The sequence below is a fragment of the Phalacrocorax aristotelis genome, chromosome 2 (assembly GCF_949628215.1).
Source record: "Phalacrocorax aristotelis chromosome 2, bGulAri2.1, whole genome shotgun sequence".
Classification (NCBI taxonomy): Eukaryota; Metazoa; Chordata; class Aves; order Suliformes; family Phalacrocoracidae; genus Phalacrocorax; species Phalacrocorax aristotelis.
In genome coordinates, this window is record NC_134277.1 from 149,144,397 (window position 1) to 149,216,485 (window position 72,089).

Below are 72,089 nucleotides of genomic sequence, written 5' to 3' on the forward strand. Positions count from 1 at the left end.
ACTGTTACATTTCTTTCAGCTGCAAGCACTGCTGATAACGGTATTCTTGGGATCACTTCTATTTAGAAAGTTAAAATTACCTGTACTGTCCTCTCACAGAGAAATACAAAATTACTCCTCCAAGGCTCAAATTCTAGTCTCAGATTGACCGTATATATTTCTAACATAATGTCCCAATATTTTGGGGTTTGACTATGGATAGGTAAATCTCTGCCTTTCTACTTTTATATTTCAATTTTATGCAGGTTCATCAGCCCATACCACATTAAAAATGTATATACTTGCTTGTTTTGTTGGTCTTTGTACTCTGTGTCTCCCCCCAGCCCCCCTTTTTCTTTCTTTTTTTTTTTTTTAAAACAAAAATACTTCTCCTATAGTTATCTGCGATAGGTCAGCCAGGTTTTTAAAAAGCTTTCACATGTACTAATCCCTTTTTAGGGACTTATTTGTTTTAGAATCATGTTTAGGGATTTTATTGTTTTAGAGAAGCAACAATTCTTTTGTAGTACATGACGACAAGCTAGGTAAACAAAAAAGAGCTTCTGCATGTACTCATATTTCTAGGAAGTTATGCCTGACTTTAAAAAGTCATGTTCAAGTGATTTTTGCTTGCTTGCTTTTTATTATCTCCTTCTTAATATTAATGACATAGGTTTAAATATAACCGTGTGTTAACCCAGAAAACTGATGGTTTAGATATCAAGGGAAAGTACAGTCAATATGAAGGAGTCAGACTGTGACACAGAAAATCTTGGTTAACCTTTCAAACTGGGAAAAGCAGAGTTATCCTGAGTACAGACAAGCTTTCCGCTGATGAGCTGAAGACAACCATTAAAACCTGGGTGTGTTACTTACCATAGGATGCCTGTGAGCCTCTCCAGTGTGTGACTGCAGCCAGGGAAAGGTAAATGCGGTTTAAAATTTTAACACATTAAGTATTTCCAGGAGAGATTAGAATGTTATTGCACAGGACTGAGATGAAATCTTGTTGGGATATTGCAGAGATAAAAATCTACTGGCAGATACAGGGAAAGGACAGCTAAAATGAAAATTAAAATGTAGAACTCCTATAACAAAAACAACAACAAAAAAGGGCTTGGCTTGCTTAGGTAGAAGAAAGAGGAGAGGGAATATCAATACTGTTTGTTTAGACACTGAAACGTCTGGCAAGAGAAGACCTAAAAAAGCTAAAGGATAAAGTTGTCAAAAGAAGAAAAAGTATAATGTGACCATGAATAAATTTATGTTGTTAATTAGTAATTTCTAATCATCAGAACAGTCAAGTATTGGAACAACTTTTTATTAGGAGTAATGAAGAACAAAAAGCCAACCACCTTCTAAGACCAAGATTAAGAAATGTACAAAAAGGCCTATACAAAATGTCTGCTTTCAATAATAGGGAGATCAAGTCACTGACCCAGAAGCCTTCTAGCCTTGAGTTCCCAAGTACAAACATATTTTTTAATTTTAAAGTTAATATAAAAGAAATTGTATTTTAGTCCAGGTCCTATAAATCAGATTTTAATATTTGGCTATTTTATAACTACATAAATTTTCTTTAAGAGAGTCATTACTCTACAAGATATTTAGAAGCTCTTGCAGCAACTAGTGATAAAATTGACTTCCCTTGATTGATACACTGAAAGTGACCACATAGTACGTCCTAGCTGGAGCCATTTTCATCTAATTATCGCTATGACATTTTTCAGAATAACACTACTTGACATTTACGGTGAAATGTGCTATTGTTTCCTTATGTTAATTCTCTTTATGGCCATTTCAGTCTGCCATCTCAGTAAGACACACATTGTATGTGAACTTTCACTTGTACAGTAATTTCCTTTAAATTTGATAACTTTTGCAGTAATCTTTGGTATTAGGAAGGACAGAATTTTTATTAAAACTAGCCCTCTGTCAAGTGCTGTTTCAGTCTTTCAGTATGTGTACAAAAATTATGTTTATGTGAATTATTACTACTGCACTGAAAATGCCATACTAAAAGGATAATATGAGAGGAAGAAGCAGTTTTGGAAATCTGTCAAGTGCTACAAATAATAAAAAAATAGAGCTCATTTAAAATTTTAAAAACTGTATGACCTCAAAGTTAGTCAATCTTTCTAGATTGTATATATTTTCATTTGTTCTTCCTCACCTTTAAGGACCAAAACCAGATTCCCCCTGGATGTAGTAGTTTGAGGTACTGCAGAAGTATGATTAATGTTTTATGAGGTTTTGTTTTTGTTGTTTCACCTACTTGGTGAACAGCTTCATTTTGCAGTTTAGCAAAAACTAAATGTTTATAAATGTACAAGTGAGCCATAAATTTTGCTTCCTTTAGCTATCAATTATAATATAACTTGAAAGCGTCAAATACTTTACATAATTTTGTGTGCAACCTGATAGCCTTCCTAACCTTTTAAAATAGGTACTTAGGTGCAGCTTGGTATCTTATGTACATTATTTTCCAATTTTATTGTAAAATTCGTCCAGGAGTTACATATTTACATATACTAACCTGTTTTTCTTGAAGACAAATCCAGCACTGAGTTATACATGAGTTGCAAGGAAGTCTATTAGATGCAATTATTAGCATTATATCAACAAAACTCTTGGTTGTGCTGTCTCATACCAAGGACCCCAGTATAAAAAGGCTGGATGCAGTATCTGTCAAAGGGGCAATAATTGGCCCCAAGTTTTCTATCATAAGAATGATGTATTACAGGCTGATTCTTGCTGCTGCTTCTTTTCTTTGGAATACCCTGAGATATTTTTGGTCATCGTCCGTTACTAGCAATTGCTGTCTCTTTCTGGATGTGTGATTAACAGGCACAAGCAATACTGTAGAAATAAAGCAGACTATGCAGAACCCAGTAGAATGCTTTTTGAGCCGACCCTGCCAGTTACAGCCTCAACAAAACCTTCTCCCTTTTTCAAAAAAATTCATTATACATCTTCGAAAATCCCAGAAGCCCCTCAATCTTCTCGTACTTCCAGAGTGTGGAATTACCATCTATGCTTTGTAAGTCATAACAGTAGACCCAAAAAATTACTTCTGTGCAAATTTGTTTGGTCATTAAAAATAAGGTTTTCTTAGGCACCATTATTTTATTGAGATAAAGAAAAGTCTTTCACGTCTCCTTAGAACTGCTGGTGATTTTCCATGTTCTTCTCTTTAATAGTTTTGTAATCCAACCTATTGATCAATTGTTTACTTGCTCTAATTGGCAGATTTTAACTATGGTTTTGGAGAATTCGGACTGAAATTGTATAGTTAAGTCCTTCAGAACCCATGATATTATATTTTTATTACTAACTGGGTAATATAACCAGTACTTTAAGTATACTTGTAAATTATCTTTTAACACTAAATTAGCCTTGTTACAAGTAAAAGAGAAGAAGTTAAGCCAGATAATTGACAATACATCAAACAGGAGTTTGAGCAATGAATACTCTTAGGGCATTCTGATACATTATTTTACTGGGTGTTTGAAGGAATGAACTATTTTGATTTTGAAACAAGTACCATTTCAACAGATATCTTTGAAAGGATTACGGTTCTTTTCATGGAGTGATCCTGAGTAGCTTATTTCTATTTATTGATTTAAGAGTTAGGAAAAAAATCACCTCTTGAAACTCCACTGCTTTAATTGATGTTTTTACTTCATTAATTAAAAATTCAGATGTGCAGGCTAATACTCTCTTAATTTTATTCTTCCATAGCTAATTAGCTGAACTCCATTGCAATATAAAAATACCACATTTCTGACAATATCTCACTTTATTTTCATGCCTTGCTCCTTTCTTTTCTCACTGCCGTATGACAGCCATTTCCCAGCTCTTCTCTGTTCACATCTTACCCTTAGCTTGCCAACGTCTTTCTGCAATTAAGGTCATCCTACTTCGGTATTTAAATTTTACTGCTCAGTATAAATCCATCTCTATCTTTTTCTATTGCAGTTCAACTCCTTCTGCAAAGCTCTCACTGCATTTTTTTTTCATTTTGCATTGCATTCCCTTTTTTATCTATAACATAAGCTTTGTCCTGAGCTGTCCAAATAACAGTTGTTTGTCCCTTAAAAAATCAGTAGTGTCTATTTCTAGCTCTTCAGAATGCTTCTTTTTTCTATTCAAATAAATGTTAAGTCCTGTAAATCTTAACTTTGAATACATGGTGGGGAAATTGTGGTAGTCTTGTGAGTAAGGACTATTAGGAGTTGTCAAATCTGGTAGTCCATCAGAGGTGAGGCTGCTGCAGCAACGTGTCTCCAGGTCCAGTTGGTGGTGAGGATGAACATGTGTTCCCAATAGGCACACATGCGCACAGACCCACAATACACATATACGTATGGGCACAAGTTGGAACACAGGAAGTTCCACCTCAACATGAGAAAAAACTCCTTTCCTGTGCGGGTGCCAGAGCAGTGGCACAGGCTGCCCAGGGAGGCTGTGGAGTCTCCTTCCCTGGGGACATTCAAACCCTGCCTGGAAACGTCCCTGTGCCCCTGCTCTGGGTGTGCCTGCTCCAGCAGTGGGGTTGGACAAGATGATCTCCAGAGGTCTCTTCCAACCCCTGCCATTCTGTGGTTCCGTGATTCAGTATGGACACAGACTGCCACACAGAGCAACACAGACAAAACAAAAGCAGCAAAAATGCCCTGATCCTGTTCTCCTCTCTGGCTGATCAAGATTGTCATGGTTTTAGCTGGGATAGAGTTAATTTTCTTCACCCTAGCTGGTATAGTGCTGTGCTTTGAAATTAACATAGAAAAAAAAATGTTGAGATAACACGCAGATGTTTGGGCTGTTGCTGGGTAGTGCTTGTACTAGTCAAGGACATGTCCAGCTTCCCAGGCTCTGCCGGGTGCACAAGAAGCCGGGAGGGGAGGGGGCACAGCTAAGAGAGCGGATTCAAACTGGCCAAAGGGATATTCCACATGATGTAACGTCATGCCCAGTATGTTACCTGGGAGGGGCTGGCCAGGGGAGGGAGGGAGCAATTGCGGCTCAGGGACGGGCAGCGTCGGTCGGCGGGTGGTGAGCAGCTGTATCGTTTGTGTTTCTGTGTGTTTTTTTCCTTTTTTTTTCCTTTCCCTTCCTTTTCCATTTTATTATATTAACATTATTGTCATTATTATAATAATCATTATTATTATTATTATTTTATTGTAATCATTAAACTGTGCTTATCTCAACCCACAAGTTCTTTTGCTCGTCCAATTCTCTTCTCCATCCCACAGGGGTGGGGGGGGAGTGAGCGAGTGGCTGTGTGGTGTTCAGTTGCCAGCTGAGGCTGAACCACAACAAAGATAAAAATCAGTAATGGAAAATATATACATATAGGTAATATCCAGTAGCTGGCCTTAGACTTTTGCCCAGCAGCTAGCTCCTGGATCTGCCAGGTATCCCCAGTTGTCTCCTGCACAGAAATACAAGTGTGTCTTTCCAGTAGCTGGCCCAGACCTATGGACCCCCCAGGAGCTGATTGTCAGACTCCTCGTTTCTCTGGTAATCTGCTTGCACCATGGTCTTCCAGAAGCCAACTATCACATCCTTAGGTCTCTTCAAAGACGCGTGGCCTCTCTGATACCTGGCTTCTGAACTTCTTATTCTATTCTCTGGCTAGTCTGGCCTGATGGTCACTTGTGAAGTCCCTGCTCACACACACACACATGCAGACACTCTGGTCTCTCCAACTGCTGCACCATGGACATGTGGGCTCTGACCCATTGTCTGGCTCCAGCGGCTGCACTCAGACCCCAAACATAGGCATGTGTGGAGAATAGAGCGCCCTCAACCAGTTAGAAATGGAGTTTAATAAGAAGGCAAGACAGACTGCAGCATGACAAGGCAAGTGTGCTGGCCTGTTTACGTGCAACTGGCCCCTTTTATCCTCCTTTCACTCTATTTTACCATGCTTATTCCTCCTCAAATCACCTTAATCCTTCCCTCTCTTCACCTTTGGTTCCTCCTTTAAGCACCCCATAACAGGTCTTGCATAATCCCAGAACGCTTTTCCCAACATCTCATAATGAGCCCCGTCCCCTGGCGTGTGGACTGCTCGATCTGTGCAGTGCCCAGAGAGCGGTCCCGTGGTGCTGGGTCTCATCCTTCTGGTGGGTTGATGCTCTCTGGGACAGCCCTGGTGTGGCTGGGGCAGGGACTCTCTCTTTGTCTGGGGCACTGGAGCTCCCCTGCTGCCCTCTGCCTCCACGCCCCTGTGTGTGTTGGAAGGTGAGCCTTGTATCACATTTGTCATGTGAGCACATTTTCACTGACAAGTTCTCCATCAGCCATATAGCAGATTTAAACTCAGTGAAGGAAGACTCAGGCAGCTAACAGTATCGCTTTCTGTGCAAGGCATGTGCTAAATTCAGTCCTGTTCTGACATCTTGGACTTTGTTGTATTTAATTTTGTTAGGTTATTCAGACATCACACATATTACAGAAGTAAATTTCACATGTTGAGAGTGATTTTTAGGTGTTAATTTCTGGCGATAGCTTTCTTTTTATTGTACTTACACTACATACTGTGTTTGAAATATGATTAAAAACTGTAATATACCACGACCAGATCCACAATTAGGATCTGTTCCTAATTAGCTCCGAATCTGAAACAATGGATGAATGTGATCTTTTTCATGCTACACATATGTGGTTTTAATCATTCATGAATGTGAAGGAGGATTCTGCAAAAATGTAAACATGCTTGCAAATGCCTCTCAAGACTTTATACATTTTGTGCTATTTCACTGTGGCAGCAACAACAATGGTGTTTTACTAATGTATATATGTGCTGGTTTTGGCTGAGAAGGGGTTAATTCTCCTCACTGTGGGGGTCAGCTACCTTTCCAGCTTCCCGCGCTCTGCCGCGTGGCGTGGCAGGGGGGGCTGGGAGGGGCAGGGCCATGGTGGGGGCGGCTGACCCCGACTGGCCAATGGCAGGTTCATTCCATACCATGTGACACCATGACCAGTATATTGAGGGGGGGCAGTGGCAGCGCGCCGGCGGCGCGGCGTCGGGTCGGCGGGCGGCGAGCGGCTGCGGCGCGTGCGGTTTGTTCCGGCGGTTCGTTCCCCCTCTCCCCTCCCTTCCCCCCTCCCCCGGGGCTTTGCGCCTCTCGTTGTTCTCCTTTACATTGCATTTTCTACTGTTGTTTCTTTTAATTTTAATTATTAAACTGTTCTTATCCCAACCCACGAGCGTTACCCTTCTGATTCTCTCCCCCATCTACCGGTGGGGGAGTGAGCGAGCGACTGTGTGGGGCTGAGCTGCCGCTAAACCACGACAGTCTTTTTGGCGCCCAACGTGGGGCTCAAGGGTTGGAGATAACAACAGCTGCTGGTCACAGCACCATGTTGTCCTTTTTGCAGTTGGTGTTAAAAATCGGTGTTGGTTGTTTGAGTCTGCTGTGTTCTGCTGTGATTAGTAATGTTTTGCCTACGAGATTTGTTATACAAACACTCGTTTTCAGCTTTATCTGGTATTTGGGGTTTTTGCTGAAACCGTTACTGTACTTCGGATACCACCTTGTTGAGGCAATTAGCAATTATACCTCCTCCTCTGAGAGATTTTATATGGAGGAAATACAGAATAATACCTTTGCAACTTTGTTCTATGATGTCTGTGCCTTTGTTACAACAACGTTTTTGTATCTTGAACATCCTTGGGTGGTTAAGGTGCAGTCATTGTTAGTTTTTGGGCATGCTGTTTTGGTTTTGACTAAGCAACTTAAGAATATCACCCAGAAATCTGCCCCGAGGCTTGATAGTTACGAGTGGCAGGGCATGTGGGATAGCATGGGCAAATACCTAGGGCAGTGGGCACCCCCAGTGTTTTGGAGTTTCACCCCCGAACAAGTGCAGAATCCTAAAAAACTAGTAGAATATTTGGAGAAAGTATGTTGTTACGCTGGGAACTCCAGAGAGACACAGATAACTGCAACGTGCTGGGGTCTGGCCCATGCATACCGAGCCCTGCTCAACAGTATTCAGTGCCCCCAGGGGGAAGAGAATGTCTCTGGATTGAAATGCAAAGTGACTGGCACTGTAGACAATCCAGCCCTGACAACAGGCACTGCAGCCACTCAAACCCCCACAACAAGTACCGGAGCTAGCTCAGAAAATAAACCCGTACCAGTATCAGTTGCCCCCATACATAAGACGAAATATTGGAAGCGGACATCAACTCGTTTAGAACGGGATGATGAAGAACCAGGGCCATCGCGGGGAGAGGAGGGAGAAGTAATAAATGAAATAGAGACCACCCGATCCCTGTCCTTAAGCGAGTTGCGAGATATGCGAAAAGATTATAGCCGTCGTTCAGGTGAGCACATTGCCACCTGGCTGCTCCGATGCTGGGATAATGGGGCCAGTAGCCTGGAACTAGAGGGAAAAGAAGCCAAACAATTGGGATCCCTTTCTGGGGAAGGGGGCGTTGACAAAGCAATTGGAAAAAAACCACAAGCCCTCAGCCTCTGGAGGCGACTCCTGTCTGGAGTGAAGGAAAGGTATCCCTTTAAAGAAGATGTTACATATCGCCCAGGAAAATGGACAACTATGGAGAAAGGCATCCAGTATCTCAGGGAATTAGCTGTGTTTGAGGTGATTTATGGTGACCTGGATGATCAACGGTCATCCAAAGATCCAGATGAAGCCGAGTGCACACGACCCATGTGGCGGAAGTTTGTACGGAGCGCACCATCTTCGCATGCAAACTCATTGGCAGTGATGTCCTGGAAAGATGACGAGACACCAACGGTGGCAGAGGTGATAGATAGACTCCGGGATTATGACACAAATATCTCTTCCTCGCTTGTCTCTGCTGTGGAGAAACTATCCCAAGAGGTCCAGCAACTCAAAGAAGATCTGTCCTACTCCCCACCTCGACAGAGCAGTGTCTCAGCTGTTAGGAATAAGCGTCCTTTGGCTCAAAGAAGGGGATACACACCACGGGCCACCCTATGGTTCTACCTGCGTGACCACGGAGAGGACATGATGAGGTGGGATGGCAAGCCTACTTCGACCCTACAGGCACGAGTACATGAACTGCAAGGAAGAACAGTCACTCAGGGAGGCTCTTCCAGGAAAGCTGCTGCTCCAGTTTCCAGCGAGCAAGTCCCCAGACAGAGGAGTAGAAGCGCAGATTTTATTTCTAAGTGTAATAGAGGGACTCCTGACTCACATTTACAGGAAGTGAGTTGTGACTGCCATGATCAGGACTAGAGGGGCCCTGCCTCCAGCCGGGTGGAGGAAAGGGATAACCGGGCTTACTGGACTGTGTGGATCCGATGGCCTGGCACGTCCGACCCACAGGAGTATAAAGCTTTAGTGGACACCGGCGCACAGTGCACCTTAATGCCATCAAACTATATAGGGGCAGAACCCATCAGCATTGCTGGAGTGACAGGGGGATCTCAAGAGCTAACTGTATTGGAGGCCGAAGTGAGCCTAACTGGCAATGAGTGGCAGAAGCACCCCATTGTGACTGGCCCAGAGGCTCCGTGCATCCTTGGTATAGACTACCTCAGGAGAGGGTATTTCAAGGACCCAAAAGGTTACAAGTGGGCTTTTGGTGTAGCTGCCTTGGAGACGGAGGAAACTGAACAGCTGTCTACCTTGCCCGGTCTGTCAAAGGACCCTTCTGTGGTGGGGTTGCTGAAGGTCAAAGAACAACAGGTGCCAATCGCCACCACAACAGTGCACCGGCGGCAATATCGCACCAACAGAGACTCTCTGATCCCCATCCATAAACTCATTCACCAACTGAGGAGCCAAGGAGTCATCAGTAAGACCCACTCACCCTTTAACAGTCCCATATGGCCAGTCCGGAAGTCTAATGGAGAGTGGAGACTAACAGTAGACTATCGTGGCCTGAATGAAGTCACTCCACCGTTGAGTGCTGCTGTGCCAGACATGCTAGAACTTCAATACGAACTGGAGTCAAAGGCGGCCAAGTGGTATGCCACAATTGATATTGCTAATGCATTCTTCTCAATCCCTCTGGCAGCAGAGTGCAGGCCACAGTTTGCTTTCACATGGAGGGGCATCCAGTACACCTGGAATCGACTGCCCCAGGGGTGGAAACACAGTCCTACCATTTGCCATGGACTGATTCAGACTGTACTGGAACAGGGAGAAGCTCCAGAACACCTTCAATACATTGATGACATCATTGTGTGGGGCAGCACAGCAGAAGAAGTTTTTGAGAAAGGTGAGAAAATAGTCCAAATCCTTCTGAAAGCTGGTTTTGCCATAAAACAAAGTAAGGTGAAGGGACCTGCACGAGAAATCCAGTTCTTAGGAATTAAATGGCAAGACGGTCGTCGTCAGATTCCAATGGATGTGATCAACAAAATAGCAGCCATGTCTCCACCAACTAGCAAAAAGGAAACACAAGCTTTCTTGGGCGTTGTGGGTTTTTGGAGAATGCATATTCCAAATTACAGTCTGATCGTGAGCCCTCTCTATCAAGTGACCCGGAAAAAGAATGATTTCAAATGGGGCCCTGAGCAACGACAAGCCTTTGAACAGATTAAACGAGAAATAGTCCATGCAGTAGCTCTTGGGCCAGTCCGGGCAGGACAAGATGTAAAAAATGTGCTCTACACTGCAGCCGGGGAGAATGGCCCTACCTGGAGTCTCTGGCAGAAAGCACCTGGGGAGACCCGGGGTCGACCCCTAGGGTTTTGGAGTCGGGGATACAGAGGGTCTGAAGCCCGCTATACTCCAACTGAAAAAGAGATATTGGCAGCATATGAAGGGGTTCGAGCTGCTTCAGAAGTGGTTGGTACTGAAGCACAGTTGCTCCTGGCACCCCGACTGCCAGTGCTGGGCTGGATGTTCAAAGGAAACATCCCCTCTACACACCATGCAACTGATGCTACGTGGAGTAAATGGGTTGCACTGATCACCCAGCGGGCTCGAGTAGGAAACCCCAGTCGCCCAGGAATCTTGGAAGTGATTATGGACTGGCCAGAAGGCAAAGATTTTGGATTATCACCAGAGGAGGAGGTGACACGTGCTGAAGAAGCCCCACTGTATAACAAACTGCCAGCAGATGAGAAGCAATATGCCCTGTTCACTGATGGGTCCTGTCGCCTTGTGGGAAAGCACCGGAGATGGAAGGCTGCTGTATGGAGTCCTACACGACAAGTAGCAGAAACTGCTGAAGGAGAAGGTGAATCGAGCCAGTTTGCAGAGGTAAAGGCCATCCAGCTGGCCTTAGACATCGCTGAACGGGAAAAGTGGCCAGTGCTCTATCTCTATACTGACTCCTGGATGGTGGCAAATGCCTTGTGGGGCTGGCTGCAGCAATGGAAGCAAAGCAACTGGCAGCGCAGAGGCAAACCCATCTGGGCTGCCACATTGTGGCAAGATATTTCTGCCCGGGTAGAGAAACTGGTTGTAAAGGTACGGCATGTGGATGCTCACGTCCCCAAGAGTCGGGCCACTGAAGAACATCGAAACAACCAGCAGGTAGATCGGGCTGCCAAGATTGAAGTGGCTGAGGTGGATCTGGACTGGCAGCATAAGGGTGAACTATTTCTAGCTCGGTGGGCCCACGACACCTCAGGCCATCAAGGGAGAGATGCAACATACAGGTGGGCTCGTGATCGAGGGGTGGACTTGACCATGGATATTATTGCACAGGTTATCCACGAATGTGACACATGCGCTGCAATCAAGCAAGCGAAGCGGGTAAAGCCTCTGTGGTATGGGGGACGATGGCTGAAATATAAATATGGGGAGGCCTGGCAAATTGACTATATCACACTCCCACAGACCCGCCAAGGCAAGCGCCATGTGCTTACAATGGTAGAAACAACGACTGGCTGGCTGGAAACATATCCTGTCCCCCACGCCACTGCCCGGAACACTATCCTGGGTCTTGAGAAACAAGTCCTGTGGCGACATGGCACCCCAGAGAGGATTGAGTCAGACAATGGGACTCATTTCCGAAATAGCCTCATAGACACCTGGGCCAAAGAGCACGGCATTGAGTGGGTGTATCACATCCCCTATCACGCACCAGCCTCTGGGAAAATTGAAAGGTACAATGGACTGTTAAAAACCACACTGAGAGCAATGGGGGGTGGGACATTCAAGCACTGGGATACACATTTAGCAAAAGCCACGTGGTTAGTCAACACGAGGGGATCTGCCAACCGAGCTGGCCCTGCCCAGTCAGAAATCCTACATACTGTGGAAGGGGATAGAGTCCCTGTAGTGCACACAAAAAGTATGCTGGGCAAAACAGTCTGGGTTCTTCCTGCCTCTGGCAAAGGCAAACCCATTCGTGGGATTGTTTTTGCTCGAGGACCTGGGTGCACTTGGTGGGTGATGCGGGAGGATGGAGAAATCCGATGTGTGCCTCAAGGGGATTTGATTTTGGGTGAAAACAGTCAATGAACTGAATGGCACAATGTGAACTGTTATATAATATTGTGTGTCACCTCTGTGTTGTATCAATGATATCAGAGTACGAGCCTCCCAACCCATGGAAGATCAACTATGAAACAAGCCGTGCAGCAGTGATGGAACGATGACTGACTCGGTATGCAGCAACCCAACGCCACACACCATCTCTCCCACCCGGAAAGACTGATACAACAGATGGAGCCCAGAGTCATGGACTGCGTGAACTCAATGGACATTTTAATGGACATTTTACAGGGAAGATCCATGAACTAAGGGAATGATGTCTGTGTATTATGTTAAAGGATGGGAAGGGGAGGGGTGGTGGTTGGTACGGTTGTATTGCATCATATGGGACCTGGGCATGGTGTAAGTGGTATGGAATAAGGGGTGGAGAATGTGCTGGTTTTGGCTGAGAAGGGGTTAATTCTCCTCACTGTGGGGGTCAGCTACCTTTCCAGCTTCCCGCGCTCTGCCGCGTGGCGTGGCAGGGGGGGCTGGGAGGGGCAGGGCCATGGTGGGGGCGGCTGACCCCGACTGGCCAATGGCAGGTTCATTCCATACCATGTGACACCATGACCAGTATATTGAGGGGGGGCAGTGGCAGCGCGCCGGCGGCGCGGCGTCGGGTCGGCGGGCGGCGAGCGGCTGCGGCGCGTGCGGTTTGTTCCGGCGGTTCGTTCCCCCTCTCCCCTCCCTTCCCCCCTCCCCCGGGGCTTTGCGCCTCTCGTTGTTCTCCTTTACATTGCATTTTCTACTGTTGTTTCTTTTAATTTTAATTATTAAACTGTTCTTATCCCAACCCACGAGCGTTACCCTTCTGATTCTCTCCCCCATCTACCGGTGGGGGAGTGAGCGAGCGACTGTGTGGGGCTGAGCTGCCGCTAAACCACGACAATATATTTTATACATGCAGTTAAGTGTTTCTCTTTGCAATAAAATGTTCTATTATAATATTTGAAATTTTATATTGTTGAATTACAACTGCTGGCTTCTATTTTTCTATTTTATACTGTATATAGCAAGGAAATTGCAATATCCAATGTAAGCTTATAACAGAAAATACATATTTTGAAATTATCTGAGCAAATAGTCACCCTACTGTAGTGCAAAATGTTTAGATGGTTAAATTTGTTTAAATTATGTTCACTTCAAGCTTGTAGACTTTCTGCAAATATTATAGCAAAGACCTTCATTTACTTTTTCTACATTCTCTTATGGGTAATAAAATTAATGTGGTGATACATGTGAAAACCAAATTTGAGCTAACACATTGAAATACAAAACTGGTATGTGGTATCAGCGTTCATAAAATCTAGTCAGCATAACTTTTGTTCTGAATGTTTACCGGCAAAAAAGCACCTACATAACATGAGTAGAATCCAGTCCTCTCTGAGAGGTTTGTATCTCTGATCTTACTAATTTCCACATGTGCTTTGCTGATTCAGCCAATGGACTCTGGCATAAACATTCCAAAAAGTAATTAAAAGTATTAATAAAACCAAAACTGCAATCTGATGAAGAAAAACGTGCTAAAAACAATTGCTAGAATAGTTATACAGTACTGTAAGACTCAATATTTGACCATTAAGAAAATTGTTCAGAAGGGGAATAGTGATTAAGATTTCTAAAATTAAAGAAAAGAAAACCCACAAAAAATGCGACTCAAGAAATTATATGATTATGCTCTCAGAAAGTTATTTCAGGGACATTCCAGCAAATAGTGTCTGTGAGCACTGGGTTTTTGTTTTGTTTGTTTTCACCAATGTGAAACTGCACTTGTGGAACCATCTGTAATCACACCATCTAATGGCTTTACAGTTAGCTTTCAATAAGCGTTTTCTGCTGTCAATGATTATAGAGTTTTCTGCAATAATGGACTTAGCGGTTCTGTTGGAAAAAGGGTGTAAATCTTGTAAGGTACCTTTCAAAAGTATGGTGAAGAGCAATTTGAACACATATGATAGCTGTGGAAATCGACATTTTTCATTCATTATCTTTGAAAAAGCTTCAGGACTGTTAAAGGTAGCTTTTCACCATAAACAATTCAATGGCTGTTAGATATCTATTTGACAATAATATTCAGTGTTTTGCTTCCCTTCTCTCTGGAATATTTTACCTTTCTATTGTACAAAAGTTTCAATATTGTTCCAGTGGTGCTTATGAAATCGGCATTAGTCATAGTTGTGAATGACTAAGTCAACAACCACCTAACTGCTCATGATGGTTAAATTCAATCCTATTATAAAGGTAATTCATGCCTTTTTACTTGCATGCCTACACAAGGTTAATTCAATTGATACTTATCAACCTAGCTGCAGGGTGCTGCTGACAGGCTGATAGCATATGAGCTGGGAGGGTTTGAGTATCCTTCTGGTGATGAGCTGGTGATAGGACCAGGATGCAGCTTAGCTGTTGCTTTTGTGCAGTTTCTAAACATATGTTAGGAAGGAGTCAGGAAGAAGATGATGTCATCGGACCTGGGGCAACTACAGGCATGGTGATAGCTAGATGTTTGGCCTGTCATCGTTGTACTTGTCTCAGGCATCTCCCCTGCCTCATTCCTCTGAATGAAGGGTGGGTTTGACTCATGTGGTGTGGTTAGGACAGCTGGTTTTGTTTCTTGTCCTGCTCAGGCTGCTGTGATCAAGTGCCTCAGTGCCGTGGTTTAGCGGCAGCTCAGCCCCACACAGCCGCTCGCTCACTCCCCCACCGGTAGACGGGGGAGAGAATCAGAAGGGTAACGCTCGTGGGTTGGGATAAGAACAGTTTAATAATTAAAATTAAAAGAAACAACAGTAGAAATGCAATGTAAAGGAGAACAACGAGAGGCGCAAAGCCCCGGGGGGGGAAGGGAGGGGAGAGGGGGAACGAACCGCCGGAACAAACTGCACGCGCCGCAGCCGCCCGCCGACCCGACGCCGCGCCGCCTCCGCGCTGCCACTGCCCCCCCCTCAATATACTGGTCACGGTGTCACACGGTATGGCATGAACCTGCCATGGGCCAGTCGGGGTCAGCCGTCCCCACCATGGCCCTGCCCCTCCCAGCCCCCCCCGCCACGCGGCAGAGCGCGGGAAGCTGGAAAGGTAGCCGACCCCCACAGTGAGGAGAGTTAACCCCTTCTCAGCCAAAACCAGCGCATTCTGTTATCCCCAACAGCCAACAAAATATTACATCATTTGCCTGCTTCATTATCCCCTTCCTTGACTTTTTTTTTTCAAGGTTCCTTGACCTTTTCTTTTTGCCATACTTGTAGCTGTCCTTCTTTGTCTCATGAGCATACAACTTGCTTCCATTTACTCTTTCCCCTTTTAACCCAATTTTGCTACATTAGTACCCAAATTTGATTTTTCCGACACTGCTACCTGGGTGACCTTGGTGGTGCACAGCATTACCAGCACAGTTACCCTGCTGCTGCTGGCTGTGGGTGATTGCAGTCCTTGAGGTGCCCCAGAGCTTACCCCAGGGATCTCTGAGGCTTAGCCCTTTCCAGCATAACTGCCTTGCACACCTATGAGATCCAGATGTCCTTCGTGGCACTGTCTGTGACTGTTACCTGCCATGTCCAGCTGTTTTCTATGTCCTGCTGAGTCAGCTTAACCTCATCCGGAGCCTGGTCAGTGGTCAAATCACGTGCCTGCAGCCTAACAGTGCACTCCCATGATCTTCTACATTAAGTACATTAAATATTACTATACCATTACTTTGTACGTAAATATAATGATTCCTGATGCAGTTTAAGTGCCAGAAGTATAAAACTGTCATGCTTTCCTTTCCTCTAGTAAATTTCTTTTCCATTGTTAATCACAAACTACTGTCTGGGTTTTTTTTTTTTCAATAACACATCTTGGGGCGGGAGACAATGCACTCCTTTTCCACTGTGTTCTAAAAATCCCGCAAACAAGAATTGCTGTCTGCCATACTGTGTTGAAACACCACCTCTCTTGAGAGCATGGCCACATGTTGGAGGGCTCTATATCTTTGACACTGAGACCCCAGAACCTTCTCCTGACATGTATATTTCAAAGCAGAAATCTTTCCTTTTAAAACAGGCAATAAATATGTTGCTTTTTATATAATGGCCTACTGGTATGAACCCTCTGCAGGTAGAAGAGTTTCATTTAGCATAAAGGAGTTAAAATCCACATATTTGCCAACAAGATGCAAGACCGAATCTCAGTGGCTTTAAACTATGCTGTGGTTGCAGTTTGTTTTTGTGTGAGTTTTGCAGAAAGAAGTCAAACTTTACAGGAGAAGAGTAGGTTGGTAGAACCAATAGGCTCTTTATGCTAGTGTTTCAAACACTCATTGTTCACAGCCTGTAGGAGTAACTCACTTATTATGTTGAATGGTATCTGGATGACATGCAGAAATAGTGCAGGGAAGTGGATTACCTTTCTCTTCTCCCTCTCCTTCATTTCACCCAGGCTTCATGAGGGCATTACACCTGTAGGGTAGTTTTCCCTTAATCTGTTTCCTCACTCCCAGTTGTTTGGGAAAAAGCGCATTTTGGAAATCGAGCTGTAGGAGAGTTTGGAAATCACTGTGGTATTTCATAGGAAAGTCTTATAATTGGCAGGTTGCCACTTCAGCTGCCCCCCCTCCAGTCATTTCAGAATAGACAGCTCTCATATGAGAGATTTAATTTTCTACATTTTTATGCGAGCGTATATGAGTTTTGAGCATGTTCTGTGAAATGCCTGGGTTCCTCTGGATCCAGTGAAGTTTAGAAAGGAGATAATGACCAGGCTGCTCAGGCTGGAGTATTTCTGAGTCAGTAAATAGTTAAAACTCCAGGGAGCAATAACTTCAAGCAGGGAGCCATCCATCTACTTAGATACATCCTGTATTATACAAAGCAGCTAAGCAGGAGCTTTTGATATTGAAGTAATTTGTTTAAGGACCTCAATTCTACCTAATCCCTGCTTGGAAATGTAATTCATTTATTTAATTTTGCCCAGTACATCTATTAAAATGTTTCATTTTCTATCGACATTCCTAAGATTTTGTAAAGACTGCTACAGCACACAACAAAAGCAAAAATTATGATAGAAAATGTTAAAATGTAGAAATGCAGCTGCTAATGACTGAGAAATAGTACATGAGACGCTGGAAAGGAAAAATAACTTGTAATTAGAATAGTTAAGATGTTTTATCTGATATTCAATGAATGATTGTCTAACGTGCATTAACAACATAAAGCCAGCTGCCAAGTGTATGTCATAGCTGGGAGAGCATATTGTGGGAGTACAAAGTTTTGCTTTGCCCACTAATTAGTAATGTAAAAACAGAGGGGAGCAACCTTAGACTGAATTAATCAGGAACACATCGAACTATGTGCCAAGAACCAGTATTAATCAACAAAATGTTCTGGAATAGTGTTAGTCATTAGAAAATCAGTGCAGTGCGGTATTATATATCAAGGCTTACAGTGTTCAGTGAACATCTAATGGGAACTCTTTTACCAGATGAAGCCCTGAGAGGAGTAGCCAACCTGGGAGAATTCACTGGAATACCTTTTTTCTACACATTTTTATAGAACATGACTTCACACACACTATAATAAAGCAAAAATGTTTATTAATTTATTTACTGACCACAGTGAAGATCATAAGTATGCAGTTCCTGCAGTGCACAAGAAATCTTAGTTTCCATAGTCAGTCTTGAGGTAGTTTATTGATCACGGTTCACCAAGTAATAGGAGAGAGAGAAAGAGATATGAGTTTGCTTAAAGGGTGATGCATTTCTTTATCCCATTGCCTAAAGGACATCTTTTAGTGAAGCCCATTTTCTTTCCACAGTGGAATAGCTAGTTGATGATGGAAACTTTTTCATACAGTTGTGGAATATCTCTATGCTAGACAATATCAAACCTGTAAAGGACTGACATGGTTTAGCCAGACAGAAACTAAGCACCATGCAGCCGCTCCTCCCTGGTGGGATTGGGGAGAGAATCAGAAGAGTAGAAGTGAGAAAACTCATGGGATGAGATAAAGACAGTTTGATAGGTAAAGCAAAATCCACTCACACAAGTGAAGCAAACAGGGAATTCATTCACTGCTTACCATCAGCAGGCAGGAGTTCAGCCATCTCCAGGAAAACAGGGCTCCATCACACATAACGGTTACTTGGGAAGACAAACGCCATTTCTCCAAATGTCCCCTTCCTTCTTTCTTCTTCTCCCAGCTTTATATGACAAGCATGTCATATGATGTGGAATATTCCTTTGATCAGTTGGGATCAGCTGTCCCGGCTGTGTCCCCTCCCAGTGTCTCGTACACCCAGCAGAGCATGGGAAGCCGAAAAAGTCCTTGGCTAGTGTAAGCACTACTTAGCAACAGCTAAAACATCTCCGCATTATCAACATTGCTTTTAGCACAAATCTGAAACGTAGCCCCATACTAGCTACTATGAAGAAAATTAACCATATCCCAGTCAAAACCAGGAACAAGGTATTAAGCTTAATAATTTTCAGTGCCCTTACTCTCCTAACGCAAACTGCTCTGCTGTGCTTGGTGACTACTTGAATGATGGCAACCCCTAATCACTATAAACTACAATGCAGCAAGCTGCAGGTCATTAAAATTTCTTTTTCTAATACACAGTGTTCTGGTTTCCTAAATAACCCTCAGTTATCTCGCATATCTGAAGAGAATTTTTTCTCTAGGGTAGTTAGCATTAAAGTCTCGAGGGTAACATTTATGGGAAAATGATATTTTGGTCTGAGGAAAATATCTAACCACATTATATGGTTGTGAGTTGTATTTTTCTTGTCACGAGATATCCTGACTAGTGTCATTTCCCTGGGCAGCAGAGCTGTTCTGGAATACAGAAAAAGTATACAAAAAAAAAGTAAGGCCTGTGTGATACAAGACAAATATCTTAGAATAATCCCCACCCTAGATTTTCACAATATTTTTTTAAAAAAAGTGTTCTATTTTGCTATTTTTATCAGTTTTTGTTGCATATTGTTTTCCATTTATTATTTCCATACTTGCATTTTCTAATTCTAGACTTCTCAAGAGAAAATTTCTGAACTTCAGTATGAATCACAATTTTATTGTTGAAGTTATTAAAAAATGTGAATGCATTAAATAGGAAAACTGTTAATAAAACTCCAAACTTTCTATCCATAAATATTAACTAATTTAGGAATTAAGAATAAGTGTTACAGCTGAGGTGCTTTTTTTTATCACTCCTGTCTAAGGGATGGTTTATGAACAGATTATACCCCAGTAAACCCATGACTCCAGCCCTTCAAAGGGGATTATCAGCAACAAGGGAGTGGTGGTTCCAGGACTAGGAAAAGCCTAAAGTTTTAGATATCCTGTATACTGATCTGCTGAGGTATTGGATCAGGGTGACAGCTTCCTGACAATTTTTCATGTTATGTCAATACTAAGTACTGCATTCCACTGCATAAAATGAAGTCTTTCAATTCAGGGATATCAAAAAGCTTTCATTGAAAATTTTGTAAATTGTATTTAACATCTGACCAAAATATTATTATAGGCTCAGCTCTCACTACAATACCTTGTAGTTGCACAGTAATAGACAATAAGGTACTTTAGATACTTCATTATAAGCAGAGATTAATAAAGATTAAAATATATATAAATAATAAAAATTATAATTTTATTTTGTGACTTATAAAAGATGAGGAAAGCTCAAACACCCAGTTAAATTACTCCCAGTTATTTTGTGCTACTTTTCATAGGAAATTCTTCATTTTTTATTGAAATATATTAAAAATATTTGAAGGGCTAGAGAAGAACCTTTGACTTTGCAAAAAAGGCTGGATGGAAACTCATTAATTCAATAGCTATGAGTTTGGGTCACTGTTGCCAGATAAGTGAAACCTTTTTTGAGACTCCTTGTTTTCTGGAAGGGTGAGAACCTGGAATACCTGTCCCTTGAAGGAACACTTGCACTAGGTGGTTGTGAGAAATCCCAGAAACTAGCTCCCATTTTTTTTATATTGTCTGTGTTCTGCATTACACAAGTAATCCAGAAAGGATTATCCATCCAGAAAGGGATATTTCTATTTAGGGAAAAAAACCAAAGCCTTTATTTTTTTTTCCTGTTTCTAGATTCCATAGATCTAACTCTTTGTTATCACTGACAGAGAGTTCTGAACATGTCAGAAAAAAATAGTTTGTATGGTTTTTTAAATTCTACCATTTACTTTTCAGTGAAAACTACTCATCAATTCAAATCATATTTGATTTATCCAAACCGCATTTTTTCAATGATTAATGACTCACTGAAAAAAGTTCATTTAGCTTTAAAGTCAAGTGCTAGTCCTAAGATATATTTTAAAATATATATTACCAGATGTCTACACAGGTGTGTAGACAGTCAATATCAGTGTGAAATCAGTCGTGCATTAAGGCCCTGCATTGGAGGAACATAGTTACACCACCTGTGAGACTGCTCTACTTCAGATTGCATGCTGAGCTAAACTTAAAAGTGAGCTTTAAGTCACCAACATTTTTCCCCTTCATCTCTTCACTTGTTCATAAGTCCTGTAAGTTATGGATGAGAGACTTTAGGTCTTTTTATGACAGTGTGTTCTTCCATAATGTTAACACCATAATTTAAGGTTTTGAAAGTAACAGAAAAAAATGTATTTCTCTGGTGTATCGTACTTAGCTTCTTGTATTGCAGAAATTAAGAAATTAGTGAGATTGTCAAAGTATCAGGTAGCCTTGAGTTGTCTTAATATCAGATCAATAGGAAACCTTTCTTTTGGTTAAAATTTATGAAAAAGTTTTAATATGTAAATAAACTTTCAATTCTGTTGTGAGAGTCAGAGGGACTTAACTACAGAGTTCAGGAGAAGATTTACCACTCTGGTTAGTGGATTCCTTATCAATGATACATGTTCCTTATGGCCTTGCCTTCCTTGTGTTGTGAAAGCCATACAATCTGGCACTCTGAAAGGCCTTTGATTTAAGCTGCATATTAGCATAGAAGATGTATGGACAATATCAGGAAAGTCATGTTGTTAAGACATCTGTTGATAAATTAGAGTTATTTTAGTGACATCTATGACTTTCCTGAACCAGACATAAGAAACCATCAGAGTTTCTGCTAAACAGTTATTGACAGATTTCAAAAGATTATAACTAATTTCTTTGGCATCCCTGACTCTCCCAGGACTGAAAGTAATTAAAGACATTTTCTGGTGAAATTTGCTTGGGGTAAGTAAATCTTGTGTGTTTCTTCAGATAGTTTAAGAAGAAGAGAGCTCACAGTTTATTCCAGTCTTTGATCCTGAATGGTATGTTTTGATAGATTGGAGGTATTTTCACTTACTCTATAGCAACATTGATATTAGTAGAGTTACTATACATTTACTGTGTAACAGAGTGGATTTTGCTCTACGTTGTGGAAAAGATGCACAAGCATTTAAAGTTTGTTTTGATTAGCTGAAGACAACTATTAAGCAAACAAATCTATTTCCCTGTTTTACGACTCAAACTATTATATTACATTTTTAAAGGAACCAAGTTCTTTTGTCCATTTTAAGAATAATTTTCTTTTTCTTCATAATTCCAAACTCACTATTTTCATGAGATATTAAAAAAAAAGAAAAAAATATTCAGCAGAATGAAACAGAAGATTTAAATTTCTTTGAAGAACTATAAGAACAAGGTAAGTCAGAGACTTCATGTATCATTGTGAATAATCAACATTACAGTCCATTGAAACTAAAAGAACAATGAGAAGGCTTAATTTTTTTTTTTTTTTTTTGTCCTGTCATAGCACACTGCATCTTGTCCTATGTACTGAACAGGTCATGTGCATGTGTGTATAAGTATAAAAAGGCCTGGCTTTGTCTTATTCCTCCTACACCATTTTTTAATAGGCCTTTTATAGGAAACCAGAATCATGAGAAACTTTCTGAGCCCTTATGTTGCCTGTTGAGTCTAAAAAATCATCACAGACTCTTACATCACAGTAAATCTGTTAGTGGATGGTAGAACATTTCAACCTCAAGATTGAAGATATCTTTTTTTGTGAGGTACCTGTGGAAAATGATATTTCAAATACAAAACTCAAATTCACTAGCATTTCTGAGCCTTGAGGCATCTTTCCCAGAAATTGCCTTACTTGTTCTATCTTTCAATGACCTAAGCTTCACTTCTTTTCCTCTTTTTTTTTCTCTTGCCTCAGTTATTTTATGTGGTCACACAAATTGCATATCTTCTCTATTCAGCCTAAAAATTCAGTTCTATTTTATAGCTGGATTTTGTATAAATGGTTCAAAATTTTTATGTTTCAAAATGTATACTTTAAAACTAAAATGAACCTATGATACACCCGCTATGTAGATGCACCAGCTATGTTCTCATTGGAATCAGTGGAACGATATATATTTCCTTATGTTACATAGGTATAATTGAGACAGATTTCTAGAAAATAGGATTTATGCAGGGGATTAGGTAGAATTATGTTAAGAATTAAGAGTTTTGGTGTTTGGGTTTTTTTGTGGGTGAATAAAATATCACAATTTTTTGAGTCTGTTGAACTGAAATTTGGAACTTATTGTTTTGGCTAAGCAAGGGCAAAATATTACTAAAGAAGTGATTATGGGGGAAAAGACATATTTACAGTTGCAGTCTTATTGTATTGAAGTCATACATTTAATGGTTAATGTCCTGAAACTACATTAATGTAATTAAAAACATATGCAGTATAGGTGTACGTGGTAAAACAAACACTGTTTTGTGATAGCAGAAGTGTTTCTAATAGTATGAAGTTATTGCAGAGATCAATGATAAAAAAATGGTACCATAGAATTGATGTAATAATGTTAATCAAACCCCAGATCTCTCGCTTCCTGAAGTCTCTCCTACTTCCTATGAATCACCTTTCCTAGGACAAACATCCCATGCTGATAATATTGCTTTCATTTATTTGTGTGTAATATAATGCTCAATCTATTCCTGGACTATAGCCACTCCCAATTCCAAATCCTGCATTTATTAACCTAAAGCAATTATACCTAGGTTAAAGGAAGCTTACTGAAACTTAATTTAATTGAAAAAGAACCCCATAAAATGCATCAGAAAATAGTTATTTTTTCAGTAACAGAAAGTTAAAAATAACAATGGAGAAAGAAACACTGCCAAACTCTTTTATGGTTTCTTAGATATCTTAAAAACTTGTGGTTAAGTTGGTGAAAGTGACATGTAGAGGTTCTTTTTCCTTCCAACTTAGATAGTCATACACTGCTCTTTTGTTTCCTTTTCCTCTTGCTTAATTTTTTCTTTTCCTATTTGTCAAGTGCACATTCAGAATGTCAGCTGGAAATCTGCAGTGTTTGTTTGAGATTAGTCTGTGCTAAGCAAAGTGAATACTAAATTACTTTCTAAGTATGCTGGAATTTGAAGTTGAGAGAAAGTGATACAATACACAGTTGAACATGTACTTTGCATTATGCTAAGTAAACTTAACACATAATCTTCTTTATCAAACACTCCTTTTTATGCAGCAGCATGTATGTTGACAGCTGGAGATCCATGTTTGTGTTAACAATGTGTTTTTTCTTTGTTTTCCAATGGGGAACAATTTGTTCTAGCAGATTCTAAACTTACTTCATAAATATAAGGCAAAGCAATTTATTTCCTAACATACTTCTCAAGATATACAGTGACTTTAGGAATAGTGATTAAGTGCTCAGTCAGTCTCCTTTCCTTCTTTGTCTGCTTATTTATATTTGCTTAGGATCATGAATATTTACAAGGCTTATATAGAAACATGTGACAAAAGTATTCTCTGCCCTCCTTTCTACTGATTCTGGATACTTCAGGAAAGTTTAGAATCACAGGATCATAGGATAGTTCAGGCTGGAAGGGACTCCAGCAAGTTTTGTGACCAACCTGTTAGTCAAGGCAAGTTAGCTGTGAGGTCAGATCAGATCGCTCTGGGCTTTACCCAGTTGTGTCTGAAAACATCCACAGATGGAGACTGCACAAATTCTCTGGGCAACCTGTTCCAATGCTTGACTGCCGTCATACTGCAAAGAGTTTTCCTTATACGCAGTCTAAAAATTTCTTTTTTCAAGTTTTACCTATTGTCCTTCTTCCTCCCACCAGGCACCACTGTGAAGAGCCTGGCTCCACCTTGTCAGTAACCTCATAGATACTGGAAGGTGCTGTAAAGTGGCTCTGAAGTTGTCTCTTCTCCAGGCTAAACAAACCCTCTTTCTTCAGCCTCTGTTCACAGGGTAAGTGGTCCAGCCCCCAGCCCTACTGGTGGATATCTGCTGAACTTGCTCCAGCTGATCAATGTCTTCCTGGCATTGTGAGGCCTGAAACTGGATAAACTTTTCTAGATGAGGTCTAAGAAGTGCTTAGAGGCAGCACAACCCATCTGTCAATCTGCTGTCTGTGTCCTGTTCATATAGCCTAGGATGTTGTTGGCCTTGTTTGTTGCCAGGGCACACTGCTGGCTTATGTTCATCTTGATGCCTACCAGGGACCCTAGGGCCTTTTCTGCAGAGCTGCTCTTCAGTCAGCTGGTCAGTCCCCAGCCTGTATTGCTGCCAGGGGCTCTTCCTTCCCACCTCCTGGATTTTTTATTTATTCTTGTTAAGTTTACAAGGTTCCGGTTGTCCTATTCCTCCAGCCTGTCAAGGTCCCTCTGAGTGACAGGGCTGCCTTCAAACATATTGACTGGTCCACCCAGTTTTGTGGAATCTGGTAACTTGAAGGGAGTGCATTTCATGACAGGCAAAGTTGAATGGGACACATTCCAGGAAAGACTCCTGCACTATTTCACTTGTTACCAGACTCCATGTAGAGTCTGACCTGATCAGATTTTTATCCATCTGGTAGCTCACACACCCAAACTATAATGTCCCAAATTGAGTACAAGAATACTACAGGAGACATTGTCCAAAGCCTACTCCCTTCTTGTCTACGAATCCAGACATTTTATCATATAAAGCAGCCAGGTTGGTCAGACCTGATTTGTGCATAGTAAGTCCCTGCTTACTGTTCAAAATCTCCTTCTTCTCATTCATGCATCCAGAAATGGCTGCCAAGAGAACTTGCTCAATAACTTCCTCAGGGACTGAAGTAGGCCGGAGCAGTCTGTAGCTTCTTGGGATCACCTTCTGGCCATTTATAAAGATGGGTACAACATTTAAGTTTTTCTAATCATTAGGAATTTACCCTGATCTCCATTATTTTCCAAAGATGAAAGAATGGTTTTGCAAGCACATCAGCCAGCTCTCTGAGCACCCTTGGAAGCAGATCATCTGGACCCATGCCTGCAAGTAATTGTAAGAACTCAACCCACACCCATCTAATTCAGTGGTAGAAGGTTTTCCTGTTGCCCTTGGTGTCCCTTGGAAGTCTTAACTCTAGCTGAGCTTTGGCTTTCCTTACGTCATCCCTACATGCTTGGACAATGCTTCTGAATTCCTCCTCTGTACTCCATCTCTGCTTCCAGGATCTGTACACTACCATGAATTCCCTTCTTAGCCAAGCCGGTCTCTTGATACATCAGTCTGTTGTCCGAGTACCAGAATGAACTGTTTATGTACTTGGACTTTGGGTTTGTTTGCTTCCCATCACAAAACAATTAATTTAGTCAGAGATTTTCTTGTATTGTTTAGCTTTTTATTGTTGCAAATTTCAGGCTAGGCTATGGAATGTACTTTGTGACACATTTAAGGTTGTTCAAATCTCATTTTTTACTATTTCTAAATTTCTGAAGCAGATTTTCTAAGCCTGTCTGCATTTAACATTTTCTTGTAATATTGAAGCAGCATTTAAGTAATATTTCAAAGAAGAAAAGGGCATATGCTTTTCTTTCTGAAGGGGAATACTTTGTAGCTTCTGAACAGTTCATCAAATACAAACAAATAACATTTGGAAATTGTTATTTGACATTACAATTGATTTTGTCCTAAACAAGTTTGTAAACACATCATTTGTTCACTTGGCAAACTGTGAGTTGTTAAGAAAACTTCAAAATTCCCTTACAATTTAACTTCAGTACCTAAGTTACAATCTGAGCAACTCATAAGGTTACTAGAAAAAGAACTTCTGAAGCATGATTTGCCTATGTTAGGCTTCTACTCTGACTCATTCCATAGAAGAGCCTGTCTCTATTCATTGACTACACAAGAACATTAAAATTGCTACCTTCCCAGGTTAGTAACCTACTATTACTTAATGTGAATCTCTCTTTCAGTCACATTCACAGTTGAACATATGGTAGAGCAGATACTTGCTTCTTTCTAACCAAGAATGCAGGATTGCAATTTAGTCTTGAAAATTCTAGCCTAAATTTATTAAGTAAAATTCAAGATGTAAGAATATTCGGGTATGTTTTACCTCAATATGTAATATACAAACAGTGTAATATACAAAATGTTTTAGTTCATAGGAGATGAAGCCCTGTCCTGGTTTTGGCTGGGATAGAGTTAATTCTCTTCACTGTAGTGCCTGTAGTAGTCCAGGGACGTTTCCAGCTTCCCACGCTCTGCCGCGTGGGCGGGAGGCCGGGAGGGGCGGGGCCACAGCCAGGTCAGCTGACCCCGACTGGCCAATGGGGTGTTCATTCCGTACCATGGGACGCCACAGCCAGCACATTGATGGGGGCAGTTGGCGTGCAGGGGGGGCAGTTGTGGCTCGGGGACTGGTGGTATTGGGTTGGTGGGTGGCTGTGTCACTTGCTGTTTGTTTTTATTGTTCGTTCCCTACCCCCAGCTTTTACGCCTCTCTCATTGTTTTCCTTTCCATTGCATTGTTACTGCTGATATTGCTTTATTTTAATTATTAAACTGTCCTTATCTCAACCCATGAGCTTTACCCTTCTGATTCTCTCCCCCATCCTGTGGGTGGGGGAGTGAGCAAGTGGCTGTTTGGGTCTGAGTTGCTGGCTAAACCACAACAAGCCCAACCAGAAAGGGTTTTACAGTGGGGCAGAAACAGGCCAGCACATCTGGTTTTAAGATGTGCTTTTCCTGACTTTTGAATACATTTTTCTGTGAATTAAGAACTGAAGTGTGCCCTTTCTACTTTCATTAATAATTTGTCCACTGTGTCCTACAAACTTTTTTATGTCCTATAAACTTTAAACTTCACCTTAGGAAAACGTATGGCAAAATTAAGATCGTACTTGCCATTAGGAGAGATCCACTAATGCCATCATTAACCTATGCTGCTTACCTGACTTTTCAAAAATAATCCTGAAAAGTATACAATGAAATGGATCCATTATAATTCTTGTAGAAGAAGTAGAAATTGGTACACGTTCATTCTCTGATTATGGTTTGTGCACTCAGAAGCACATGAGCTTTATCAGTCTTTGCAAAATATTCTAGGAGTGCATATCATAGTATTTGATGTAAATTTATTTTTTTAAAAAAACAAACCCCTAATCTATTGATTACAGAGAATTTCATTATTTTAGATAGCATAATTCTAGCAATATGTTCAGACATACCTAGTTTACCAATTATAGTTTTTGTCTCAAGTGAGACTATATATGTACTTAGAATTTAGAGGATTCTTAGTCACAGCTAGTGCATTTGCCAGTTCAATGCTCTTTCTGCTGTAAATATACTTGTCTGTCTTTCATTTCCTACCACCGGTGTTAAAAGAATCTGGATTAATTATCAGCAACTTCTGTTGAAGAAGTGCAAAAACACAAGCTAAGTTGTTGATGTTTTTGAATGGTGTAATGTGGGAAGAAAATAAATAAAAAGCTAACAGACAAATACAACCTAATCCTTTGGCTTGATTCTTTCCTTGATGAGTAACTGCTTTGTGTTATGTAATTTTTAATAAGTGCAGAGTTTCCATTAAATAAGACAATTACATTGGGTTTATTTTGAAATAGCTTCATTTACTTCAACGGAATAATGACTTCTGATTAACACTGTTAGGATAAGAACATACCTACTTTTATACTTTTCATGAATGTCTAGAAGTGTGTAAGATGTAGTAATTACTGACCCTTTTACTTGTTATTCTATAAACTTTATACTCAGAGAAAGGTTTAGTTATTAAGGAAATGATTAATAGAAAAAATATTTTACTTTCTCTAGCTTTAGTTGTTTCATTTCCTTAAAAAGTTGCACTTTCTACGTGGCTCACTTTTGGACTCACTCTCTTTCCAGTAAACATAATAATGACATTCCAGTGGAGTTGAACAGAATAGAGGTCAGGACAACACAAATACTGAAAATATCTCTACTCTGTTTAACTTATTTTTCTTATCTCCTTTGGTCAAATATACAATTCAAAGCGTGGTTTGTTAATTATTAAGGATTTTCAAACTTTGATTGCAATTAGATAACTAATTTGGAAAGGAAAATACAAAAATTAGCCACCTATTTTTAATTTTCAAATTTGGAAAATCAGTCTTTATTTTTAAAATTTTTGTATTGAAGTCTTTCTGTGAGGCCCTTGTGTTGAAACTAGGTAAGGTACTCTCTCCTATTTTTTTATTTAGTAGAAAGTTTCAGCAGAAATGGATAGGACAGAGTTCAAATGTTTCTTAAGACTGAAAAGTCTAGTGAGACAGGATAAGTGCTCTTGAATCTGTTAAACTCCTCTGTGGCTTCCCTCTTTCAGAATTTCCAAGGTTTCCTGTTTCTTTAACAATCTTAGACTAGTAAAAGTAATGACATGGACTGAAGTACATCAGAATGCTGGTAACATGCGAGCAACATCTTTAATTTGCCTCTTACAGTCCACTTATTATCTAGAATAGACACAGGTGATAGAAATGAAGTATATGCTGAGGCATTACTTGCAACAGTAAAGAAGCATTTTCAGGAATGCTTATTAATGGAATGTGGATGGTTTCCTTTGTGTGGATGCCACCGGTGCAGGAGGAGACCTATATAACTATAAATAGCTCATCATGTATGGCCACCTGCTTCACTTCTACAACCAACCCACTATCATTATAAAATGTGTCACAGCCTTCACAGTTGTCACTGTCCTGGAACCAGCCCAGATTGATGTGTTTGAGACTTGTGCTTCAAGTTTTGGTACACACAACTTTGTCTGATTACAGGAAGAAGTGCCCTTTCACTTGGCTTCTAGAATATTTCTTACTCTTTCGCTGTCTATTGTGACTTCATGAGTACAAGGCCTTACTACACTTCCACTTCAGATAGGCACTTTCAGTAGGCATCTCCTAACAAATTTCCTTTTTTCAATCTTGAAAGTACTCCACGGTATAATTCACCTTCAGAAGTTTGTTTTTGGGCTTCTTATAAGTTCTCCGGTCCTCAGTGGTTAAGCCAGATATGGATGCATCATTTGCTTGGTTTGTAAGACAGAAGACTTTGGATTCAGGAACAAGAGTAGTTTCTGTCTGTTGACCCTTGATACTCTATTCCATTGCTCTAAAAGTTATGTCATAGCCCAGCATGTATGGGAAACCATGCTGACTTGGAATCATAGTGGGTTTTTGTATCAAATTCAGGCTAGGTAGTTTAGTGTTGCTATCTAAGCAGCAATATTAATCATTACCTGTACTTCTTCACAGTTTTCTCTAATAAATCTTATCAATAATTAATGTCATTCTTTTGATAACTCCAAGCTAAGCTAGGAAAGATTTAATAACTTTTCTCCAAATGACCTACCGAGGTCTCAAAATCTATTATAATAATTAATGCTTAGCTGTGAAGTTAAACATATTTCACATAATTTTTTAGTGTGTGCTTCTGGTAAATATTGTTTACAATACCAGTGATTAATCAGTGTTATAACTACATGTCCATATGCATAAAGGAGAAATTCCCAAAGTTAATTTAAATTTTACTGTTATTTGAGCTAGACAAGAGAAACTGTGAGCTGTATATGAGGTAAAGGACAAGAACACTGGGTAGAACTGCCTCCAAAGCAAAACTGACACCATTGCAGTGATGTATTTGTACCTCTAGGGTTGCAGTTCTACCATTATGATGATATAGGATGTACTCCAGGGCAGTATTCATAGAAATACATGGTTGTGATACAGTTTTTGAAACAGAGCTTCTTTCAGCGATGCTGCTCATCATATTGCTAATATAATTGTCTATTGAACAGAATTCCTATCCTAACATTATGTAGTTGTACCACCCTGAAAAAGGTACTTCCTTAATCTAGTTCTATTGTAGACACAAAAATCTCTAGGGTACTTACCCTTCATATCTAAGGTAAAATTAATTTTATCATTTTAGCAGTTATTAACTACACAATTTATTGTGTAGTTTTCTCAGTGTGAAAACATTTTGGAAAATAACTAATGTGGGATATCTGGAAAGCCAAGGACACGTAGTGAACAATCCAGACTCAGACTGTGTGGACTTAATCTGCCTGTGAACAAGGAGGCCTCAAGGATGTCGCAAGTTAAAACCAATGTATGTAGCTATTGCTAACAAATGTGATTTTGTATTTACCAAGACTTACAAGGTGGCATTGTACAAACTTACTGTGGGGACGTGCAGGACGGCATCACGTCTTCCTAATAAGTTGCAAATTCCAAGGTCGGCCACAGGCGCTACTCTGTCAACAGGGGCCGCATCCCATATCACCGGCGGGAGTGTCTCGTTACAGCGTAGCAAAACCGGGGCAATCCACATTCGGGAGTTGCTGATGCTGCTAGTGGCTGTCCTTATGATGAAGCCCAAGGCTTGTGTACAATTAACAATAGGCTTGTGTATAATAAACAATAGGCTTGTGTGTAATAAGGTGGTTAAAGAGCTATATTAACCGTGCTGTGTCTGTAATAAACTGGCATTTGCTTGATCATATTGGTCGTGTGCAGTGTCTGTGACTTCCACGTCAGCAAACCAATATACTAGAAATATCATTAAAAACTCTCCTCCATTTATTTAATTATGAAAATTATGGATGTGTCCAGCTTTAAAATGTATACGAATAGCTATTTTCTTGTAAAGGAACTGTGTTTTTCTTATAAATGTTGTACATTATGATAGACTTCCAGATGATGAGGTTAGAACTTCATTAATGATAGAATATTCCTCATAATTTTCTTGTGATTTAGCTTCAGAATTAAATTTATTTGGAGACTGTTATTCCAAATGATTGGGGATTTCTCAGATGGTTTTCATAGTGCCACATAACTCATCAGTAAAACTCCAGCACAGCTGAATAATAATACTGCTAAGATCCACACTATTCACATTAACCATAGGTGAAACAGCAAAGAGAAATAGAAACTGATGTGTTCCTTTTTATTTTTTAATTTCTAAAAGCAAACAATATCTTAGAAAGTACTATTAAAATTGTTAATGCACTCTTTCCTTTTTTTTTTTTCCTTAATTTCCTTATTTGTAAATTTGCCCATCTTCATTTGTTGCACGTGCTGTTACTGAGATGCTATACAACCATAACGGTGATTTTAAGGTCTGAAAGTTGTTTATTTTCAGTCTGAAATTCTGTATGTATTTCAATTAGCATATTTGTCTAGTTCTCCATACTATCTGAAAAGAAGATATTAACTCGCCCTAGAAACTTCGCTTAGCACACACTTCACAACAACAAAAGTTGCTCCTGAGGCTTTTCTTGGCTAATCAAAACAAGAAAATTATTTGCACTATGATGCTAGCTATAGATCTCACAAAGGTTCCCATTCTCATAACCATGACACATAACATGAACATATTTAAAATTCAGTTCATTTCTTTCCCCAAAAGAGGACAAAATGTATAGAATCCCTTGATTTTCATTAGGAAGAAAGTGACGTCTGTTGGCAAGCATACTAGCGCTAAGTCTACAAAAAATATTATTCAATTTCCAGAACTTTCTTTATAGTAGTTGTTGTTTGTAGTTACAAAACCTGTAATCCTGGGAGGGTTTAAGACTTTGTATTCAATGATTACTTTATTCAATAATACCCATGTTTTAATGCTCTCTGGCATTTTACATATAACTGGTGATTCAGTAAAATCCCAGATCTGTTTCGGTAATTACTTAGGAAGAAACTAAACCAGTCTGCCATCCTTAGCGTCTCAAGGCATGTGTATCCTTGGTAAGTCTTGCCAGAAAGTGGTAAGTGGGGTCTCTGTAAAGCTCTGCAAGTTTTAAGCAATCATATTTAGTGTTCTTTAACTTGCAGTTTAAATTCTAAAAGCAAATGTATCCAAGTGAGGAGATATAGTATGTGCTAAGAATACATTTCTGATAATGTTCCGATCAGTTGATATTACCAGTCCTTTTCAAGAAATAAGGCAAATAATTTGTGCTTAAATTATAACTAAAAGGCTTAATACTTATTTTGTTCTTTTCATCCTGAAGTGGTAAGGTAGCTGGAGAGATGATCTTATCTACTACACTTCATTATTTTAGAGAGAGACGATATCCCTTGGTCAAGAGTGAGTAAGATTATTCTTTATTAAATTTCTCTCTGCCAAAGAGAGAATGTTCTTAGCAAGAATTCTATTTTTTATTTACAGTGTTTTTTTCTTTTCTATGTGTCTATTCCTTTGCTCAAGTGTATAACTGTTTTCTCACTGTTATTTCTTTGCTTAACATCCCAGAAGTCCCAGGCAAAGTTGATAAGATATGAATCTGAACAAGATTACCAATCTTTTTGGGAGTGTAAATTTTTCCCTTACTACAGTGATTCTGTGATGCATTTTTAGAAGTATCTTATCTGGAAGTGATTTGTTAGGCATATTTGGAGCTATAGTGTACAGAATTAAAAGATTTTGTGACCTTTTTGGGGAAAGCTTAGCATCTTGTCTAGTCTTCTGAGACTGCTAGCAGTGAAATACATTATCAAGTGCAGAATATAGTGATATGATTGTACTTTTGAATTGTGTGGAGAGTATAGTGTAAGCCAGCTGTATCACATATCACCATGTACGATAGAAGGATGTATTTAAAAAGCAGATTTTTCATTTTCTTATCTAAGGAATACTAAAAATGGAAATCCTGCATTCTGAGTCAAGCCTACCGTTAACTCATTTTTCATCCCTCCTACCCGTACCCCTTTAGCTCCTGAAATAAGCACTTGTTTCATGGTATTAACGTTTGTTATGTGACATTCTCTGGTCTTTCTTCCACTGTACTGATGTGTCACAGTATTGTGAAAACAAAGAGAGCACTCTTTTGCATCAGTCTGTTTCAGCAAACTTCTGATCTTTTATTTCACCGGGTGTCCAGTAGCAGGGGTGTGCTCCAAAACTAGCTATATTAATTCTATATAACGATATTATCTCTGGTTTTGGAGCAGGAATATAAATTCTAGATTAAGGCTCAAGGTGGAAGGGAAATGATCAATGAACAATCTTGAGGCAGAGCAGATCATGGGAGAAGGAGCAGTTATTGCAGGAGAAGAATTTGTTGGATGCCGTTTTTAATATCTTGTTGTACTGCACTTAGTCGCTTTCAGGACAGCGTTGGCCAGGAAATTTATTGCCTGATCTGCCTAGTACCTTACGCATGAGTTGGTCATTACACTGATCTTTTGTTGTTGTATTGAAGCCATAATGATGAGTTTTCTGAACATATTTAGCTACTCTTGGACATCTTGGAATTCCTATAATGCCCGCTTTACTTTGCTACTTTGTTTGTTTGTTTGTTTGTTTAAACTATGTTATTTCCTGCTGCATTTACGTTCTGTTCTAAACAGAATATTTGAAATGCAGCTTTGACTCTACACTAGCCAAAGCATTTCTAAAGACCATTCTGTCAAAAATTCACATTTGACTTAAGCTGAATGTACATGCTCCAGTGTAAATTAATTTTTTCTATGTAATAGAGCAGCTCAACAGTATCTGTTCGCCACAACTGCAGAACCCCACGTCAGAATTCTCAGTGCTGTGTTCAGCTGCATATGGTTTAGAGCAGCACCTCCTTTGCCTTAGTAATTCATAAAAGACCCTTACAGAAGTAACAACAGACTTTGTATTTTCACTCTTGTTCTTGGTATCATTTGCTGTCTTGTCCTGCACTGTTCAAGAGATATATTTACAGTTCTGCACTACAGCTGGAGGTAAAGAAAGGGTGATAGGGAAAATGAACTCAAATGGATTTGATTGACAAAGAAATGCAGTAGTGAATACACATGCTTGGAATGATTTGTCTTTGAGGTAAGTGTAAGAATCCATATAGCTGGTGAATAGTTATGTAAAATTATAATAATAAAAAAACCCAAAACATATAAAACACTGTAAATCTATTAACCCTGTTTCCTTTGATGTTCCTTCTAAGCTAGCAGTTCATTTTAACTTTGTGGTATAGATTGATCAAATGGGGTTTTTACATTCCACCTAGGAGGGCATGTTAACTACCAGTGCAGTTTGTTTGCTGCAGTTGTTTTTTGGAGTCTGTTAGTTTTTCCTAGGAGAGACTAATTCTGTGATTATTACTCTATATTCATCCTATAACACCAGATTTCTGTGCTCCCTCCCACCAAATAGGAGTCTTAAGACCTGGAGCTAAGCCTTTCAACTTCATAGAAGTGAGCTTAAAAGTTCTAGAAATATCTATTTATATATTTATTGATATTTCTTAATACAAACCTTTTACTATTATTTGGAATTTATTGTGAAAGTAGTTGTTTCATGGTTGTTCTTTTTATTATAGTAATAAAACCAAGAATTTAAACTAGAGCTAAATAAAAAAATAACAGTGATAAAGACTGACGGGTAAAAAATAGTGTTTTTCTGGGGAAATTTTGCTTTCACTTTTCCTCAATGATCAATGACTTTTTAATGTCCCATGTATAAGTTATCAATTTGAGATTATTTATTAATGCAACACAATTTTCAAGTTGTTTTTTTTTTTTTAAATAATGACCACTTACCTCCTAAGCAAAAGAAGTCCAGAAAGAATTACAGAAATTACAGAAATTATAGAAAGAAACATAATAGCCCATTTTCACATAACACTGTTATTAAAAACAAAAGAAAAAAACAACAAAGAAGAAAAAAAGGGAAGAATAGATATAACATTTCTAAAAGGTTCACTGAAAATCAAACTGAATGCTAAGATGCTGTAATTCTTCATTGTTACATCTAAGGAAATGATATTTATTGAATGGAGAAAGCATAATATTATCTTCCTAAATAAACTGTCATCCAGTAATCTCCATGAGTTCTAAAACCTGAGCGGAGTTTGACAGTCTCCCATGTTTCTTTCTTGTTATGATTAAAAAATATAATGAAATAATAGGATTTTTTTTCCTAAAGATTGCAGAAAGTTTAAATCATACAGTTTAAAACAGTTGTTACTTGTTATTAGAAAAAGGGTGAAATGCAATCATATTATAAATATGGATTAAAAAAATAATTCAACATGCACAGCATCCTCGGATCCCTTTGAAAATAATGGTCTAAACAAATATGAAATAAAATTCTGAAAGATTTACTAATTTAAGATTTACTAAGAATTACAAAGGAGAACCATAGAATCAGAGACTCATGGAACCATAAAATTACAGCATGATTTGGGTTGGAAGGGACCTTTAAAGATCACCTAGTCTAACCCCCCTGCTGTGGTGGACAGGGACATCTTTCACTAGATCAGGTTGCTCAAAACCTTATCTAACCTGACTTTGAACACTTCCAGTGATGAGGCATCCACAGCTTCTCTGGGCAACTTGTTCCGGTGTCTCACCACCCACACTGTAAAAACATCTTACTTATGTGTAACCTAAATCTACCCTGTTTCAGTTTAAAACCATTGCCCCTTGTCCTACCAGTACAGGCCTTGGCAAAAAGTCTGTCTCCATCTTTGTTATGAGCATCTTTTATATATTGAAAGGCTGCAATAAGTGGTATAATAACCAGTAGTGGTGTACTTATTATTTAGGCTGGCTTGCAATCAGCATTTTTGTTACCTAAGTGCCTTTCAATAACTAGTGATCAAGTATTTTGTTTGGGTGTCTATTAGTATAGTCCTTAGTCACTTTATTTCTTAGTCTTCCCTCTTTTTTTACAGAGTACATGCTAAGAAGCGTCATCTAACAATTTTAAAAGGGTGATTTTCAGGTTTTGGAATCTTCTTCTACTTTTAAAAAGGATTGAAATTATAAGCTTAATGCAGGAACATTAATCATATGCATATGTGGGGTATTTAGAAATAATATATATATTTTCCATTTTGAGTTGATTATAAGGTCATTAAATAACAGTTTCAAGTGATATATGCTTGTATGTGATCTATTAGATATTCAATGTAATCATATTCAATTTCATATATATCTTAATATGGTCTTTTAATACACTAGACTCAACAATATGCTTTCACAAATGGTGTCTAAATTCTGTCCTGTTTTTTCCTTATGCTTTATAAATGTGGTGAATATTTTGGAAGACAGACCTAAAATTAGTAACAATACCTAAAGGATAATACAGAAGAATCCAGATTCTTTAATGTTTTATTGTGATTCCATACGGTAGAACAGTTAAGAAACTTTGTATTTGAATACTTTAATTGGGGTTTCATAGCAGGTGAAACAGCACTTAAATATTCTCTATTTTCTATGCATTTTATTTGTTGTAATACCAGCTATTTGAATTTCTGCCTTCTAAGTACAGTTAACATTCACTGTTAACATTCACTATAGTAGGCAAAGCATATATTAAATGGTTTCATATCAAAACCAACATGCTCAAATTGGAAAATACTGTGGATGTTTTGCATTTCTCCATAATCATGATTAAATCAAGTTTATTTTTTAAGCTGCCTGAGCATTTTGTGCTGCAGAAAAGTTGTCCAATCTTACATGTGAGTAAGGAAGAAAATATTATTTAGTTTAATCATTAGATCACACTCTTATAGCCTAGTGAAGTTACTGAGTGCTAATTCATCACTAAAATGAACAGCACTGATTTCAAAGTAATGTTAGACTATTGTTAAAATACAATAATTTTAAAGTTATTACCTGTAGTAGGAATTTATATTTTATTTTATTTCATATCAGAATTTACTGCTACACTCTTACTTTTTAGTACTTAAAATTGGAATGTTGACCTTAAGATTAGGAAATACCTAATTCTCTAATTCTCCAGGGAAAGAGAACAACATAAAGGAAATATTATCAAAGAAATAAAGTATTCATTCTTAAAATGTGTTATATATTAAAGTTATTTTAATACTTATTTAAAAAGGGAAGACAGAGATATTAATCTCTAAAACTGTGGGTTTGCTTCTGCTTTTATATCATGGTGATCAATGATAGTAATTTCATTGTAAAATTTTAATTGACATGTTTCATTATGGTTATGGAAGCCCAGTTCTGGGAAGGGAGCGGTACAGGAATACAATGTTGAACCTAATTATTTGTGCTGTGATAAATTTCCTAAGCTTCATCACTCCTAGCATGTTATAGTCACTTAAGTAATGTGCTTTTGCAGTATCACTGTAAAAACCCACCCACTTTAGAATTACTCTTTCCTGTGCTGGTAGGCCCATCTGTTGGTGTGATACATTGACTTTTGCAATTAAATAAGGAAAACTTTTTAATGTTTAATTTACAATAACATATTTTGTTCTTGTGATGTTGGGCTTTTCATGAGCTGTTATTAGTTCTGTCACAATGAAATTTGAATCGAATTTGAAATAAATAAAAAAGATTGTCCCAATATTTTTTTACGGACAAGAATGGAGAGGCGATGTTTTCAAATTAGTCAGGTCTTGTGGCAGTCACTGTGTAACTAACACGTGGGTCATTAAGAAAAGAGTGGTTGAACACGCTTTTTAAAACCATGAGAAAACAATACCAAGCAGACACAAGACTGATGAAAGAAGCCTCCCCACCTCATTGATATCATACTCACCCCAGCAAAGAACTCTGAATGCTGATATTTCACCGCAGCCCCTTCTTCAGGAACACCAACTACAGCCTTGGAGCCCAGGGGGGCATTGGAAAAGTGAGTATAATAAAAAGGATGGATATGAGCAGGTTTATGTATAACAATTTAACTACATTCTTAATTGAGGCATTTTTTTAAATAATTAGATAATTTGGATTGAACATTGTCACTGGACAAATAATAACTGTTCTTTGAGTTTTGATTATCCTGTGAAGAATTTAATTAGTCAAATGCTAAACTCCTGGCTTAATATATAAAGTGTGTTCTCTTTTCAGCCATAATGAGACTTTGGGTGTAAAAGGGTAGGTTTTTGTTCAGCTGTTAAAGCCTTTTTCTTCCTGCTTAGATGTCAGTATTTCTTCTGAGTTTATCCACTTGAGATTACTTGATGTTTGATCAAATTTTTTATCCAGGCAGGTGGAGAACCTTTATTTTCTGCCTTGCACTGGTTAACAGGGCAATTGCATGGGAGACAAGCCAAGAAATGCTTGGACGCTGACTGGGATGAAACTGTTGAGTGAAGCGCTATGAAAATTTTGTGGCCAGATCTATAGGAATCATGTGTGGGTATGTTAGAATTTAAGTTGAGACCTTTATTAATATTGTCTTCTATTATCTGAATTTTTTCCTGAGTTATCTCCAAAGATTTTGAAGCTCTTAAAGTGACTATTTGTTTGAAATAAAATGAACATTCATAAAATTATCATAAGAAATGCACAAATAAATCAACACATGTCCACTTTGTATTGCTCTTTCAATATCAATCATTTAACATTGAAGTCACAACAAACATTGTTCATTAAAGGAGTAACAATGAACTGCTAAAGAGCCTAGGAGGCCTGATGGTTTCTGGTGGGAGAAATCACAGACTCACAGGATGGCAGGGGTAGGAAGGTACCTCTGGAGATCATCTTGTCCAACCCCCCTGCTGGAGCAGGGACACCCAGAGCAGGGGGCACAGGAATGCGTCCAGGCAGGGTTTGAATGTCTCCGGGGAAGGAGACCCCACAGCCTCCTTGGGCAGCCTGTTCCACTGCTCTGGCACCCTCACAGGAAAGGAGGTTTTTTCTCATGTTTTGGTGGAACTTCCTGTGTTCCAACTTGTGCCCGTTGCCCCTTGTCCTGTCATTGGCCATGTGAAAGAAAATTTTCAATAAAAACAGTAATAGACATCTTCTTTACTCAGAATTAATATATTTAGTGATGTCTTTTGTTGCCATGTGTTGAATTCGGATGTAAAAAAAGAAAAAGGAAAAAAAAGGTCTAGTGCTTATGAATGTTTGTCTTGTAGAGTCGTCTGGAGTAGAGAGGGTACATGGATGGAATATGGGGATTTTTTTGCCTTGGTAGGCAAGGTTTTTATTAGATGGTGTTCTTCGAAAAAGATATTGGCAAGGATCACTGTCTGGGAGCAGTGAAAACTTTCTTGATGTTTCACTTGACTCTGAAGTTTACCAACTGCATGAAAACAGAGAATAAAGTCAGGTCAAAATGGTTAGTGATAATAAGTTTATTGTATTTAACTTTATAGTTATTTTAGGAGCTTGTAATTTTGGAATGCATCCAAAACAAATCTGCTGGACAAAAATATGCAGATGCTATCAGAAACTGAAAGTCTTGAGAGACTATTTACTATTGCGAAACTCTTCAATTGGTTTCTTACACATAGAGTTACTGTGAGAAGACTAAGTCTACACATGGTTCTAGATGTCTAAGTTCCTACTATAGTCACTGGAAAGTTAGTTAATGTAGAGCCTAGAGTTACTGTTGAAGGACAGCGGAGCCTGGAATTGAGTTCACCTGAACGCAGGCATCTGCTAGCTGATCAGCTAAATAGTGTTGAGTCTATTGACCTAGAACACGATTCTGTTCCATAAATATAGTCTTCTTGGGTTGTAGGAGATACCTTAGGTTATTTGTGACATCTTCAGAGGACTGAATAAAATGACACATAACTTAAGACATCAGCACCCCTATGGAGAGACAGCTGGAGACAGGCAAGATATCCCAGCTAACCTAAATAGCACTCGATGCTATATGTGGGCAATTGAAACGAAACTTATATCTCCATATAATGGAGACACTACATATAAACACCATGTGCAATCATCTGAACGTTGCTGATGGTAAAAATGTCATAGCCATGATCTTCTGAAGGCACAGGTGAGATCAGATAGAGAGAAATATGTAAATATATATATATACACACGCATATGACTTAGAGATTAACATCTCTAGCATTCAGGCACAAAATTCTTTACTCAGGTGAATTCTTTGATTTTCTGGACAGAAACATGTTATTTTGTGCATGGATAGCAAAGCATGGTGTACAGTTTGTCTAAGCAGGTAGAGTAAATCTGAAATATTTGGAGTGTGTGCACAGAACAGAACCGGCCAGGCACTTTTAAAAAATGCTGGATCTACAGCGTAGGCTCAGAGCGCCTTTTGGGCTTTTGCACTAAGTTAAGGTTTTGTTGATTTTCTTTGATATGTGACTGGCACTTCATACTCTAGAGATTTAAAGTCTTCCATTAACAACATCTTAAGCAGTGTTTTCCCAAAAATGGGAGTAACTGACATAGCCAACAATAGCTTCCAAAAGCAAAGTTACTGGTTATTTGGTGAACAATATAAACTGGAATTTTAGATAAGAAGACACTATTGAAATACTGGGTGTGGAATAATCACTGGAGGTGACTTAGAAATTAAACTTATGTTTTTGGGAAAGGTACAGCACTGAAGTAGCTGTCAGGGTGAAGTGCAGCTGATACATGAGGAATCCATTCCACTGAAGTTCCCTAGTAACCATAGATGTCGGCAATGCCAGGAGAACTTGGCGTACTCACTCTAAGAGGAGTTGGCCAGAGGGTGGAGCAGTGTGGAGGCATCGTGGCCAGGCTCTGTGATAAATGGAAACTCGAGGTACCATGGAGCTGGTATGCTGCATATTTGCCACCCTGGGCCAATAGTCCATCATACTTTTGACAAAATGCTGTCTTTTTGGTGAACTTTGCTCATTATAATATCATTATAATACCAAAACACACCTCCAATCCCAAAAGCTACCTGCCTCTGAGGTGTGACCACCCCTCACTGGGCATGTGCTTTGAATTTCTTCTAATCTACACTTTTAAAAGTAAAACGAGGAAATTTCACATCAGTCATAATAAAGGTATGGATGAGTAGAGTCACTCAAGCTCCACCTGAAAGGTAAAAAAAGAGTATAAAATATGTGACGAGAAAGAAGGTGTTAGGGAAGATACCATCGTGTACCACCCTGACTTCTGGGACCAGTCAACGGGCTGAGCCTCTCTTCCCCCGCACTGGGACATATTTGGGTAAGATTAGAAACCTCTGCAGAGTCACTTTAAATCTCTAACGTATTGGAGTTGCTTTGCTTCATATTAGAGTTGCTTCATGTTCATTTAGCATACTTGTAGCCTAGCAGTGTACTCATATTCTTGGCATTTATGTGTGTCTTGTAACCAGCAATCTTATCACTGGTAACCCAAAGAACCTGTGTGTCTGTTGCTTTAATAAATTGCACCGTTTGTTAATCTAGCTGTGATTGCTCTCATTGAACACAACTGGCCGGGGCATCTGCCAAATTAGTTGCTAACAACAAACACCCTGATGAGTGGTTACTTCTACAACCCTTAGAAAATAAACCATTAACCAAGCCGGAGACTAAGACTGGACTTAGCCTCACCTAGACTCCTGTCAGAGAAGGAGTTTAGAAAGCCAGGAGGTCCTGTCTGAACCTTGTGACTCAATGTTAGGGTCTTTTCCTAGCCACTCCTCAGGCTCCTACTATTAATGCAACACTGGGTCTTGCTGCTCTTCATAATGTTTTATTTTTCTACAAAGTGTAATCATGGCTAAAACTCCTCTAAATTTGCATCATATAGAGTAACCACTTTCCCCTGCACCCAGCAGGATTCAGAGCAATCCAAATAGATACATGTATTTTAGAAAAGCAGAGGTTTTTAAAAGGAAGTGTTTCTCAGGGTGTCAGTACTGTATGCTGCTGTCAGACTACTATCTGCTATCAGCCGTTTATGGACATTTACCCTGCTGAAAAGCTGGTTGAAAAGCAGCTTGAGTATATCACACAGCAGAAATACAGTGTGGTATAGAAAACCATTTAGATCTAAAAGTATGAAAAGCTTGTAGAAAGTCGTTGAAAAGACGTTAGTTGCAGGGCTTGACCATTTCCCACACAATTCCTCTAGATTATGCACACTTCAAGACAACAATCTACAGAGATAAATTTCGTGTTGGAATAGATTGGTTGTATTCTTCTTGCTGTTCAACAAGCAGGTGTTTTTCCAGTAGTACAGTAGCTGATTGGTAACCTGGCCCCATTGCTATCTTCTTTTGAACGAGCCTTCAGGCAGGAGAGAGATAAGAGGGATGGAATAAGGCTGTCCAAGAGGGACTAAGTAGCTTTAAGGTATGGACAACTTGAGGGACAACAGAGTTGATTTTTCTTTTGAATACCAGAGTTTATTTTTCTTTTGAAGAAGATATACAAAAGGAAATAAAAGTGCCTATTAGTTATTGCCCTCAGGTCTTTGTAACCCCCTAAGGAGAGAGTGACAGAAGGAACAGAAAATTCAAAGGAGTAGGAGATGTGAACTTTTGACTGAAATAAGTTCACTACATTGTAGGTAGCTGCTACTCAATGTGACTGAGGGTTGGGATTGTCCTATGTTGCAGTGCTGCAGAGCAAGGCATTTTAAGGTACCCAGTAAGTTAAGTTCTGTCACACATTTAGAGATTGGCACGATCTCCTGAAGTATTAAAATACATGTGGAAAACTACTCTAATGAACGCCTTAAATTTTTGTGTCATCAAGGTTGCAAAGAAATATGGATAGATATTAAATTTTACTGACTTTTCAGATCACTAATTTTACATTTTGAAGAACGTTTCACATGGATGGCGCTTGTATTCCTTATTTTGGTGCAAATGAGAACTTCTTAAAAAATATCCTTTCTGAAACTCAGTCCTTGCAAGAACTTTTCTTGGCATACTGCTTACCTTTTAAAAAGATGATCGGTTCAGTGATGCTGACAGTTCAATTACAAATGGTTGAGTACTTTGGCATTTAGCTGACAAGGGAAAATGAGACTGATTTTAGTGTTTTGGGAGATTTGGAATATATTAACATTCTTTCTGATAAGTTTTTGTGGTGTTAATTTTGTCCTTACTTACTTTCTTATACTTTTCAGTACCTTCTGTTAACACAGAAACATGGTAAATTTGCTATTAGGTCTTTGAAGTAAACTCCCTTGGATTCATGAAAACCAAGGAGAAAACACAGGGTTTCCATATGAAAATCTGTGAACATTGTTTATTACTTTGAGATTTTTCCTCTCTTCTTCCTCTACCAACAAATGAGTAAATAACAACTTTGCTCTTTGAAGAGTGTCAATTAGTGAAAAAGTAATAAAATAGGAATATTTCTTTAAGGAAGTTGCACACAGCTGTGTATCAGGATCTGACTTTCTCAGCCTTTCTACAAGACAACTAAATTCCTCTTTTCAATGAAATGCCTACTTTCACTCTTTTCTCACTTGGTGCTTGTTTTTTTTTTCTTTTTCATTCAAATGAGTTCCATATTGCTTATGCATATAATTCCTTATTTCTTCCTTCCTGTCCTCTTCTTCTTCACCAAAAATAGTAGTACAGACCAGAAATTAACCTTGAGAGAAGCAATGAGAGATGAGGTGAGTAAGCAGGTTACAAGCTATCTGTGTTCAGATTGTCCAGGAATACATTTTTAAAATAAAAAAAGGGAGAAAAAATCATTCTGGATAGAATTAAAACCAATTGTATTAATTATTAATGGAAATTTAACTTTTATTTTTTATTTTGCAAGGATAAGGAAATGTAGTTAAGATTACTCTGTATCTCAGTTGGGGAAATTTAATATTAAAAATAATCCTAGTATAGATCTTAGTCTTAGAAATGCTATAGATTTTCAGGGACAATAGTCTGCTACTCATTTTTAATCAAGTTAGGATAGCAGGCATACAGTATTAGGACATATATTGACTTTGAGTTTGCTTTTTTTGAGCGCTTGGTGGGGAGAACAGCAGACGACCTCAAGAAGTTGCTTCCAACCTGATATTTTAAAAATTAACTTAATGCATACTAAGTGCAGTAAGCTCTCAAGGTTGAATATTCTTAACAGAATATATGAAGCTACAGTATCACCTTCAGAGGAACAAAGCAGGCCTCATAAAATGTTAGTACTTTTTAGGCAGATTTGTAGCACTCTTTTCATGAGGCTGTATCAGACCTGTCTCAGGTTCATGCTGGGACTTCAGATGAAGTCTGCATTTTTGAACCCTTGTGATTATCAAAGGTAGCATGATGTTTATTCTTCAGACTAATATTGGTGACTGCTAAATTCTCAGTTAGGAGCTGTTATTAACCTGAATCCTAGAATTTCTAGTCAGCAGCAATATATTTAGATGTATTTAATCTACTGATAATCTCTAGAAGATGAAATTGAAGGGGTGTGATTGCTCCTCCACTCCCATGAAAATTGCTACATATATTGTTTTGCTCCAGTCAAGACACATGTGTTAACAAGGAGAAAGTAGTATTCAGAGAGCAAAACACTATGTGATTCTTTCTGATATACTCAGAAGTTGCTATTATGGTTCAGCCTCTGTACCTGGAACTGTCAGGGTGCTCCTGAAGTGGGGTTTATTGTTTGTGATAAGTTGCTGCAGTGAAGATCACATCTAATCTCAAAAATAAAATACTTCCACTTCTACTAATGTCAATATAGCAGTAGTTTTTATAGAAAATTTGCAATAATATGATTAATTCTCTGCAATATGCAGCATTTCTAAATTATTATGCCCTGATATGACCAAGGTCTTTATGATACTCAGCCTCGGTGCTCTCACTTTTCTCTCCTTCATAGTGATATCTGACCCTTGGCTGCACTTCTTACACCTAGCATGCTTCTGTTTATAATGCACCACCTCTTCTCCTTCCACCTCCAACTTTGCCACTGCTGCCTGCCAGATGATTATATTTTTTCTTTTCTACCCCACAGTTATTCCTTCTTCTCTTTATATTATTATATAATAATATTATTCTTAATGTATTACCAGAGCAGAGTTGCCATACTTGGAAAAAGAACACTGTCATTTTGATTTGAAATCATTTTACACTGCTGCACATGCAAGTAATACTTTGTCTGGAAAGAATGTCTCTCTAGCACATTATTCCAGGCCACTAAATCCGAGTTGCACTGTTTCCTTTTCAAGTGGTCAGACCATGTCTCTGCTACTCCTGTGGGTATGACACCGTGGTCTAATCCACCTCCAGGTAGACTCATGTGCTGCAGTTCTTGCTCCCTGACTGCCAGTCAAAAAAAGATTTGACATGTACAGAGTTCTGCTTTTGGAACTGGCAGGCAGTAAGAATGTGCAACAACAGAGGAATGATTTATGATTTATTTGTTTGAAGGAGAATAGCATTCAGTATGTTTAAGACACACTGTATTAACCATATCTGGCATTTCAGTGAAGCCTGTAGGTAGGTATAATGTAGCCTTGCTAAAGCCTGTAATTTGCACTGTCTCTTTGGGAACAAAGCATGTCCTAATTCAAATTGCCCTCACTGTTTCAATATCACAGAATCACAGAATCATATGTCAGATTCTAGAGGCTGTGAGGCAAATTACTCAGTTGATAAGTATGTATTCTCTTTCTTTAAAAAATATTTCTGTTCTCAGCTATGGGTCTGAAGAATTATGCCTTCACAGCTTCAGAAGAGAAGGATATGCTGAATAGAGTTCTGCTCGGCTCTGTCTTGGATCCAGTCCTGTTTAGTATTCAGTTACAGCACAGGACACAGCATAAGTATGCCAATTAAAATTTACTTCCAGCAAAAAACTGGGAAGCCCTACAGATACAGGAAAAAAAAAGCCTGAGATTTTAAATAATCCTGAATAAATGCTCCAGATATGAGAAATAGGCTAGTCAATAAACATAATTGCAGGGTAGCATATTTAGAATAATTAGTTACACAAATACAGGGAAATAATATACCATATAAACAGCTCTGCAGAAAAGTGTTGAAAGGGATCACAAAATGAAACAGGAGTCAGTGTTGTGTCACCACTGTCACAAACATTGTATAAACAGGAGTAATACCAAAAAATCATGTGAGTAATGCCAAAAAATCATGTGAATAATGCTTCAGAGATGCTTGGGAGCTGTAAGATTCCAGCAAGAGGCATCTGTGTAATTCTGGGCACTCCAGTTCAAGAAGGACATGAACCAGTTAGAAAAAGTCTAGCGGACATTAATGAGAATGAAGGAAAGGTAACATAAATGAAGTCTAAGAGGAAAGACAGAATGAATTGTGTGTGTGTGTGTTTGTGTATATATATGTATAGACCCACATATATATGTGAGCTAGGAGATAGTATGATCTTCAAGTACATAAAAAGTTTCTGCAGACAGGGAGTATTCTGCATATTCTTGGTGACTACAATAGGATGGAATGGACAAACATTGTAGAGATGGGAGAAATTTTTCTGATTATGAGAGCAGTGAAGCAGTAGAATGAATGCAGAAAGAGGTTGTGGAGCCTCTAGATATAGTGTTCTTTGAAAACAAATTGGCTAAACCTCTTTCAGGAGTGACATAAGTACAATTCTGTCCCCAGAGCAGGACATTACTTTTCTTCTTGGTCTTCTTTCTTAAATTCTAATACTTCTGTACTTTTGATGTGTATGGGTAGCCCAAGTATTTGGTTATTCTTGAAAACAACTCATTTTCAGACTTAAGTCAGTTCTAATGAACATTACATCATATAGAAACAACATTTGTAAGTGTGAGAGAATGGTTTCTGCCCACACCTAAATAACTTTGAAATAGACATGGCATAGAAGAGCTATTTGTAGGTGTATTGCATCCATGGTTTTAACTCTAAGAAGAGTTACAGACTATCTATTTTTATCACACTAGAGGCATAACTCTTCCCCAAACACTGACAATTTTCTCACGAACAATTCTTATTTCAGGCCAAAGGAATTTTTCCTAAAGATTTATTTCACGTCACATAAGGATAAAAGATCTGCACTGAAGATTTTGGAAGACAGATGAATCCTTTAAAGGCTAGTAACAGGTGACTGCTGGTCTGAAGGTAAGTGTGATTGTGCTGTTTGTGCCATCATTGTCATCACTGAATCATTGTTCCCAGAAAATCAGTGCTTTAGCTTGCACAGTCCATAGTTTAATAATGGATTGAGACCGCGATGGCACTGCAAGCAACATTAAAACCACATGTTTTAGCACTGTGTCAAATAGCTTTTGTCAAAGAGGTTGTTTTCTCCAACCTGCAAATATCATGGCATTTTTTGTTGAGTTAAAGGGCAGATTTCCCGTGCATTTTCTTGCAGAATTATGATGCTTTCTGTATTTACAGATAGCATATATTTCAGTTCGATATTTTTCCCTTTAAGTTCTAAGAATAACACTAAGAGTAATGCTGGTTTAATTTTTATTCCTTTGTCTGCAGAAATATCTGCAATTTTAAATTACGACAAAACAGCCTATGTAGTTTATTTCTTATTACAGTATAGATGTCAGTTCTCTGTAAAAAATAATTTATCTTTGAAAAAGCTCAGGATCATAAAAATTAAGTCGGTGTATAGATTTTCTGGTGTTCAGCTTTTACAATGAAGCTGGATACTTTCACTAGTATATCAGAGCTTTCTCTGTTTTGATAGGTTTTTTTTCCCTATATAAAAGGTGACCTCTTCCCGGCAATGTTCATTTATTTGTCAATATGATTCACTTAAGCAAATACTTCCTTGCTATAGTTACAATACATATTCTGTACTGATTACTTCAAACATTTCATATTATTATCTCATTATTATTTTTTAGTATATGATTGGACATTTGAGAATAAATAAGCTGTTTCCAATGATGAGAAATCATTAGGTAATTAACTGAAATGGCTGATTTTGAGAGCCTTTCAGGTCCCATGAATTGTAGCTGCATTTTCCTTACTTGTTTTTCCAATTATGTACTTATATGGCAGTTTGTAAAAATGTGTTGATGAAAGACTTAAGGGTAAAGTAGCTTAAGATTTAGATCGTCATATTAATTTTCTGCTTACTGCAATCAGTTTTCAAGTGGATCCCAGCATGATAGATGTGATTTCATTAAAAATATTTTTAAGAGCACAACAGTTTTGATTTGGAGAAAGAAAATTTGCAAACCTTTTAAATGAAGCATCAATTTCTGAGGTCACAAAACATTTTCATTTCTAGTATTAGAAAAAATGTCAAAAGAAGAGTGCTCTTTAGACTAGTAGAGAAGCACCACTGCAGAGTATTTAAGTGGAAGCTTCTCAGAACTGTAGTCCTTGTGGTTTGTAAATTGGCCATCACAACTCAGCTGTATATATACATAAAGTAGTAGGCTAAAGTGATTTTCCCTTATAGACACTGAGAAAGTAAAGTGTTATATTTAGCTAGAACTATGCAGTAGCCATTAGAGACTGCTAGTTTTTTTAATACTTCTTGGTTATCATATATAGGCAGACAAACAGAAAAATCCACAAAATCTAGTTTTGCACAGAGGTAGATCATGCACCTAGTATTGTTTTTCATAAACAAATTTTTAGTCCTGTGAGAACACAAGAAGGAAAAATAAGGATTTGGAAAGATTCGTTTAAGACAAGCAAAACAATAATTCAGAAATTTTTACATTACCTGATGTTATTCCCCCCAAAAACCTTTTCTTTCTGTTAGAATTACTTGGGTCACTTGAGAGAAAATTTGCTTAGAAATTAAGTACAAAAGGAATCTATAATACTGATAAAAGCATTATAACAATATAATATGAGGTAAGGGAATTTGCTATCTTTTTGGACACTTTTTAAGGATTATCATAAAATATAAATCAAATTTATTTAGGAATATTTGGAAAAAAATATATTTAAAAAACAAAGTAGGACATGAAAAGTATATTTACAAGAACGGATCTCCTGGAGCTGTTCCTCCAGCCTGATCCTTGTGTATACCTCACTGCTACGATTTACCCTTGTTTACCTTTGTGAATGAGGCTGTAAATTGAATACAGTATATACCTTTGCCCAACTGCTTTTGTCCTGGTTTTTATGAGGTGTATCTGCTTTCATATTTAGTAATATAGGAAATAATGATTACTGTTTCTGTTGAATAAGCTGTAACCTTTTTAACATCAGCACGAATAATCAACAGAGAAAATCAATAATGTAGCAAAAGTTTAATTAAATCCATCCAGTATGATGGTGAACACACTTGTTCTTCCCCTTTGCCTTTTTCCATACAGAACTTTTTGTGATTTTTTTTGGTGGTCTATTTCAACAAAAAGAAAGCCAGGTGGAAGTGATTTTCTCAAAAAATTAAAATAATTCTATTAATTTAGTTTTCGTTTCTTTCTGCTCAGCAAAGTCTCAAACAATTTCATTGGAAGAAGATGACCTACTGTCCTGGTTTCAGCAGGAATTGAGTTAATTTGCTTCGCAGTAGCTAGTATGGGGCTACATTTTGGATTTATGCTGAAAACAGTGTCGATAATGCAGAGATGTTTTAGCTGTTGCTAAGTAGTGCTTACAATAGCCAAGGATTTTTTCAGCTTCCCATGCTCTGCTGGGTGCACAAGAAGCTGGGAGGGGGCACAGCTGGGACAGCTGACCCCAACTGGCCAAAGGGATATCCCATACCGTATGACGTCATGCTCAGAATATAAAGCTGGGGGAAGAAGAAGGATGGGGGGGACACACGTTCAGAGTTATGGCCTTTGTATTCCCAGATAACCGTTACACGTTGTGGAGCCCTGTTTTCCTGGGCATGGCTGAACACCTGCCTGCAGGTGTGAAGTAGAGAATAAATTTCTTGTTTTGCTTTGTTTCCACATGCAGCTTTTGCTTTACCTATCAAACTGTCTTTACCTCAACCCATGAGTTACCTCACTTTTACTCTTCTGATTCTGTCCCCCATCCCAGCAAGGGGGAGTGAGCAAGCTGCTGTGTGGTGCTTGGTTGCTGACTGGGGTTAAACCATGACACCTACTCTAACAGAGGAGAGCTTTCCTCTGAACAGAACTAAAAATTCAAACATTTTATGGAAGAACCTCAATTTTTTTCCCAATTGTTCATATAACAAACTTTCCAGTCTACAGAATCCGCAATCTGGTATTTTTATGATGTATTAAATTAACATTTAAAAAAAAAAAAAAAGAAAAATATTTTCAAGGATTAATATCCTATAAATCTAAAAGAATCATTTTCTTTCCCTTAGAGTACCTTAAAGGCAGTATATAAAATAATAAGTTATGGTATAGTATTTGATAACTTTTCCCCAGTGAGATTTCATAAAAAGTTTCTCTTGCAAACTTATGGTTAATCATGCAGAGCTAAGATGTCAGTGGATTTAGAAATTCTTAAATTGTCATTGATCACTAGCCATTGACTGCATGAATGTCATATCTTAAAAATGTTTCCAACTCATGAAGTAACATGATGACTCATAAGAGCTTTTACCACTGAGTAAGTATATCTATAAATTTCTGTTAAATCAATGATCGTGACTGTAAGTGTCCTTATGGTCCTAAGTAAATGTGCACCTTTCCCCCTCATTGGCATTTGTGTTTAAATAAATCATAGGAATATTGAAATAAAGACATTTTGCACTCACAGAAGGTCTACGAGGGTGATCTAAATTTCAATGAAATCATTAGGAGTTTACAGAAGATTTCTATTTGGACTATATCTCTCCACTGCAGTTCTGAGTGACCTGCTTCTCTGGTGTCCAGGAACCAGTGAGCAGGAATTAATAATCACACTGATCTGATACAATGAATGTTGTTCTTGATGTCACCTTCAGCCCAGAGGCTGAAGCTGCTGCATTGCAGTTAATATAATGTTGCCATTCTGAGGACTGCTTTTACCAAAAATTCTAGGTTCAACATTGTGGACCTTTTGTTGTGCTTATACAGTCTGATGGAACCACAGACCCGGAAAAACAACTCTCTCAACGGTGCGTTAAGCATTAAGCTATCCATAAGTATCCGCTGCGTATGCTGCTACACAGTACATACAGCTGTGGCAGTGAAGTGCCAACGAACAGTCTCTAATGTTTTGTGCCTTTCTGTTTCCAACAGCTTGTCTGCAACACTGCACAGGTCAGTGATGAGAAACAAGATTCTTAAGAGGCATAATACATAAATTCCTATGTTATTCAGCTTTACTTCTAAAATATTTTACTTCTTGTTCAGCCTGCTCATGGCAGCGTAGGCATTTCTCTTCTAAAGATTTCTGCTCTTGGGGAAAATGGTATTGACTGCAAGGCAGACGTTGCAGACATCTGAAAGATAGTTTGAGGCTCGATTATTTCTTCCAAGATCTGAACATAGTGGCAGCCAGGGAGTGTTTCTATTTCTTCCCTTTTAGCTGTCCATTACTCAAGGGAGTTAGTCTAGTTTCCCTGTTCTCCCTTTGAAAATCAGTTGGCTTTGGTGCGGCTTTAGGGAGCACTGCAAATCATTGTATTATGTGATTTCTTTTTAATGTAAAAGTTCATAGGGATTTATACAGTGAAATCAGTCAAGCAGTTCACTTTTACAAAATATATACTTCTTTTGTAGAAAATCACGTTCAGTCTAGATTTCCCTCTTTCCTCCCTTGTTTTGACTTTTGCACATTTTAATTACCCAGTATACCAAAATGTAACATGATAAGGAGACATTGTGAACATTGAATTTTTCCAAGTCTCTGAAGATTTCAATGGCACATGCTAGATACCTTGATATTAATAACTTTTTAAAGTGCTTAATATTACTCAATGAATTTTAATTCCAGAGGTTGTTTAGTAATTACCATGGTCCTGCATAAAATAATGGATACTCTAGCTCAAGATAATTTAAATAATTAATAATTACTAATTAAATATTTAATAATTCAAGACATTAGTAGAAGAATAATGGTTACATATAGTAATATCTGGGTTAGAATTTAATTTATGAAGGACAATATACTCAGTTTTTGTCCATTATTGGAGTTTGGGATCCACAACTAATTTTGCAATAGTAATCAAGGTTTGTTCTTTAGAATCTTATGTGAAATAATGTTTTCTACACCTATTTAATGCATGGTCACTTTGATATTCGAGTTAATTTAATTTCTTTACTTTCTAAAATCTTCTTCCCCTGCAAGTTTCCAGAATTCATGTTTTCATTCTCTCTTTTCAACATTCCTTTTTGTCTTTGAGTTTTCTCACAATTCCTTAGGGATCTATGACATCAGAGAAATGAGACCACAGATGTTGCCATTCCTACTTTTCTTTTAATAGGATGTCATCAGGGAATGTCTCAAACATCTTACATATTTTACAGGAAGTGTAGACTTCTTGTCCCAATGAATTCAGTTTTCCATTATTCACTTTACCTTATTTGAAACTTTGTTTTTATTAGAACTCTGAGAAAGTTTTGTGTTTAATCCAGAAAAGCTGTTTTCTTCATACCCACAGTTATTTATTTTCCTTAATAATATCTTATGGAAAACCTTATAAAAAAATTTCAGAATATCACATATAAATGATATATACAGGGTCACCTTTCTCTCATGTTTTATTTTTCTTCCTTCATACTAGAAAATCTTTATATCCTGCAAAGAAACTCTCAGCATCACAAATCTTGTCTAAATTTGAGATGGTTATAATGAAGGTGAATGTTATTGGAATAGACATTAGCTCTGTATGTGGTCATTATTAAACTTAATCTGCTCCATAGAATTTACAATATGTGCTTATAAGTATCAAAAGCACATAAAGTCATGCAGATTTTTAAACTGCTTTTCTTTTTTTAGAGAGATGTCAAAGTCTATATTCTTTTCAGTGGTTGTTACCATTTTATAATTATAAATGTTTTAAAAATAAAATAGGTAGAATAAAATTGGTGAATTTTTCAGAAAAATGGAAAAGATTTTATGAATATCTGTTCTAAACATTAAAATAGTTTTTTCTGTGTTAAAAACAGGGAGAAAAATGTGTATACTGCTTTTTGTAAGTATTGCCAGCAAAATAGCAGAGTCAAGGTTTAAACTTTGAAAAAGGCAAGAACCTAAAGATGATATAATTAATACAAAATATTTGCTTATCATTTATAAAGAATAGATTTGCTTTCATCTGGGGTCTTTCCTTCCACTTTTCCTTTTCCTAGATCTGTTTGGGTTACTATGGGTGATACCTACAAAGAATGTATCACATACCTAATACATGGTATCCTAACACTTTTCTTGGCAATTTTGTCATATAAATGCTTAAGAAGGGGAGAAAAGTTCAAAATGTATGCCTTCTTTTTTTAATAGTCTTTATTTAGTTTGTCAGTATTGGCTGCGCATATGAATCTCCTTTTGACCATATGATTTGACGCTCAGTTTTTCTCCATTAAAGACATGTTTAAACTGGCAGTACTAATCCCTAGGACTGGGTGGGTAACTGTCCCATTATTGCATGGAATTCATCCATCAGTCAGTGTTATTTTTTGCTCTATGGCCTTAGCCAGTATGCCAAAATAAATGAGTAATCAAGGAAAGTTACTTTGAAACAGGCAATTCATGTTAGTTTAGCCTTTGTTTCTGACTTTATTCCCATCTGGAATACCACCTTTACCTCTAGGGAAGAGAAGTCCAGACTTTCCACCATGGACATATATGTTTGTTGATGAAAATATCATCGAGGTCAGTTTTTAATTTGTAAAACTCTGGACTCCACAAACTCATCTTCAGATCTCTCCTTCCTAGGTTAGGAAACATTCAATATTTTCCATTTTATATGCTGCATGAAAGGCTTCACTACACCCACGGTCTCAACTCAGAGCTCTCACTAATCACAAGCTAAGGACGCTGGCAATCAAAAAGAATATGAATGTAGGAAGGGCCAGGAGCTGTGCTGTAGTGTTGTAGCAATAATACTGCTAACAGCATAAGATAAAAACAGTCCAGAACTAGATGCAAAGAGAAACCACTTGAATAAAAAGTATTTGTACAGATTCTCCTCTTCCAGTGTAGAAAACACACACTAACTGTTACAGTCCTGCTGATGTATTTTAGAGGAATATACTTTTTCATTTTAATTTCTTTCCTCAACAGCTAGACAACTCATGAAATCATGCCTCTTATTTAAAAGCCTATATTTTAAAATCATAGAAACGGAATTATTTAAGTTGGAAAATGCTGACGCGGAAGTCACGGACACAGCACACGACCAATATGATCAAGCAAATGCCAGTTTATTACAGACACGGCACGGTTAATATAGCTCTGTAATCACCTTATTACACACAAGCCTATTGTTAATTGGTCAGTACGGCCTTGGGCTTCATCATAAGGATAGCCACTAGCAGCATCAGCAACTCCCGAATGTGGATTGCCCTGGTTTTGCTACGCTGTAACGAGACACTCCCGCCGGTGATATGGGATGCGGCCCCTGTTGACAGAGTAGCGCCTGTGGCCGACCTTGGAATTTGCAACTTATTAGGAAGACGTGATGCCATCCTGCACGCCCCCACAGTAAGTTTGTACAATGCCACCTTGTAAGTCTTGGTAAATATAAAATCACATTTGTTAGTAACAGCTACATATATTGGTTTTAACTTGCAACATCCTTGAGGCCTTCTTGTCCACAGGCAGATTAAGTCCACACAGTCTGAGCCTGGATTGTTCACTACGTGTCCTTGGCTTTCCAGATATCCCACAGGAAAACACCTTTAAGATCGTTGAGTCCAACCATTAACCTAACATTGCCAAGTCCACCACTAAGCCACATCCCCAAGTGCCACATCTACATGTCTTTTAAATACCTTCAAGGATAGTGATTCAACCACTTCCCCGGCAGCCTCTTCGAATGCTTGACAATCTTTTGGTGAAGATATTTTTTCTAATATTCAATCTAAACCTCCCCTGATGCAGCTTGAAGCCATCTCCTTTCATTCTGTCACTTCTTTCTTGGGAAAGAGACCAACACCCACCTATCTCCAACCCCCTTTCAGGTAATTGTAGAGAGCAATTAAGGTCTCCCCTCAGCCTCCTTTTCTCCAGCCTAAACAACCCCAGTTTCCTCAGCTGCTCCTCATGAGACTTGTGCTCCAAACCCTTCACCAGCTTTGTTGCCGTTCTCTGGACACGCTCCAGCACTTCAATGTCTTTCTTGTAGTGAGGGGCTGTCAGGGTTTTAGCTGGGATAGAGTTAATTTTCTTCACTGCAGCTGGCCTAGTGCTGTGCTTTGGACTTAGTATGAAAATAATGTTGATAACACACCGATGTTTTAGTTGTTGCTGGGTAGAGCTTGTACTAGTCAAGGACTTTTCCAGCTTCCCAGGCTCTGCCGGGTGCACAAGAAGCTGGGAGGGGAGGGGGCACAGCTAAGAGAGCGGATTCAAACTGGCCAAAGGGATATTCCATGTCATGTAACGTCATGCCCAGCATGTTAACTGAGAGGGGCTGGCTGGGGCAGGCAGGCAGGAATTGCGGCTAGGGGACCAGCAGTGTTGGTCAGCAGGTGGTGAATGGTTGTATCATTTGTCTTTTTGTCTTTTCTTCCTTTTTCCCTTTTTCTTTATATTATCATTATTGTTATTCTTATCATATTATTATTATAATTATTATTGTATTGTAATTATTAAACTGTTCTTATCTCAACCCACAAGTTGTTTTTTGCTTTTGATCTTCCGATTCTCTCCCCCATCCCAGAGGGGTGGGGGGAGTGAGGGAGCGGCTGCATGGTGTTTAGTTGCCGACTGGGGCTGAACCATGACAAGGGCCCAAAACAGAACATTATATTAAAGGTGTGGCCTCACCAGTGCTGAGTACAGGGGTGTGATCATTTCCCTAGTCAGTCTAGCCACTGTATTTCTAATACAAGCCAGGATGCCACTGGCCGCCTTGGCCACCTGAGCACACTGCTGGCTCATGTTCAGCCGGCTGTCAACCAGCACTCCCAGGCCCTTTTCTGCCGGGCATCTCTCCAGCCACTCTTCCCCTAGCCTGTAGCTTTGCATGAGGTTGTTGTGACCCAAGTGCAGGACCCAGCACTTGACCTTGTTGAACCTTGTTGACCAGTCTTGGTTGGTGGGTGGTGACCAGTAATGCTAGTAAATTGGGAGAAGAGACCAACACCCACCTCACTACAACCTCCTTTCAGGTAGTTTTAGAGAACAATAATATCTCCCCTCAGCCTTCTCTTCTCCAGACTAAACATTATTATTATTGTTGTTGTTGTTATTATTATTAATTTTAATTATAAAACTGCTCTTATTTCAACCCATGAGTTTTCTTACTTTTGCTCTTCTGACTCTCTCCCCCATCCCTCTACTGTGGCGGGAGTGAGGAAGTGGTTGTGCGGTGCTTGGTTGCTGGTTGGGAATAAATCACAACACCTTCCCTCCCTAACACCAAGGTCAGACCGATAGGTCTGTAGTTCCCCAGATCCTCCTTCCAACCCTACGTGTAGATGGGCATCATGTTTGTTAACCTCCAGTCAGCTGGGACCTCCCCAGTTAACCAGGACTGCTATGTTTCTCCCCACATCCAATAAAGGATGGAGATTCTTCTTAGCACTCTTTTTGTTGCTAGTATATTTACAGAAACATTTTTTACTGCCTTTTACAGCAGTGCCAGATGAAGTTCTAGCTGGGTTTTGACCCTTCTAATTTTCTCCCTGCATAACCTCATGACATCCTTTTAGTCCTCCTGAGTTGCCTGCACTTTCTTCCAAAGATCTTAAACACTTTTTTTTCCTGAGTTCCAGCCAAAGTGCTCTGTTCAGCCAGGCCAGTCTTCTTACCCGCTGGCTCGTCATTCACCACATGGGGACAGCCTTCTCCTATGCCTTTAAGATTTTCTTCTTGAAGAATGTCCAGCGTCCTGGACTCATTTCCCTTCAGGACTGCCTCCCAAGGGATTCTGTCATTCAGGCTCCTAAACACACCAAATTCTGCCCTCCAGAAGTCCAAGGTGGCATTTCTGCTGACCTCCCTCTGTACTTCTCCAAGAGTCAGAAACTCTATCATTTTGTGATCACTATGCCCAAGATAGCCTCCAAACATCACATCTCTCACAAGTCCTTCTCTGTTCACAAACAACAGGTACAGTGGGGCACCTTCCCTCATTGGCTCACTCACCAGCTGTGTCAGGAAGTTATCTGCCACACACTCCAGGAACCTTCTAGACTCTTCCCTCTCCACTGTGTTGTATTTCCAGCAGATATCTGGTAAGTTGAAGTCGCCCTTGAGAACAAGGGCTAGGGACTGTGAGACTTCTCCCAGCTGCTTATAGAATATTTCACCTGCCTCTTCATCATGGTTGGGTGGTCTAAAAAAGACTCCCACCATGATATCTGCCTTGTTGGCCTTCCTCTTGATTCTTATCCATAAATGTTCAACCCTGTCTTCACCATCATTAAGCTCTAGACAGTCAAAACACTCCCTAACATACAGGCTACCCCACTGCCTCTCCTTCCTTGCCTGTCCCTTCTGGAAAATTTATACCTATCCATTGCAGCACTCCAGCTGTGCAAGTCATCCCACCATGTTTCCATGATGGCAACTATATCATAATTTTCCTGCTGCACAATGGCTTCCAGCTCCTCCTGTTTGTTGTCCGTGCTTTGTGCACTGGTGTAGATGCACTTCAATTGGGCTATTGATCCTGTCACCTTTTTTTGGGGAAGAAGCCCTGCTTCCTACATGACCACTCTCAGGTGCTTTCCATCACTAACCCTTGAGTTTTTGCTGCCACATGCATCTTCATCTCCTACCTCCACTGAGATGGCAGACTGAAGGACCTTGCTAGAACATCATCCCTCAAACATTGGTGTTCTACCCTCTGGCTTGTCTCTAGCAAGCCTGGTTTTATCCCTTTCCCTCTTCAAATCCAGTTTAAAGCTCTTTCAATGAGCACTACTAACTCCTGTGCAAAGATCCTTTTCCCCATTTGAGACAGACGTACCCCATCTGTTGCTAGCAGGTCTGGTGTCATGTAGACCAACCAATGATCAGAAAACCAAAAATTTTGCAAGTGACAGCAGGCTTGGAGCCAGGTGTTGATCTGCTGGCACTTTCTGTTTCTTCTCATCATTCCCTGCAACTGGAAGGAGAGAGGAGAATACTACTTGTGCTCCTGATCCCTTAACCTGTTGACCCAAGGCCCTGAGGCCTTAAAATAGATTACTGCTATAGAAGTTCTGTTGAAAAGGTTAACATTAAAAACAATTGTGGTGAGAGACCTGGGATTAAGCTATTGAATTTTTTCCACTTTAGAATAGTTTGTCTCACGAGGCCAGGTTGCCTTTTACTGAGTGCATTGCATCAAAAGATAATTCATGGTTGTCCTTTTACATTACGTCTTACACTACTGCCAGAGAGGCATTGCTATCAGCTGAAATCCTGTTTCAGAAAGAATTCACTTCATGAATGGGTCTAATTTTGAATTGCTCAGTCTCAGATGTTTTGATGGATAGTCTGGTGATGACTGAATTGGATTACAACTTGGGTATAAAGGTTTAAACTTGCTTTAAGTCTTGTGGAAACTTGGGCAGATACTAGAGGTACCTCGTTCAGGTTACTATTTAAGCATATGTCTAACTGCAGCTAGGAGACATCTTGATCTGTCTTGAAACTGTCTAAATTAAAGCCTTGGTTTCTCTGTACACTATTTTTCTTCTGTTAGGCTCTGCATGTATGTGTCAGTCTTGAAGTCTGTGTAGATGGACATTTTATCCAAACTCATTATATAAAATCTGGAACTGATCTTCCAGACATATAAATTGTTTCATTGCCAAAACAGCAATTTCTTTAAACATCTGTTTAAAACATTATTAGCAACTGTTGTAAGAACAGCTGCTTTAAAAGTATGACTATACTATCACAAAATAACTTTCTGTATTTTATGTTTCCTTTCTTATATTTTATTTTCTTCACTTTTCTGTGAGTTAAGTGTATAAATGGGAACTCAGATTTTCAAAAATCTATTCTATAAAGAATAACCCTAAGATTCTTTGAAAATCTGGCACTGCTCTTACTATCCATTTACTGTCCTAAGTACCAGTAAAATGTGATTCCTCTTTTACTGTCAAGGGCAGCTAATGCCTACTATTCTTCCAATACTATGGTTAGTAATATTTTTTCTGATGGGTATCCTGGACAGACTTTATCAGTTTTCCTTATATAAAACTATGATCTTAGCTGTTTAGCATCATTATGTTGAGATCTGGTGTGCGTATGAACACTCAGAATTCATATGCCTTTAGACATTATACTAACATCATTTGTCTTTAAGATGAAATTTTCATCTCTTACCTGTCCCTTATAATTATTTCATGGCATTTAGGCTAACCATGTGTTTTTCTGTGCTGTCAACTGTACTCTGTTTTACAGGTAATTTATTGAAATGGTTTGCAATGATTATGCCATATGAATTTCAGGGACAGTGAAATTTGATGAAATTTGCTTTTATAAGTAAATGGAAAAGATTAGACTAGTACAAGTCACCTATAAAGGAAATCCCATTGAACAACAGAATCATTATTTTTGTTGTGGGAGGTAGATGTCAGACATAGACTGTGGAAAGTATATGTTTTAATGACCTAGTTCCCTTATTTACTTTTAGTAAAATTTCCCTAATTTACTATTAGTTCATAATTGATTTATATATACTTACAAAAACAACATATAGTTATCTATGATACTGTACCTATTTAATTTCTGTTCAGTGCTTTCCTATTTTATTATTTTTGCTATGAAATTTCAGATACTTGGTATATTTAAGAAGGTCTTGTCAGACATAACTATAAAAAAACATTTTCCCATTTTCAGCAATTGGCCGAGGGTTGTTTGTCTGTTGAGCTCTATTTCAATTACACAGTGCTGTGCCTTAGTTCCTCTGTGGAGGAGAAGTCAGTGACACAAGTTTTGGGCATATACTAGATGAGCCGCCTACCCCCTCCTGTAACTCAGCACAATTTTATATTTGGTTTATTAAATCAGTTCTTCTTTTGCTGAAATCTGGATGGCTCCACAGGAGATGACTCAAGTGTTTTTTAAGCCAGCTTCCCAAAGGGTTGTGGGAAGGCATTGTTAGTTTAAGAGCTCTGCTGGGTCTGTTCTGGTCCTGAATATTTTCATAACAATATTTTAAAATTAATAATGACTACTACAACATGGAGCTCTGGGAACATAGTGTAAAGAGCCAAGTAGCTCTGAAGATGCAGCCTTGCCACATGAAAGCCAGTTTGTGCTGGAGACGAGAAACACCACTGAATCTATGTGGAATAAATCAAGGATGCATGGTGCAGAAAACCAGGAAAGTTTTGCAATTAAGAAAAGTGATGTGGATGCCAGAGCAGGTTTAACAATGTTAGCTTGGTTTCACTCGGCATGGAACTTCAGATTCTAGACTGTGTGAAAGGAAGCTGTCTCGTTTCCAGGTCAAATTGAGCCTTGTATACTAGTTATTTGTATCTTAATTAAAAATCCATGCTGGATCCAAATTGCTTCTGCATGGAGCCAGTCTTGGTGCATCATTGTTTCTGGCACAATTAGTCCACAGTCCAGGAAAAAATATGTGGAGTTAGTTGAGTGCAGTAATTGAGAGCTGAGTAACAATTAACTGAGAACTTAGTCCCCACCATGGAATAACCGTGGAAAGAACATGGTGTGTAATGGTCTTCTGTTATTTTCTATAGTAACACAATCATAGATTAAGATTTATATATCTCCCTGAATACTTTTAAACTATGTTCCTGTCTTCCAAAATGTTATGGGTTATAAAACCCAAGTATCTGTGACTGAATTGACATTCTAAAGCATAATTATGTAGGAAAAATTGTAAGAAGTGGGTGGAGAGGAGGAGAAAGGGAAAGTAATAATGACTTAGCAATGAAGTGCATACTTTGTATTGTTATATTGAAAGTATCTTGGATAAAAATAGAACAATTCTTTCTATGTAATTCACCAATATGTGTTTAGGTTATTAAAAAATAAAGTGGACAAAGCACTCAAAATATAGAAGGCTAATGTGGGTTATAATTCAAGGTTTGCCAAATAGAACTGCTTCTCTAAACTATATAAATCTGCAGTATAATTCAAGAAACTTTCTCATGCCTAGAGATTTTACAGCTGAAGAAATGATCTCACTTTCTTAATTTCTAAATAGAATCTGAAAAGTTGTGCCCATTTGTGCCAGTAAAATATGGTAAGATAAATTCTATAGGGAGACTTCCAGCTCTTTTGAGGTATGTACAGGCTTGTATTCTATCTGGAATTGACCTTCTTTTCTGTCTAAAATTTATTGGTTTTTTTATCTGTTACCAAATGCTTACTGTCCTGCAAAGATGCAGTGTGTACCTCCTAGGGCAGGACTCTGGCTGTATACTGTGTCTCCTGCTGCCATGCCTCTAAAAGAAAAAAGTGGACACCTTGAAAAGTGCACCTCAGTTTACCTCAAGCTAATGCTGAAGGATACAAAGCAAAGACTAAAAAAGAGTATCAGAGCTAGAGAAAAATAAGATCACAAATAAAGATTTCCTGAGATATTTGGAAGTGATAATACTTTTCTTATGACTGGCAGATTTAGTCTCCAAAAACAGCTTAAACATCAATGAGATTGCACAAATTTATTGATTCCATATCCTTAAAGATGTACTGTACTGTGATCCCTTGGTATTTCTTTATTGTTGACCTAAGCCATGGAATTTTTCTATCCATTCCTCAAAGTTTTAGCACGAAGAAAATTGGCAAAAAGATGTATATGTGTATGTATATGTACTTTTACCCTAATAAATAACACTGGAGAGAAAGTGCTTACTGTTTCTATGTACATTTTTGAAATCAAATGTAGTGCAATGAATAGGATTTTTGCCACATTATCATTAAATGACAACAGCTGTCTGATCAGGCAGTGCTCAGTGCTTGGGAGGGCTTGCCTGGACCTGAGCTGGTGCCGGCTTGCTCTAACAATGATCCGGTGGCCACAGGACCACTGCTTGACCTGAGCCAAACCTCTGTGACAGCTGCAGATGAATGCAGCTGGAAAAAGCACAGTCACTGTGGGGCAGAGTTGCCTGTGGTGTCTTCCAGGGCTGGAGGAGGCTGAGGTGCAGCATTCAGGTGGGACTGGAAGGCAGTGAGAGTCAAGAAAACATTTGAAAAATAGCCCTGAGCATAAGGAGAAAGGAATGTCCCCAACCCCACCTTAAACACCGAACCCCATCCACCCAGCACAGAGCTTGGGACATGGATAGCTGCCCTTGGCACCCCATTATCTGTCTGCTTGAAGAAGTCTGGTGCTGTTGAGCAGAGGACCAGAGACATTGGAAATGCAAGCACAACACTGGAGAAAAAGGGTAGCTCTTAGTATGTTCTCATGTATAACAGTGTATAAGCATATTATTACCAATGAGGCTCTTCTGTATTTGAACTACTGTTATAATTCTATCAGGGCTAAAGATAACTGTTTGCTAGATTTTGATCAGATTAAGATTTTAATTAGGCTAACAATAAATTCTTAGCTTCATGCATAAAATGTGTTCCCTGGGGAGAGTTGCTTTCAAAGTGCATCTCCAGCTGGAACCAAAGTAGGCACACCTTCTTGTGAGGAGAAGGTGAAGTGTCATTTAGAAGGATAATGTGGAGTGTGCTGCATGTCTTTGCCTTTTTTATACTTTTTAACACTTTAATCCTTTTAAAACTGGTTAAAACCCAAGTAAACACTTCATAATGTACACCATATGCTCAAATAATTGGGTAACATGGCGCATATTGCATGTAGTTATTCAAAATGGTCTTTGAAATGTATCTTTATATCTTTATATCTTTTCTTTTTTTTTTTTCTTTTTTTTTCTTCTTTAAACAAACAAACAAACAAACATACTTATTTTGAGGATATCCAGTTTGGAATTGTAAGTAAAATTAGTGCATATGCAAAAATCTAACAGCAAAATACACTTGCATAATTATGTCCTTAATCCGTGTTTATCCCTAGAAAGCTTTTCTTGGATGATGCAGAGGTTTACTTCAGAGTTTTGGTGCTTCCTGTGGGAGCCAGAAGTTCAGTGTTTGCCATGTCAAGCCATGAGGCACTGCTGGGTTTGCTTACCCTATGTTTCATAGACCAGCATGCACTCATTCAGCCACGCTGCAATCCAGCCAGCCATTAATGAGTTTCTAGCCCAAAAGCACAAGCAGAGAGCTGGGCTTTGGCAAATATAGGCTGCCTGTTAGGAAGACTGAACGGTTCAAGCACAACGCTGTGCTAACCACAGAACTTCTGTTTTGGAGATAGTGTCTGGTTAGCTGTGAGTACAGTGTCAATATATATCTACCTGCAAAAGATACTGTAGATATACCCTTTCTTCCCATTTGGATCTAATACTAGATTTCTCTATGTTCTGAGCAAAACTTCTGGTAAACAAGGGAGACACTGGATTGAATATAAGTCTGCTTTTTTGTATGTATTGTTCTACATTATTCTCTCGTAAGAACTTTGATTGTAGAGGTTATCACAACTGCCTTCCCAAATTATTTTTATTGTGTGTACGTGAAAGAGAAAATTCTCTTAATGGACATTCTTGGTCCTTTGCTTAGCTGGGTATTAGTCCGTACAGATTTTATATTCTCAAAACTTCAGTGCTAGAAATCACATTTTTAGAGATGTTCTGTACTTCTTGATACCTTTAGAATCTAAAATAATTACCTTACATGCTGACGTGACTCCGCTTTATAGAAGATAGCTCGTCTGGTTTAAATGTAGAAAAGGAGGGGTCTGCACTTAGCACATTATCTGGGAAGAACTTCACTTGTCAAGTAATCTATAGGAGAAAAAAAACCGATTTTGACAGTTTTTGCAGTCTCAAGGCAATCTGTTAGTTCATTGCTTAGAAATATTTTTTTAAATCTTAAATATGTATCTTCAGGAACAGTCAGAAGTCAATACAAAGTATTACACGTTGGAAATAATCATGATGGTTGATATGTGTTTGTTTAGCACCAGACTTCTATCAGGTCCCACACTCATTTTAGTAATAAATATGACTTTATTAGTATGTTTATGCAGTGTTTTCTTTGCTTCCTTTCTTTGTTTAAATCTAAGTCATGCCTCGCTCTCACCCTAGTGTATAAAGGTGTGGAAAAAACTCTCTCATGCATACCTGTTCAGCTTGACTTAGAGCAAACTGTAGTTACTGCTTTGGCATGTGGGAAAGCAACTCAAGGTAAAGTTAGTAAGTAGTAAATGGAACATAAAGCCTTTAAGTAGTACAGGTGACTTAACACCTCCAGGTCTGAAAGCAAAAGAGCATTGTCACATTTCTTACATCTGTTCTTCACTTCACTAACTGATCAATTAAAAAAGGCACTTCATTGGCGTGGTGTAATAATATTTTCACCTCAGTTCTTGAGTACGTGGTAAAAATATCACCAATAGCTTTTATTTTTTTGCTTTCCTAATTTTTTCCTCCTGAGTGTGTTTGTGTGTCTGGGAAATTATAAGACTTTGAAAAGAAAGAACAGATAATATGCAACTGGAATATGAATGACATTACTTTTTAGGTTTGCTCATTAGATGTTGGAGGAAAGAGTGACTGAGTGACTGAGTGACTGAGTTCTGGAAACTCAAACTGAAAAGTGGTGAAGAAAAGGAAATTCAAAAGACAAGACAACTTGCTGGAAGACCAAAATGGAGAAATCTTGCAAATCTTTAATGGGGAAACCTTTCCAAACCACAGCTTTAAATAATTAAATGCATGAAAGAATCTGTGAATTAAAAGAACCCTTCAGAAATTCATCTACATACCTTCTTTTTTGATGTTGCTTGAACTGAGATAGAGGAGGAAGCCAGTACTGAATAAGCATTAAAATACAGTCACTCCCACTTTTTCAAAGTTAAGAACTTGAATTGAAACATGATCTGTAAAGGTTCCTAATTAAGTTACACTTTAAATGTAATACTTCTGTTAAAATCGAGTCAGCTTTGAGAAATCTTAAATCTGTATCAAGATTCTCTGAGTGTACTGCCTTTAGTCTGGTTTACACTTCACCTTTTTAAACCAATAATTTAAAATTAAATATTCTTTTGCTCCTTTCATACTGATATCTTTATACACTGATAAGTAATACTTAGTGTAATCCCCATGCTACAGGCTTTACTCAGGAATAGTTCCACTCACTCAATAAAATTATTCCTTTTGCAGCAAATATTTGTATACTGTTGAGAGAGATATATCTATGATGAGGCTTTCCCTCTGTACTTTATGGGGACATTGGAAGGCTGCAGAAAACTGTTACAAAATGAGCATAGTTTAATACTTTTTACTATTTCAGGAAAAGAAGAATCTGTGTTTAGCAACCGTGGTGCCTGCAACTATATGGGTATGCCTGCTCACGACTCCAGGAAATCTAGGTATAAGTACTCTTTCAAGTACCCTGAGACCCCACACCTGCCGATAGCTATTATACCCTGTAGCATATTCGCCCCAAAGATATCCTTGTTTACAGCTAACAGATACTGGATTATCTCTGCAGGTTCTGGCTCTAAACCCAGCAGGATAAGGTCTAGCACAAACTGTGCTATTAGAGCTATGAGACTGAATGCACTCCTAGACAATAAACAATGTTATTTTTTAATGCTGTTTTTCCAGTTGCAAGTAATAGAAAATATTTTGTTTATACAACTATGCCACTATTTATTGGATATGGAGTTGAAACTTCAGTCTTAGCACAGCTCTTGATTTCTGTAGTGCAAATATACACCGATTCCCATTTACTTTTTGTACTCTGGTATGAGGAAACCGTTGTGTTATTCTGAGGATCAGACATGCTAGGGTAGATCTCCAGTTCAAGCTCCACCAAACGAGCTTGTTTGTGTCAATGCCTCAGACACCACAGGTCAGATAAATCTAGATGTTAGGCTGCAAGTGCCGAGGAATGTGGAGATGACCAGTGATAACAGAGACAAGGGATCAACTATTTTCCTAGCATTAATTTACTTATCATACACTATATATTTAAATCTGTGACACTGGAATGTATGACATGGAAACAGGGAGACTTGCAGCAGACCCCTCCCAAGACACAAAATAGGTATGTGTTCATACCTCAGAAAGTACATGTCTCAACATTATTGGCTATTATGGACATTGAAGTGTTCAATTATATTCATGCAGAAAAAATATTTTTTTTCTTTTATGCTTTTTTCCTAGAGCACTTAGTGTGCTAATAAATAAGTAAAATAACTCTTGCTGATTTTATTATGCTTCATTGATAAGTTGTGTTATTCAAATGTATTAAGGTAAGAGCTTATACGTATTTTGACGCAGACTATTTAGTATACAAAACATACTAAATTTAGGGTAGTAATTCCTGCACTTAATAATAGACATCTTTAAGTGAAGCATACAGATGAAGGTAGCTATCCTTGTTCTCTTTAGAGTAAATGAAGACATACAGGAATGTTCAGGGAATCCATAACAACTTAATTTCAATATTTATCTAGAAATGGGATGGATTATACTCTAGAGATACTTCATTCCTTCTGCTGAGTAGAAAGGGAGACTAGAAAATAAACTAAGAATCTAATTTTTTAGCTAGTTCTATTTGGGTGAGGTGAATGTTACACTTTATCAATTACGAATTATTGCTTTTGAAGATACTGCCTGTGGCCTATAAAGACCAACAGAAAACATCAGTATTTTAACCTCTTTCTTTTCAGAGGTGGACATGGATCATCAAATCATCTTGGAAATGGCCTGAGGAGGTTTTTAGCCCAACCTCCTGCTGAAAATAGGTATGACATCAAATTCAGACCAGGATGTACAAGGCTTTAGCCAGTTGGGTGCTGAAAATCTCCGAGCATGGAGACTGTGCAACACCTATGCACAGCCTGACCCACAGGTTGACTGTTCTCATGGTAAAAAAAAGATTTTTCTCCAAGTCAAGTGTGGAATCTGTCTTTTCCACTTTATACCCACTACCTCATACCAACAATGCACCTCAGTAAAGAGCTTGGATCTACCTTCTTGGCTTTTCATAGGCACTTGCTGAAGTTATATGTTTCCCTGAAGCCACCCCTTCTCTAGGATGAACCATGCCAGCCCCCTCAGCCTCTCCTTACAGGGCAAGTGCTCCAACCCTGACCATGCTGGTGACCCCTCATCGAACTTACTCCTGTTTATCCACAGCTGTCTAGCACTGGGAGGCTCAAACCTGGATGACATGTTCCAGGTGTGGTCTAGGCAGTGCCGACTCAAAAGGGACTAATCACTTCCCTTGATATCCTGGCTGTAGTCCTCACTGATACAGTGAGGATGCTGATTGCCTTTACTGTTGACAGGACACACTGCTGACTTACGGTTAACCTACCGTCTCCCAAGACCACCAGGACCTTTTCAACAGAGCTGCTCCCCTGACAGTGAGTGCCCAGCCTGTATTGTTATTCCATCATAGATGCAGGACTATATGTATGCCCCTGTTTAATTTCCTACCTGATCCTCCAGCTTGTCCAGGTTCTTCTGAATGGCAGACCAGACCCTGAGCATGACAACTGGTGTCATTCCCCCATGTTTGATGTAATATTCAGATTTCACGAGGGTGCATTTTATCACCTCTTCCAGATCAATCTTTAGAGGTATGAAACAGGACAAGTACCAAGATAGACCCCTGGGGAAATCCTTTTTTAACTAGTTTCCAGCTATAGTACAAAACAGTAACTACCTAGAGCCTGACAGTCCAGACAGATTTTTACCCTCTTTGTAAAGCCATCCAGACGCTTTTGCTTGGAATATTTGATTTGAGGTTTTGAGACAGTTTTGAACACCTTACTAAGGTCAAGGTAAATAATTTCAACTGCTCTCTCTGTTCATTCATGGATCTAGTAATTTTGTCATATCTCTGTGATCTTACTCTTGATAAACGCATTCTGGCTGGTCCCAGTGTCCTACCTTTCCTTCATGAGACTAGAATGGCCCAGACAGGAATTTTCTAGGGACTGAAGTTTGGCTAACCACTGTGTTGTATCCTTACTCATCCTTCTTGCCCTTTTTTGAAGACAGGTGTAAGATTTTCTTTCTTCTGTTATTGGGGACCTCTCCTGGCCTCCACAACATCTAAAGGCTGGTAGAAACCAGTGTCTCAATGACATCAGATGTCTCTCAGCACTTCAGTATCTGTCCTATCCAATCCCATGGGTTTATATTGGTTGAGAATATCGCTCTCACCTGAAAAAAAGTAAACTTGAATTTATGGTTCAAATATACACTTATGAAGGAATACAGCATTCAAGCGTAATTTCAAGTCAAAGCATTGTATATTGGTTTGTTACAGAGTTCAACTGGGGCTCTCAGAGCAGTGGGTCTTCTCACATACCATAAGAAATGCAATAAGTTGGCATAATGAGAACAAATAAGGATAGAATTTCCACCTTATTTCTGAGCTGCTTGGCTTCAACCAGCCTACAAGATATCATTTCTATCTTTCAATAAATCCTTTTTCATTTCATATGTGTGGATATACACTCAGCACTAGCTGTCTTATCTTGAAAGTTTATCAGACATCTAGATAAATCCACACTGCATCAGCATTGTGTTTTAATAATATCCCCAAGTGAAATTAAATAAATGCTGTCTGAAGTGTATACTTTAAAGGGAATCTATAGATTATTGTTGTTCTATATTCATAGATTGTGAGGTCAACAGGGGGAAGTGAAAGCACTTCTACCTTGACTGAATATCTTCTGCTGTATCTAAAATGGGATTTATATTTTTACCTTGTGAAGAGAGAAATGTTCCGTTTTAATCTTTCCACAATAAGTTGTTAGATTATGGATTTTGTTTGCTTAATATAGCTTTGCTAATTGATACAATAAAGCTTTCATAAATATAATCAGAATTTGAATTATTGTATTTGTACCGGTATTGTACTTGCTAATGCCAGCTCACCTGCAACAGTGCTTGTAAGCATAAGGGAGCGATTCAGATGTTCATACTGTGAATGAAGTTGCCGTGCACATTCAGCATGACCAAATCTACAGTTGCACTTATATTCAAATCAGACCAAAAGGTTAGTTTAGTTACTGAATATCAACAATAAGTTACACAAAACATTTTCTCCTCAAACTCTCTGTACTCTCCATTTTTTAATCTACACAGATACCAGGAAGCCAAATCAACACAACCCAAATAAACAAATGCAACAAAAGGATGTCTTTTGGTCCTCATTCTCTATTACCATTATTTTTGTATATACACTGGTATTCTCAGAAAGAAACTGCATTGCTAAGATACAAGGAAAGGGAAGCCCTCACAGCATAACAGAATTGTGGCTTTTTGTCACAGACTGTCCACAGTTACTGGTTTATCATTCTACACCCCAGAGTCCTGGAGAGCTACTGATTACATTGGGGCAGATCTGTGAATAGTAACTAGGAAAACCATACCTGTTGTGTTTTTTGCAATTTGACTGGAGGCTGGCCACCCCTGAGCTGAGTCTATCTAGACCAGGAAAATGAGGCCCTTGAGAAGCTTGGAGCACAGTGTAGGTTACCTTGCCTGATTCACTGTGCTTGCTTGCCATCTGCCTATTATTGGCCCAGCTACGACTATATTGTACAGAAATGCTGCTTCCAGTACCCAGACCAGTAATTTAAATGAGTTTAACTTTTTCGGTGCTGTCTTGCAGTCAAATCTATCCTGTAGATTTTACAAGTGCAAACTTAGTTTTGTTTTCATGGCAGAAAAAATGACAACCAACAGGTCTACTTTTTTTAATATTGAATCTTTTTTTTTCCTTTTCAGTTCCCCCAGATATTATGAACCTTGTTATGGACAGAAATTGTTCTAGGCTGTATTTTATTCAGGTACAGGCCACAATTACCACAATACACTTTTGAAATCTTAAATGTTAATTTCTTAAATATGTTAGCATTTATAGTTGCTGAAATCTTTATACGTAACATTCGGTTAAGGATTTAACACTATAGATCTAATTTGTTTGGTTTCATAGGCTATCTGTGCCCTTTGTGAAACTCTGTGATAAATAACACCATGTACAATACAGCCCACATACAATATATACTGAACAACATGAATATGCAACACAACACAGCTAATGTGTGCCTTTTGTGGAAGAAAAATCTGCCAGGCTACAGTGACATTAGGATGGAAATATTAAATATTTGAACCTAGGTGGAAGCAAATATAGTGGGTTGACCCTGGCTGGATGCCAGGTGCCCACCAAAGGACCTCTATCACTACCCCTCCTCAGCTGGATGAGGGAAAGAAAATGTAATGAAAAGCTCATGGGTCAAGATAAGGACATGGAGAGCTCACTCACCAATTACCATACTGGGCAAAACAGACTAAACTTGGGGAAACTGGTTTAATTTATTACCAGTGAAATCAAACTAGGGTAACAAGAAATAAAAACAAATCTTAAAACACCTTCCCCCCACCCCTTCCTTCTTCCCAGGCTCAGCTTCACTCCCAGTTTTTTCTACCTCCTTCCCCCAAGTGGTGCAGGGGGATGAGGAATGGGGGTTGCCGTCAGTTCCTTCCTTCTCCAGGGGAGGACTCCTCCCACTCTTGCCCCTGCTCCAGTGTGGGGTCCCTCCCATGGGAGACAGTCTTCCATGAACTTCTCTGATGTGGGTCTTTCCCAAGTGCTATTGTCCTTCACTAACTGCTCCAGCGTGGGTCTCTCCCATGGAGTGCAGTCCTTCAGGAACAGACTGTTCCAGCATGGATCTCCCCTGGCATCACAAGTCTTGCTCTGGCATGGGCTCCTCTCCATGAGTCCACAGGTCCTGCCAGGTGCCTACTCTGGCATGGGTTTCCCACAGGGTCACAGCCTCCTTCGGGCACATCCCTCTGCTCTGGTGTGGGGTCCTCTATGGGCTGCAGGTGGGTATCTGCTCCACTGTGGACCTCCATGGGCTGCAGGGGAACAGCCTGCCTCACCATGGTCTTCACCACAGTTCTTCAGGGGAATCTCTGCTCTGGTGCCTGGAGCACCTCCTCCCCCTCCTTCTTCCCTGACCTTGGTGTCTGCAGAGTTGTTCCTCCCACATATTCTCACTCCATTCTCTGGCTACAATTGCGCAGTTGCTTTTTTTTTAATTTTTTCCCCTCCCTTCTTAAACATGTTACCACAGAGGCACTATCACTGTCGCTGATTGGCTCGACCGTTGCCAGTGGGAGGTGTCACGTGGAGCCAGCTGGGATTGGCTCTTTTGGACATAATGGAAGCTTCTAGTAGCTTCTCACAGAAACCACTCCTGTAGTCTCTCTGCTACCAAAACCTTGCCATGCAAACCCAGTAGAGCAAACAATCAGTTCAGAGCAGTTGTAACTGCTTTATTTGAGAGATGATGAATAACTCAGTATCATTATTGCTGTCATGTGAAGTCTGCATGATTTGTCAGTAACTGGCAGCTGAACGGCTCCAGTGTCCAAGAGATCAGGCATATCACAGTGCTTGTGTCAGAGCAGGGGATGTAGCTCTCCCAACAAGCCTTCAGGCATTCAGTGAGTTAGGTGAGTAATTTCCTTTTTCTCAGCTGAGCAAAGTAGATGAACTCAAGGTGGACTGTGGGCTATTAATTAACAGTGGAGATGGCATAAGTTTTGTCACAATACAGTAAAGCTGTGTTAGAATGGCTTTGAAATCTTTCACGTAACAGTGAGAGACTTTCAAATTCCACAAGAAAGTCATCTAGTTTTGCCAATATTATTATGGAGTAAAGGTTGTGGTGTTTATTCAAAAAATGTGTTTTTTGCTGAAGGTAAATCTATT